Here is a 72,089-nt window from a genome sequence, read left to right as displayed (position 1 = left end):
TTTGAACGACCCGATAACCAGTAACAATTGTCATGTAGTTTATATCACGTGTGTGACTACAGCAAGTGGTTTGAACGACCCAATAACTAAGAACAATTATCATGTAGTTTATATCACGTGTGTGACTACAGCAAGTGGCTTGAAGGACCCGATAACCAGTAACAATTGTCATGTAGTTTATATCACGTGTGTGACTACAGCAAGTGGTTTAAACGACTCGATAACCAGTAACAATTGTCTTGTAGTTTATATCTTGTGCGTGACTGCAGCAAGTGGTTTGAACGATCCGATAACCAGTAACAATTGTCATGTAGTTTATATCACGTGTGTGACTGCAGCAAGTGGTTTGAACGACCCAATAACTAAGAACAATTATCATTTAGGTTATATCGCGTATGTGACTACAGCAATTTGTTTGAACGACTCGATAACCAGTAACAATTGTCATGTAGTTTATATCACGTGTGTGACTGCAGCAAGTGGTTTGAACGACTCGATAACCAGTAACAATTGTCTTGTAGTTTATATCTTGTGCGTGACTGCAGCAAGTGGTTTGAACGACCCGATAACCAGTAACAATTGTCATGTAGATTATATCACGTGTGTGACTACAGCAAGTCGTTTAAACGACTCGATAACCAGTAACAATTGTCATGTAGTTTATATCACGTGTGTGACTACAGCAAGTGGTTTAAACGACTCGATAACCAGTAACAATTGTCATGTAGTTTATATCACGTGTGTGACTACAGCAAATGGTTTGAACGACCCGATAACCAGTAACAATTGTCATGTAGTTTATATCACGTGTGTGACTGCAGCAAGTGGTTTGAACGACCCGATAACCAGTAACAATTGTCATGTAGTTTATATCACGTGTGTGACTACAGCAAGTGGTTTGAACGACTCGATAACCAGTAACAATTGTCATGTAGTTTATATCACGTGTGTGACTACAGCAAGTGGTTTAAACGACTCTATAACCAGTAACAATTGTCATGTAGTTTATATCACGTGTGTGACTACAGCAAGTGGTTTAAACGACTCGATAACCAGTAACAATTGTCATGTAGTTTATATCACGTGTGTGACTACAGCAAGTGGTTTGAACGACACGATAACCAGTAACAATTGTCATGTAGTTTATATCACGTGTGTGACTACAGCAAGTGGTTTAAACGACTCGATAACCAGTAACAATTGTCATGTAGTTTATATCACGTGTGTGACTACAGCAAGTAGTTTAAACGGCTCGATAACCAGTAACAATTGTCATGTAGTTTATATCACGTGTGTGACTACAGCAAGTGGTTTGAACGACACGATAACCAGTAACAATTGTCATGTAGTTTATATCACGTGTGTGACTACAGCAAGTGGTTTAAACGACCCGATAACGAGTAACAATTGTCATGTAGTTTATATCACGTGTGTGACTACAGCAAGTGGTTTGAACGACCCGATAACCAGTAACAATTGTCATGTAGTTTATATCACGTGTGTGACTACAGCAAGTGGTTCGAACGACCCGATAACCAGTAACAATTGTCATGTAGTTTATATCACGTGTGTGACTACAGCAAGTGGTTTGAACGACCCGATAACCAGTAACAATTGTCATGTAGTTTATATCACGTGTGTGACTACAGCAAGTGGTTTGAACGACCCGATAACCAGTAACAATTGTCATGTAGTTTATATCACGTGTGTGACTACAGCAAGTGGTTTGAACGACCCGATAACCAGTAACAATTGTCATGTAGTTTATATTACGTGTGTGACTACAGCAAGTGGTTTGAACGACTCGATAACCAGTAACAATTGTCATGTAGTTTATATCACGTGTGTGACTACAGCAAGTGGTTTGAACGACCCGATAACCAGTAACAATTGTCATGTAGTTTATATCACGTGTGTGACTACAGCAAGTGGTTTAAACGACCCGATAACCAGTAACAATTGTCATGTTGTTTATATCACGTGTGTGACTACAGCAAGTGGTTTGAACGACCCGATAACCAGTAACAATTGTCATGTAGTTTATATCACGTGTGTGACTACAGCAAGTGGTTTCAACGACCCGATAACCAGTAACAATTGTCATGTAGTTTATATCACGTGTGTGACTGCAGCAAGTGGTTTGAACGACTCGATTACCAGCAACAATTGTCATGTAGTTTATATCACGTGTGTGACTGCAGCAAGTGGTTTGAACGACCCGATAACCAGTAACAATTGTCATGTAGTTTATATCACGTGTGTGACTGCAGCAAGTGGTTTGAACGACCCGATAACCAGTAACAATTGTCATGTAGTTTATATCACGTGTGTGACTACAGCAAGTGGTTTAAACGACTCGATAACAAGTAACAATTGTCATATACTTTATATCACGTGTGTGACTACAGCAAGTGGTTTGAACGACCCGATATCCAGTAACAATTGTCATGTAGTTTACATCACGTGTGTGACTACAGCAAGTGGTTTGAACGACCCGATAACCAGTAACAATTGTCATGTAGTTTATTTCACGTAAGTGACTACAGAAGGTAGTTTGAACGACCCGATAACTAGTAACAATTATCATGTAGTTTATATCACGTGTGTGACTACAGCAAGTGGTTTGAACGACCCGATAACCAGTAACAATTGTCATGTAGTTTATATCACGTGTGTGACTACAGCAAGTGGTTTGAACGACCCGATAACCAGTAACAATTGTCATGTAGATTATATCACGTGTGTGACTACAGCAAGTGGTTTAAACGACTCGATAACCAGTAACAATTGTCATGTAGTTTATATCACGTGTGTGACTACAGCAAGTGGTTTAAACGACTCTATAACCAGTAACAATTGTCATGTAGTTTATATCACGTGTGTGACTACAGCAAGTGGTTTAAACGACTCGATAACCAGTAACAATTGTCATGTAGTTTATATCACGTGTGTGACTACAGCAAGTGGTTTAAACGACTCGATAACCAGTAACAATTGTCATGTAGTTTATATCACGTGTGTGACTACAGCAAGTGGTTTGAACGACACGATAACCAGTAACAATTGTCATGTAGTTTATATCACGTGTGTGACTACAGCAAGTGGTTTAAACGACCCGATAACCAGTAACAATTGTCATGTAGTTTATATCACGTGCGTGACTACAGCAAGTGGTTTGAACGACCCGATAACCAGTAACAATTGTCATGTAGTTTATATCACGTGTGTGACTACAGCGAGTGGTTTAAACGACCCGATAACCAGTAACAATTGTCATGTAGTTTATATCACGTGTGTGACTACAGCAAGTGGTTTGAACGATCCGATAAACAGTAACAATTGTTATGTAGTTTATATCACGTGTGTGACTACAGCAAGTGGTTTGAACGACTCGATAACCAGTAACAATTGTCATGTAGTTTATATCACGTGTGTGACTACAGCAAATGGTTTGAACGACTCGATAACCAGTAACAATTGTCATGTAGTTTATATCACGTGTGTGACTACAGCAAGTGGTTTGAACGACCCGATAACCAGTAACAATTGTTATGTAGTTTATATCACGTGTGTGACTACAGCAAGTGGTTTAAACGACCCGATAACCAGTAACAATTGTCATGTAGTTTATATCACGTGTGTGACTACAGCAAGTGGTTTAAACGACTCGATAACCAGTAACAATTGTTATGTAGTTTATATCACGTGTGTGACTACAGCAAGTGGTTTGAACGACCCGATAACCAGTAACAATTGTCATGTAATTTATATCACGTGTGTGACTACAGCAAGTGGTTTGAACGACACGATAACCAGTAACAATTGTCATGTAATTTATATCACGTGTGTGACTACAGCAAGTGGTTTGAACGACACGATAACCAGTAACAATTGTCATGTAGTTTATATCACGTGCGTGACTACAGCAAGTGGTTTGAACGACCCGATAACCAGTAACAATTGTCATGTAGTTTATATCACGTGTGTGACTAGAGCAAGTGGTTTGAACGACCCGATAACCAGTAACAATTGTCATGTAGTTTATATCACGTGTGTGACTACAGCAAGTGGTTTGAACGACTCGATATTATAATACAATGCGTCACAACGGCGCTTTCTATTTGGCTGATCAGTACAAGGTGCGTCCAGCTATCGCACGATAATCGGACACAGAAAAAATAGTGTGCGTATAGCGGCTATCTCTGATGTTCACCACAAGTATTAGGTTATTTTGTATTTTAAACAACACATTACCATACGTACATGTTAAGACATTCTGGTCATTTCCGTATGTAAAATAAGCTATCAGCTTGTATTTTAGTATAACCTCGGCCTCAAATATGCCATTACCTACTGCTGGCTTCCTTGTAGATGTCATTTACCTATTAACTAATGAGTCAGGTTGACAACTGTCAGATGATTTCAAGCCCGTATGTGGCTGACAACTGGTTTGAACATCCCGAAAACCAATAAGAACTATCAAGTGATTTATTGTGCGCATGTTAACACACTAACTAAAATGTTATAGTTCGATTAGTAATCTTTCACCAAGGACGAATTTAGCGAGGACGTTTGTTCGTTAATCTATGGCGTAGTTAGAGTCAGTTATCGTCATGCAAGTCGTAGATTGTTGTTAAACCCTCATTAATCGGTCTGTGTTAGTAATCGTCCAATCTACTTGTCGAATTTGTCACCTTATGTATTCACATGTGTTGTGTGCATATATCGTTACTTCACATCTGTTACAGAAAGGTAATACATCATGAGCCTCTCCGTTTTTGATCTGTGTGATTACGTGGAAAACTTGATCAACCAATCGAATTAGGTTTTCTGCATGATTAAAATATTTAATTAAATTGCTGCCTGCATTGACTGATAGAAATGAGTCTAATTTCTGACCAATATAACTCTGCCATTCAATATATAGGAATGAGGTAGATCAGTTTTCTAAATGGTGACCAATTCTGTCTAATTTAATACAACATACCTTCTAGCCAGGAACACGTTGAAGCTTCCTTGGTGGTAGATTCACCACCTGTTATCATTTTTATCAGGTGAATTTGAAATTCCCTGTCCAACTGATGAACCGAAAATCGGATAATCCCATTTTTTTTTAATTAATATTTTCAACTTGTGATACACATCAAAATATTAAAATATTAAGTTAGCGTCTATACCGGTATTCGCGTGTATATACATCACTTAATACATAATTCACTGCTATAAATATTTCGTTATTATCGTTTTCATGGAAACGTCGATTGTATATTAAAGCTCTACGTAGAAGGCGACCACACAATCAGTGCGATTCTATGCAATGTCTAACAACATTGTATATGGAATAAACTTATTGTGTTGTTAGATGCGTCTCTGAGTAGAACGACGTACTGTATTCTCGAATGGGATTTAGTGATGACGTCACGAACTTGTCCAACCCCTTTAATTAATGTTGTGTGATCAACACAGTAAAGGTCTATTTGTCAAGTGCGCTATTAGTGCGTGCAAGCATACTATAACTTTTCGGCCATTCCTCAAATATCCGGTGCAAGTACGCATACTTTGTTGCAAATCACGATGAAATAACGTACGATTATGCGTTTAATATGTTAAAACATAGGCTGAGCTGCCGAAAGTGTCACTCGAGTAAGTCATCCACCCGCCCGTCAGTGATTGACGCCTTCATTGATACTCCTGGCTGGCGGATACGCTTGTTATATAACGAGTTAATTTGTCAGGGGAACACAAATATCGCTATCATGCCTAATGATAGCTAATGATCTCTTATATAATTAGTTAATTTCCTCGTGGCGCATTGGTATTAGCATGAAATTGCGTGTTTAAACATGCACCACAATATATCGTACGGGTACCCTTGTAGAAATACATCAATAATCGCCGTTTAACTTCGAATCTTTGATGGCTTACTGCGCTAGGAATCTATACCCACAGGTTACTGTACGGTTTAGTAATGTGTTTGTGATGTGACCGTCTTCCGGATTCTCATTAAGCGGATAATTACTTTATATCAATTCATAATCGCGTGACAATCAGTTTTCTTTAACATATCTTTACAGGCGCAGCGTACTTTATAAATATAGAGACTTTCAGCATTTTATCTCATAAGCTCTGAAGTTGCTACCGCAGCTGGTACCAACTGTGTGTAAGTATACCCTTTTTCTGTTTGTTCGTTTTTCTGATCGTTCCTGATATTTAACGACACATATTTCCAGTGGGGCGGAACACGGTCACTCGTATCGTTAGATGCTAAGCGAGGTTTCTCGTTTATGAGGAGAAGACGGAAACTACTATATTCGTATTATAGTCGTCTGAATGAGTGAAACACTCATCTACGTTAACGAGTTCCACTGTTTTCAAATTTGCTCAATTATCTTTGTTCCAATTATATGGTGTGATATATATGCATGTTTCTGCAACGCATGGAAAGTTATTTTAGGCTGTCCAGACAAATCATCATAACCGACATTATGTTATTGTTATTCAACATGTATTCATGACGCTGTGTATGTTTGTATTTTAAATGCTTGGATGTACATTATTGTTTAACTGATTCTCGTTTGCGCTCAAAAATTAGTATAAGATAAAATAATTGTAATATTTCACAATTTTAATATGAACCTACTTTATAATTAAAAAAAACACATTCATTTCTTCTTATTATTAATATTGTGGTGCTCTGTGATATCTTACAACTTAATGGCTCAATTTAAAACATTTTTACGCAGTTATTATGGTTTCAAATAGTCTTGGATAATTATTATAAAGCTACATACTAGTATAATTTTCACGTGAACATGCACTAAATATATACAAAGTAAAGCTTATAAGCTAAACGTTTTCCGTCAGATGTTATGGGATGTGATAGATGCATCTAACCACTTAAGAACAGGGCTGGGCAGCGATTCCGCTTACAATGAGATTTGCATAAATGGACTTAAACAACAATCGTTTTGAATTCTGCTGTGATATTGCTGGAATGCTTTATGACTCCAGTTCTAATGTGCAATGCTATTCGGTGATTGTTGTTTAGTTTCCTTGGGTATCTCGCGCATATCCTGAGAAATCCGATGCAATTATAATTCAAGTCCAGTGTTTACGTATCTCTTTGTCCCTAGAGTGTCACTCGTCCCAATAATGTTGTTATATAAATGTACACGTGCTGTCGTCTTTCCTTCATTTCACCGATTGCCACAAGTCATCTCCTACCTAGCCACGTTGACTGAACTGAAATATGCGAAATATTTCATCAGCAGAGAAATACGGAATTGGTCATTGCGCCGACTGTCGCTTCCTTACAAATCAAAGACTTATCGTTGATCTGTACTTTCATGTATTCAATCAAATGTATACGGTCTATTGTACGATTAATCAAGTTCAGAATGCTCACAAAAGAACTTTATTAATAATACAATATTAATTTTGCCGATGTGAATATTAAATCGGTACAACGGGTTGATTGTTCGGTCATTTCCCCACCACAATCATCTATTCGGTTTTTTCATAATGTTCTAGTTTCCACAATAATTACGTGCGCTAACCGTGTGTTAGAGAGATGACTGACGTATTATGTCTTGTACTGCAACAATAATATCCGTCTGTTGTGTTAATATCCGTGCAGGTATGCGACTATTAAAACACGTCTGATGTATCTTTCAAACAAATGCGAATCCCTGCAACGTGATTGAGGACACATCAAGCTCACTCGAGAAAACCCATTAAGAGGTTACAAAAAATACAAAAATCCTACTGGCTCAAATTTTACGAGTTTCCAATCTTCTTTAACCTTTGCAAAACATGTCTAACGAGGAGTTCTTCTTATTAACACTTTCAAACGCTTGTAGCAGTACGTAACGTCTGATTAGGGTGGATGAGTAGGAGGGCGGGGAATTTCTATAGATGCCCGGCGTTCATTTGTGTTGGTTATTAATCTAAGGTTACGCGGGTGTTCGACGATACCATTCGTCAACTAAGAGTAGCAATCGGATTTTCGCGGTGACTCGAATCACAATTCTGTTTATATGAAATTACTATGTCAAATGCGAGTGACACATGACGTGTTTAGTTGAATTAAACATAACGTTAATTGTCGACTAACTGGTAGTTGCCGATCTACGCAGTCGGTTTGTTATTACTTTAACTGCTGCACATATACATAGTTTTACGTGATCCCATTAGCCCGACGGATACATCGAGAATATGAACAAAATGTGTTGAAGTTATTGCCAAATACCTGTTTCGTTTTACATTAAAGCATATTAAAATTGTGCTTCCCGATTTCGTCAACAATATAACTGAGAACTGTCGTTTTTTATGTACATTGAGTATGGCGTTGTAGATGCTAAAAGCGTCACGAGACGAGCAAAATTACTCATGGTATGTGGACTCCCATCGGGACTGGGTGTCATTTTGTCCCCCTTATATTAGTCATATCTTAACCTTCGAGGATTTCAACAAAAACAGCGTAATTAATCAGAAAGCTTACACGTCAATGACTAGCTGATAGCACAGTCACATTTTCTTTGTAAATTATTTTAATCCTTTTACTTCTATCCACTTATGAACAATAGTTTTACTGAAAGTCTCGTGATAAATATATGCGTTATGAATGATAAAGCGTGTTTAGACTAAATACATACATATCTTTGCCGTGTTGTCACGATACGGAATGACAAAACTCTACATACAATGCTTGGCCGATTGTGATTACATTTCTTGATTAATACGAAAAGATAACATTGAAATAATTGAATTCTAATCGTGGCGAGTGAAAGCATTTTTGTTTAATCTCCAACCGCGTTCTTATTGTTTGCCTTGAACGAGAATTTTGAGTTTGCCAGCGTTAAAGGTTAGACCTACATTACGGCTAGAAATGGCATTACGTTAAGTGTATTGGTCATTCAGAGTGTAAACAATAGTATAACGACTGATAAGAATTTGTGCTGTCGTATCAACAGTTACATCCAGCTAAGAACGATTTATTCTTCTGCTTCGGGTAGATTTTATCATTTCTGACGTCAAACGCAACATTTAGAGGGAAACCGATTTTCATCTGGAAAAATGAAAAAAAAAATCAAATTTGTCATATTCATGGCAGCTCTCAACTCCAGCTGCCATTGTAAGGATTCATAACGTACTTTCTCGCGTGATGTCAACGTATTCAGTAAAATTGTGTGAACACGTTGAATGGCGTGCGTTGTAGTTTATTTCTTATACGACATTTGTCCTTGTGACGCTATTTATACTCATCACAATGTAGTACAAATTGAAAGTATTATTGAATGAACTAGGCCGGAAGGTGCCCATCCAACCCTAAACATTAGCCTGTTATGTTAGTCCATGTGGTTAAAACTCAAGATTTGATCAGAGTTGTATTGTATACATCAAGGATAGTAGGTCAGTATGTTGATTCCATAAACAGTTTTGGCGTGATACACAGTAAGACATGTCAGTGATCAGACATGTTAAATCATTCAGTTCATCATACCAAAATGTGACGTAATCAAAACATGTTCAATAACGTCTAATGGGATACGTGATTCCGTTACAAGAACTAAGTGCTCATCTTTGGCAGGTTTTGTAAGCTCAGTTGACCTGTCAAACACTTTGACGTTGAATACTTACACAATCACGTAATAGAACGCTGAATTTCTTTTCTAAATTAGTTTTATTATCCATGCGAAGGTTAATAACTTGCTGCCATGATTTACTAACAGATACTCTTTGTAGACACTGCGTGGATGAATCGACAGGGTTGGCAATACTACGACAACGAATGCCTTAATGTTGTTCAGTAATCTAGACAACGAGTACGTATAGCAACCCGTTCTGATAGTATTTCATCTAAAGAAATGTGGTTGCCACTATGGTGACAGATAATTATTCAGATTTTGCTGTAAATTGTTATTCTGTCATTTATGGGGATTGATTGTAGTAGTAAGCGAAGGTTTGTTTTCAGCAATTTGATATTAGGTGTTATTATTTCGGGTATTTAATTTTAATATTTTAACGATATACACTTACTGAAATTCCTACATCCTGAAATAACGATGTCATAGTTTTTCATTTTAAGGTTGTTAACGTCATTGAGATAATAGCGTTATTCTCTTGTTTATGTGAATTTCTGTTCAAGTATGCAAGTAAATAAACACAATCCAACGATCGGTCTTATTCAACTTCGAAATACACACTGTTAGCTTTATAGACGCTGATTTCGGTCAGTAATGTGTTTTATATGCATGTACTAAAACTATATTTTGTAAACCCAGGATGCATTTTTTAGAAAACCATCGTCTCTGGTCTAGTAGATCACTACTACATGTGAACTTTTTCATAAATGTGATTGAACCTGTTCACATTCAAGTATACAGGTTTTCATTTGGCGAGTAGTTATGAGTGTCTACTAAGGTTGAACCAAGCGAGGAACAGCCATGTGTACTATATGCACCCAGTCCATTAGCTAAGTGATAGAATTCTCGGCGTAATAGAAATACAAGGTCAAAAGGAGTAGTTGATAATGTGATACCCACTTTTTGACCAAATCCCCTGGAGAGAAACCGGCAATTTGACATACGATTCTGTAATTATTGATTCGCATTAATACTTCCTTTGGGGGAAGAGGGTCATGGAAACCTATCCACTGGAATTTGTGCAAATATTAATTGTTTTTCTTCTGATTACTTATAATATTTCCACATGGATACCGATGGCGCTGGCATGGGTATCATAGCTAGCAGCATTGTACCCAAGTATACTAGTGATCGATAGTATCATTCCGAAGAAAACGATGGCAAAGAGCACTATGTAATAGCTTTGGTAATTAGGCAAAGCAGGTGTGTAGATTGCAATCTTGGATCACAATATTGCCCTGGGCAACTCACTCCTTTTCGATCGAATAGTCCATGATTGAGCAGCAATCTCCATGAACCACAACATATCACGACAACCGTTCTTCTACTGATACGACAGTTAAATTTTCTGATGCATACCAAGATTACTCGTATCGTATTTTTCCACTAATGGTACTACCTAATCTTTTGGATTCCAGTGGACATTTACAAAGCTCTGTCCAAAATCGCTGTAACAATTCCCCCATTATTTCGTCTGGGCATATGATTCTTTAATTCCTGCACAACAATTTGGAGATTTCCTAGTATTTCACCCATGACACATACATTATTAATTTCAAAGTTGTTTACCCCGCCCACTTTGTTTCAACATTATATGGACTGACAGTCAGTTATCAACGACTGGACAGCGCAGTCAATTTGCGTCAAATCATAAAAGCAGTATGTACTTGCGTGGTCATTGGTGTATGATCTAGGTTCTACGCATTTCTCGGTAGGTAATACTCCGCTCGAATGTACATATGTTTTATAATTGCTTAAGCTATATCCATATGTAAGTGAGTTGTTTGTAGCAGATTCTAATGCAAAGCTATCTCTATCATACACGTATAAAATTGTACATTCGACTCCGCTGCTGTAGCAAACCCATCAATTCACACATTATAGAGTACGTCATCTCATTGGTGTTAGTGTCACACTTTTTATATATATTCGTAACATAAATGTTTTCTCAAATTGCAACGATGTATTTGTTTAATTTCATCAAGTATAAATAGAGTTTAAATAGATGAGTTGATATGAACCTCTAACGGATTATAGATGATACTGAATATAGAAGTGTGGAAAGCGACTTCAATCTAGAATTATACATTATATATGTTTCTATTTCTTAAAATGTGCATACAAACAATATATGTCGTTTTAAAGAAACAAATCATAAAGCGCATTATTTCAATCTTCGGTAATGTGTACACGCAATTACATTTACAACAGGTACGTTTTCAATAATATATATTTTTTAAGTGAATAACGCTGTACATGTACTACATGGTTTATTAAAACGATCCCTTGAACATTGCATACATGGCGGATAACGAGGCCGCAATTTAAAGCCAAAAATACCGAAGACATCTCTAGGTGTCTCTATGAGCTTATATCTGCTTCCCGTGAAAACTTTCGAATAGTATGTATCCGAGTGGAGTCACAAGACAATCAAGACTGACCTATGTAGCTAACCAAAGAAAAAAAAACCTATATAAGGTTTTAGTGTAGATCAACATGGTTATTCCATTAAAAATTACCAGCAATGCCATTTGCCCATTAACATTGGCACTTACGCACGTTGGGTGAACAATACGCTGTCAATGGCTGCCAAACGCTTTGATGAATTAAGGTCACATTCGCGATATTAGCGCAATGGGTGTAAGGATAGATACTGCAGCGGAAATCAGTCCAGCCTTCTTATCCTTTAATCAGCGTTAATTGACAAGTTAAATGAAATGCATTTAATACAACATTTTGCGTACTGAACTAATTCTATTTCGAAGGAGTACATTACAAATCATCATGCTCATGTATTTTAACGCATTACATTAATCTACCTGTTTTCTTTAGTTTTTTTTTATCAATTTTACATTGATCTGGCTACCATTAATAGTAGTTTAGACCCATAGCATTGTTGAATGTAGTAATACATGAATATAAAGAGTTTCAAATTCCAGAAACTGTAGAAATCCCATAACAACGGCGCCATATATTATACAATTAATTTAGCTAAACCGATCACGGATTCTTTACTAATAAGCGTTGCACATAGAGTATATGCGTCCACTGTATATATGAAATCTACGGTAGTTTCACATATTCATTTTATCTGCTCTCATTCTGGATGAACCCGATGTACGCTAATGACGAATGTATGATAGCAACGACATTAAATATTGATCTGCTCTGCAATAAAGAGGAAATAACATACCCAGCTGCAAATCATTAAACAAAACAAGAAAAAAATACTGTCCTTGCCAAAATACTTAGATATTACAAAATATATAATATTGTCAAATATGTGAACAAATGATACACGGACCTCGAGGTGCGTATAAAACAATAAAACTAAGAAGTGATAAGTGAGCCATTCTCGCTCCACATGTGGCATCCACAATATATCATTATGAGTTATAATCAAATAGTTTCTGACATTGATGCCTTTACGATTCATTTATGTTATCAAATTTAATCACATCCTTATTATATCGGCTAAAATATTTATAATGTTAAGAATAGACATATATAGGCGTGCCGTATATCAATCAGTGTCACAATTAGCATAATGATTTTAAATACCCGATTATGTTACCTTCAAGTTCAACGTTCAATGTACTATACTTCTACATAGTGGTTTAGGCATGTCTTATGCTAAACAGAGTAAAGTCTTCATAAGCATCAATACATTTATAAAGGCACGGTTACTAAAAATGACGGTTAGGAAACGAATCATGTTTTCATTGGATGCGTGTCGCGGGTAAACATTTGAAACAAATGACGTACTAATCTGTGATAAATCATTAACATAAAATGTAGACAGGAAATCACGCAAATATGACGTCATTTTCCCCAGAGTTCATTGCAATCAACAACTGCACGCCATTTTATTGTGTCTCTGTCGATACTTTCAGTAATACTAAAGTGTAAGTTGTTACAGTGAATCCTGAAAAAACCTGTCGCTCGGTTTAAACTCAATACAAATTCGCCTGTCTTGTATGGCATTTTCGTTTCTAAATAACAAGATCGGCAGAAAACTGAAATAAAAAAACCAACAAAACATGATCAGAAAAAAGACGTCAAAGAAACCATACAAGTGTTTATATTTCAGCCAGGCGAAAGTTTTAATGAAGAGCCATGATACCACATACATTTTGTTGGAAATAAACAAAATATGCGATAAGATAATTGAAATGACCCGCCCATGCTCTACAAAATGCATGTAAGCACACCAAATATGCAACAACAGGCAGTTTCAATGAAATTAAGAACGGTTAAAAAGGGTTCGAAAAATTGATTTGGCGAAGAGACTGCGAGAAAGTTGTACCGACAGTTCAATGTGTTCAAAAATTGTAGCGTTGACTAAAACCACATTTAACGGCACGCTGAATATTGCAACATGAAAAAAATTCCAAAAAAACTGAAACAAGGACAGACAAGAACAATTAAACAGGCATTTTATGAAACTGACGGAAAATGTTGAATACATTTTCAACAATTTCTACGGCGTCTACAAAAAAAGTGTTACGACTTTGAACAAAATGGCTGATACAGTGACGCGAAAGCAAAACGATAAAATTTACTCTAATAAGCCCCCAAATCGCACACAACCTTCATAAGTACGCACAGTAGTATACTAAAAATTCATTTAGTAGTATTTTTTATAATTTTATAATATAATGTATTTTAAAATAGTGACTTAGGGGTTAGACTGTTTGTCACTTTTCTACCGGGACCCAAGCTTACTCTCATGACAACAGTGAAAACGATAAATGACGATTCTCGATTCTGAATGTTTTCACAGTCACAAAGAGTACTCATCCGAAATGTACGTGTGGTTCTTCGTAGAGCTTGTTCACTAAACGTGGATATTCTATCGAAAACGAGCTTAAAATTTCAAATTCGCGGAACATCAAGTGATCGACACAAAAATGAAACAAAATGGTGGACCTTGAAATCTCAAGCAATAGGGGGCGTACACAGCGCGACACGCATCCTTGAGGGATTAGGCAGATTCACACCTTTTAACAATGGCGTTTCCTAACCGTCTTTTTTTGTAACCGTGATAAAAGTATACGTAAAATGAGATCTTCACACTAACTACACAGTTTGTTTTTTGATTTGACATTTCTAGAAAAATTGAAAATTCAAGATCTGAAGGGTGTTTTGGTGACAAACTCACATTGCCAAATTGATAACACTACCAATTCAAGCTTCATTCAAAAAACATTATTCAATATCTGATACACATATTATAAGATAATTAGAACAAACGTTATTCAATATCTTAGACACAAATTATCATCTAATTAGAAAAATCGTTATTCAATATCTGAGACACAAATTATCATCTAATTAGAAAAAACGTTATTCAATATCTGAGACACATATTATCAGCTAATTAGAACAAGCCTTATTCAATATCGGAGACACATCTTGTCAGCTAATTAGAAAAAAACGTTATTCAATACCTGAGACACAAATTATCATCTAATTAGAAAAAAGATTATTCAATATCTGAGACACAAATTATCATCTAATTAGAAAAAAAAACGTTATTCAATATCTGAGACACGAATTATCATCGAATTAGAAAACAAAAAACATTATTCAATATTTGAGACACAAATTGTCATCTAATTAGAAAAAAAACGTAATTCAATATCTGAGACACAAATTATCATCCTATTATAAAAACGTTATTCAATATTTGAGACACAAATTAACAGCCAATTAAAAAACACGTCATCGACAATCTGAGATGAATAGTTTCAGCTAATTAGAAAAAAAACTGTTTTCCATATCTGAGATACATAGTTTCAGCTAAGTATAATAAAAAATGTGTGAGAACATTTGGGCAAATTGTTTAATGAGAATTTACTAAACCAATCTGTTTATTCCGTTCATAATATATTGTGTGTTCAGATGGCTATGACATACAATAGAATCACTGAAACACTATTCTATACAATCTAAAGACTGATGTTATGTTTCCACGAAGTATGTATATACATATTGCATGACTTCATTAAATTGTACGTAAATGTATAAGATTTTCGGTGCGGATATTTTAACCATTTGGACTATGTATACTATGAATGAAAATTCGGAAAAATACTAAGATTACATTTTTAACAAAAATGCCATATGAGTGTTTGTCTCCTTTCCTTTAGGCTTGTATATATTTTTGGTAATGTGAAAAGGTCGATTAAAAAAGTAGTATACTAAATTATTTTGATGGTCCCATCTCGACATGCGGTAAAAATATAGTATAAATAAATAAAAATCACAGAATCAGGCTTGAGATTACAATTTCAGGTAAAACGAAGTCTTACATGTCGACCCCCTGTCCTCACTCTGGCATTTTGTAGAAACAGGAATGCCCACAACCAAGTGTTATCAATCATAAGCCACGATGGTGGGAATGTGATTTAATAATTTTAAAATTGTTATAATCGAATGGTTGTTAAATAACGCGGATGGAAAATTGCATATGTTGTAATTACTTTTATGAGAACGAGAAGGTTGAAAATATGCCTCGAAGGAGCAATTGCAAAATAGCAATATGACGATATAACTGTAACCTCGATGCGATTAGTTTTTGATTTGTGAAATGATAATTAGGTAATTAATCAGCCTATTGCAGTAGAACAAAATGATAAATATGTTCGACCTAATTTCAACCAACCACTGCGACAATGAAAAAGGCAAGTACTCTGGGTAAGCAACTAACACAACAAACGATGAAATATTGCAAAGTGTTTTCTCGTAATAACAACTCGTTATCCAATTTAAATGCAGAGAGTGATTTATAGGACGTTACTGTTAAATTCCATGTTACAATAATTGACTCACTTGGATCAAATTGATGGATATGTTGAATTGGACAGAAATCATGATTTGCTGAATTTGGGCTGTCAGTGACTCGCTACGTGTTTAATGGTTCGTAATGACGCTAATACTTGCGCTAATTAAGTAGTCTTTTACAACTTAATCTATGGATACATAAAATATAATAGTAATTAAATACCCGTTAGCGGGAAGTATCCGAGATTTACTGTAATAGCCCGTAGTAGTTAGCATGTCATGAAACTACGTTCAGTTAACGTTAGATTAGACAAAGAGAATAACATAAATATAGTTTTACATGTAATCAACAACAGGAAATACTAACATCGGTTGCCTAAAATGCAATATGAATTATAGTTTAACTAATTATGTAACACTGATATTGATATTAAAATTTTAAAATGTTGAGTAGCTGTCACATAACAACTATATCTAATTAACGTTCTGATATTTCAATGTTCATTATTGGTACCTACTAGCAATTCAACGTACACTGCTGGCACATACTAGCAATTCAAATTGCATTACGTGTTAGTAATTCATTATACTTGTACGTACTAATAATGTAAAGTACATGTCTGGTACCTCCTAGTGATTCAAAGCGTAAATCGGATTTTCGACAGGAATATAAAATATACGTTCGAGGTTATCAACTTTTGACGTTATGAACGTCAAAATGTGAAATGTAATGTTCAGTACCAATCAGAAAAGCCACGAATATGTATCCAAGTAAACACTGAATTCTTTTTATATTGCTTTGATAAGATAAGTTGTTTCAGAAACCGCCACCGTCTTTGATGGCAACGCGCTCTGCCTAAATAGGATAGGGAAGATACGAAATATGGAATTATAACAATTGAGACGGTTTTTAATAATGTAGTCATTGAGGCTTTGGTAAATTAAATAAATGATAACGTGGTCTTTTAGCCGTCTATTCTCTGATTCCAAATTGCACTGGGCATAGGGGTTGCAAATGAGATAGCGGAATGGCAATAAAAGAGTTCATTGTTGTGCATTCTAAGAATATGCTGGAAAACCTCCCCCATGAAAAAAAACGTATTAACTGCCTTAATCAATTTGCTTATTGCAGCTTTAAATAAATTGATTAATAATAGTACGTTCCATCCCTTAAGGTTAAACTTTACATACGCCGTCAAATATATCACATTGCATAAAATCTGGCCTGTCAGATGACATTAACCTTAAAATACGGGTAATACCAAGCATTGCCTTTAGACAAGATACTTGAGGCAAATGCATACGTGTTACAATAACGGAAAAATGTGTTTAAATTATGTTTGTTTTAATTTGTTTGTCAATACACTGAATCCTACTATGTGTGGTTAATTTGGTAGGTATTTCTGGTACGCTATTTTTACGCTTCAGTTAAAAGTTTACCAAATTAATAGGCGGATAAAAGTATCAAGTGTTGAGCTCTCCAGAAATGTTGGAATCATGGTTTTCCTGTAGCTTTTGGTTTGTTTGGTTGAGCCAGAAAGTTGACTATGTTTTCCTCAAGCTGGGAATTCATGCTATATATACACATGGCCTTCAGATATTAAAAATAACTCAAAGTTTGAGAAGTACCAAGACTTTAGGACACACTTTTGTAAACAATACTTATCTCAGATAGATAACGATAGACTTATGTGTATGCACGTAACGATAAACTATGACATTTGAGATCGCCATCACACAACCTTAGGGTTCAGTCAGATTGGAAATCTTATAACTCGGGGGAAAATAAGGATATGTAAAAGTTGTAATTCATGCTAGGTCGAGGACGAATTGTATTTTGTATTGTATGTTTACGATATAACGTTTTCCGATATATTTCTAAATGTATCTTCCCATAATGACCATTCATACCATAAACATGTCCGTCTCAAGCAAACTTCTAGCAAAGTTCTAGGATGTGGTCACAACTCGCTAGATTTGTTCTGTATGCTTTTCAAGCGCAATAATTCATTTTAGATAACTTCTTCGTATATTTGAATTGTTTCTTACTTGCATAGTATAGGGCAAAAGCTATTTATTGAATAAATCTTATATTGCACGCATACTTAATTGTGTCATGATCATAGAAACGTCCCAAACATATATAATTATGCATTATATCGCATTATTCCAATATAGAGTATTTAAAGAAACGTGTAAACCAGCTTTGTTGATGTATCATATACCATATATACTCCACACTAAATACATACATTCACAAATATATGTGTGATTTTATATTGAACAATTGAAAACCAATCGTTATTAACGATTCACTTAATGATTCTTTAACGGTATTATCGTTAACTGTTCGTTTCCTGTATCTAAAAGATTTCCACGGCTTAAACTAAAAACGCGATCTAATTCAAATATAACTATTTCCTTCAATAAAGGTTAACGCAGGAAATTTGCGTTTTAAGTAAGTAGAGCTCCGATTTAATGGAAAGATGTTTATATATAATATACAAGTGTTGGGTATTTGTTTACGGTTTGGGTGTCTTATATATCTATGGCACGAAAAAGAGGTGACGATTTTTAATGAAAGGCAAAATCAGCTGACCTTTGAACTATCTCATCAATTCAATTTGATATTATTGCCTCGTGCAAATGCATGTCACAGTAGTGCAGACTATATGACGTTCTCATTTGTATTCATTGTAGTGTATTCGCTTAGTTTGTTACATCGGTGGCACATGCAATGATTAATGCACAGCTATCACGATAAAGTGTATTACTATCAAATTACCAGCCGTCCGAGTATTCGTCCTAATCGTCGTAGACCATTTTCGGAGGCTTTTATTGTGTTGCTTGGCGACACTATTTTACGCTTTGATGAATGATCATTCTCGCGGCGGGGTTTCGGGTGTGTTGAGTCTGGCATAAATCTTGTTCTACTTTTAAACGTCCAAATTATGACAAAAATAAAGCGCCGCTCAACACTGACATGTACGACCATATTTTGCGGTCTATTCAATTCAATACTAAGTCCATGTATTTGACATCGTTAAGCCAATGATTGGAATTGTTACATTTGTATTTGTGCCGCATAACCTGTAAATGGCCAGCTAGAGATACACAACCTAACTGCGTATACGGTTTCTGTGAATTGAACCAAGGTTTCCGAGCAAATAAAGCGCAAAGGAAATAGCTAATTGAGTAAAAGATGCCGCCAGAGTATCACCCTGAGAATGAAATCAATTGCTTGCACTTACTCCCTTTAACCGGCAATGTGTCTATTCTTTGCAATTGGATAATGGCAACGACTTGCGTTGTCAACCATCGTCATGAATTAGGGTGAAAAGTGATTTCCTTTGTCCTGTGCCCAGGGTGGTTCTAGTGGGCTGTCTCTCGCTGGTAGGTGACCTCAATGATATGTGCATGGATTACTATTCGCGTCATTTATCTAAAGATGTGATATTGTACACTTAGTGTATAGATGGACTTATGATGTGTTTATATAAAGGAACCATTGATACTAATGTTATGCATACTGGGGTAATACGCCATTGCTCACATATTTATGAATGCAAATTGATTTTCCCTTCCAAAATATTAAATTATTGTTTTCACATATAAATATACTGTCATCATTCTTCGAACAAACAAAATGAACTATTATGGCCTTCTTGACAAATATAGCTCTACTAAATATAGGAAATCGGAAGACCTTGATGTGTATAACTATGTTGTATTTGATAAACTCCAAAGGTCTCGGCGTGTTTAGCTCTAAGAGTAACATAGATGACCCCAGAAGGCCTCAGTCTGTAAAGAGTTTACATAAACCACATCAGAAGGCCTCAGACCGTGTAGATCAGTCACATAAGTGAACTTGGAAGGTCTCAGTCAGTATTGCTTTTCCTTGGATGGTATCAGAAGGTCTCAGCCTGTATAGTCCGCTAAATGCATTAGATTGTATACATGTTATACACATCTATATAACATAGCTGTACGACACTGTGGCCTTCTGAAATGCCTCCCTTCCTGGTTCTCCTTGTGTAGGATGTTATTAACACTAGAAATTATTTCGTTTTGTCCGTGTAGATTATTTTGTGGCATGGTAGTGTGCTTGTCGAGTATGTCTTAGTATGTTGTATATGTTCATGTGATGAGTATGAATTTGAATATGGTTTGTATTTGTGTTTTACTATACTAACTCGATTGGGAATGTTCTTGTATTAACTAATTCAAACCACAGGGTGAGGTTTATAAGTAGCAGTAATTGTGAATCGCGGTATAATATTTTAATTGCATTTCCAGTTTGACATGTTTCGCAAAAACTATTCTATTTTCAACTGATATGACTAAGGGCTTCAACTGTGATTATCACTATACTGCGTGACGCACTTTGATGCAATCAATAATTACATCTGTGGTTGTCACGGATTCATAATTTGCAATAATTGACTACAAGAAGTAAACAAGGAATATGTAAGGTCGCTCAATTTAATATTATTTTAAAAGAAATAATTACCCGATGGTAATGACCATACTATATATTTTCTTTATATTTTCAATTGCTAAGCATCAGAATGTAGGATGACATATATGACGAACGCAATGACTTTGAGTAAGTACGTTGTACTTCCGGTGTTCAATACTGATTATTGCGAGGAAGAGCTGCACACAGTTTAAGCATGGTAGTATTCTCCTGATACAACATCACTGTGCGTTCAACCACATTATATGTTGTTTTTTTCTTCAAATTCATGCATATTTGGGCGTAGCTACGGCGTGCGTTGCGTATTCATTATTTCCTGTTAAACCCTTGACATTGTCTAGGTCTACGTCACTGTAAGAAATGTACTATTCATCATTATATGTCCTTGTCAAGACATTTGCATATTGATCACTTACAACATCGCTATGTAAATTAAAAGTGCTGGTGATATTGCCACGATTGTTGAAACGTTATGAATATGTGATGACATTTGGTTGACTCTAACGACTACTTGTGCTTATAACACACGCCTGCATAAGTGTTTTTATGTGGTAAATATGTAGTAGTTAGTCATATACTGAATGTTTTTATCAGTATAAGTTTGTTGCACTGAGCTATTTTCTATACTCGAACCATTAATCGATAACGAACCAAGCAACGTAAATTTATCTTTAATAAACATATGCATTCACGATAGTTAAGGTCAAGCCACGATATAAACGAATGCGTGCATGGGCGCGGATAGATTGTAATCATGTAAATATGATAATAAAAACATAACCATTACTTTCCAACAATTCAGATGTTTATATTATGGCTGTTCGTATCTGTGTTTGGCGTAACTTTGAGCGATTCACGTGCGTGCGAGTTGTTGACATCGATTTCTGAGAATTGGTTTATTTCATAATTTCCTATTTAGACTATAATATTTCAACCCTGTCAAACCTTTCTTATCCCAGGGGGACATTTCGTCCCAAATTTCCTTGACTCGCGATCGGAATCCAAATTATGTATACATTTGTAATTGTAACAGCCTATTATTATATGTAACAACACATCCAACGTACACGAAAAGTTGACTTTACATACTACGTCTGTCTGTTCGTGTATATATAGATATATGCCCTCTATCTTCGCGCTTTCCTATATCTGCCTCTCTTTTTCTTATGATTAATTCATCATATTATTCATACGGACAGGGAAATGTTTAATTTACTTAATAAACAATATATGGTAGCTGCTATCTTCCTATATAAACATCAAGTGAATTTACGTATGCCCTTAGAGAGTTTTAATTGCAGTGCGTTGCTAAGGGATTTGACTGCAAATTAAAGCAGGAATGCCGGCCCCCGATTCTCATGTGACAGATCCAGCGACTGGAAACATGTACGGTTTCCACTGGCTTTTAGAATCACATATAGTTAGCATCACTTTCTTTCCGTAATCACTCTCAATAAACCCTGACAATGTTCCCAGTTGTTGGGAAAGATTTATCGCCAGCACTGGTGGCAACGGTTGCCATGGTAGACAATTCTATTCTCAATGGACATGGGATTGCTCGATCCATGTCTAATCAGATGATATTATTGACGAATGGTCTTCTTATTTGTGTTATACTGCCATATTTCAATGTCGCAAAGGCATTTTCCGGTAATAAACCCGTTGTTCTGAGTGTATGTGGCACGTTTAGGTTGCGTTGTCGAGTATGCTGAACCATAGCGACGGCCATACGCACTCGTTTCAATGCCAGTCTGTTATTTCGTTGGCTTAAGTACAACGTCGATATTAAGTACAACGTTATGATTCTGAAACCCGATGCCAAGGAGACGAAACACGTGAGCTTTATTGATAAGTCGTATTCATCACATTGTTAGCTAAACTGTGCCACTGAATATTGCCGAATACTGTCAGTCGTGTTCACTGCATAGATTTACTCACGCATTCCGGATTAATGTATTAATTGGGGCAGCAAATGTGGTTGATTATCATAAACATTGAAATTGCAATATTCATTGAATACCTCACCTTCAATGAGTAGTCTTGGCGCCATTGACGGACGAGACCCAAATTTATTTGATGTCCTAATCTTTCATGGCGCACTACCACCTGTGCGTGAAGATGAAATCTATCACGATTTGCATGTGTGCTTGCGTGCGAACTTGTAATAAACTTGGCACTTAGATTATACGTTACCAAGTTCATGACCGACGTGGATCTTAACCTGTAAAGGATATCAATCTTGTATCAATGCCACCGATTTGTAGTTCTATATAACAGACAGGTAACATGATTGATCTTTTAGTGGCCAAAAAAAAAACGTTGTTTCGCAATTAATAAAACTAAGTGATTCGAAATAACTATGACGACGGTAAAAATGTTCTTAGTTATTACGCGAGAAGATTTTCATAATTTATAGAACCACGCGATTATATTCAGATTTTAGGTTGGTGAATGTATTCTACGGTGCACTCAATTTACTATAGTCTGTCTCCATTAGCTAGTAATGTTATAAATGAAAGAATTTAAAATACATGTACATGGCATTCAACTTGAGGTGATTTGAATCAAATACACGTTTGTATCTCTGAAAGGCTCGTATTATTCGTCAGTAACGGCCCGTTGATCTCATTAAGGCATACAGAACACTCTATTGTATCAACCTACGTTATTTACAATGGGCTGAAACACCATAAGTATGAAACCTAACAATTGTTTACTTTGGCTTACTTATAGATGAATTGGAGTGCTATTAATCACTGCGTCCAGTGCGATTAAGATCGGTAAAACATATACATGTATTCACAAACAGTCTTCTCAAATCACGCTCACATTATAGCATGGGCAACCAGATATTGAATTTACGGCGCCTCCCAGATATTATCACTAGTATAGAACACAATATTTAGCTTCAATAAACATGACAGGCATGATTTCAAATTAACCAATGTCTTCACCACCTCAAAATAACTTACTGGTTAATTTGTCAAGACCTGGATGACTGGTAAGCCCATAATATTCAAGCAGTCTAACCCTACGCGCTTTGAAAAGTGGAATTGTTTCTGTAATATCGCATGAACATTATACTCTCGATTCGAAATGTATACGTAATAATTGGAATTAACACCAACAGTTTGTACTGGATGAACCCAATGCGTTACCGTGCTCACATATGTGACTAAAGCATTTCTGAGCGATAAAGATCGAGTCATTTAATGAAAACTAGGGGAGGTCAGAAATCCCACCGGTATATTCAATATATGACAGATGTACGCACATATGCAGATTATATACGTGTTTAGAATAACTATTAGGAGACTAATATTGTTATAAGGCGTGTTTCAAATGATTGTACAGATGTGCCAGTCGCTAAATAGAGATAGTATATTGTAAACATTAATCTGAAAATGTTAATGTATATTGCCATAAATTGGGCACGTAATTATAGCCTTGCCCATTGCTGGATGTATTTCCATCGTAGTGCCTTTCATTGTTCTTAGTAAACCACGCCATCTGTATCACGTGACCATCTCCATGAGATCATAACATTTTGGACATTTTAGGGACTGACGTTGTTTTGGACGAACATACGCGTCTGTGGCATTTACTCTTTCACATAAACAAAGAAAACGATGGCTGGCTGTACAGGGAACAGTGGCAGAATTAGACATTGTGTTATTATTTAATCAACACGTAGTAATTCCACGCCGATATTAAAATACATGTATCAATTACATTATATTTTACGCTTTGAATTGAGCGCCGCGTACAGTAAATAAAAAAGACAAATTTAATTAATAACCAACCCCTCTTTCACTATTTTAAAGTCGTCGAACATGTCACCGTTCGGGACACAATCAGCTTATCTTTTAACAGTCGCCAACGATTAGCCATTATTCAGACATATAGTCCACTGCCGTATATTTTATCTGAGACCTTTGTATAACCAGCTTGAAAGAATTGTTGAACATGGCAGTAAAGAATTCTTGGAAGCAATTACTCACTATTTACGTTCAAGCAGTCACGTCGGTGTCCATGACGACTAAATCATCCAAATTGGTGACAACGATGGAGTTCTAAAAATAGATATGCCACTGCAATTGAATTATTGCAGCCCACCCTCACCGTTCTGATTCCATTCACACCCTACCTACAACTGGGCCGCATCACACACAAAACCTGGTCACCCCTAACATCGTAGTGGAATAGTCTTAGTGGGACGTCTCGCGTGTTATTTCTACAACGGAAGAAGTCAGTTTGCCAGAGTAGCATTGCCTGGACTTAGAATGCTATCTTACTTCCCTTTCTTACCTTATTTTGCTAGGTTCATAGAGGGCATCACCAGGTAATTTCTTTTGTTGGAAATCCAACTGAGGTCTAAGCTGGATCCAAGGTGTCACCAAGCCTGGAAACATACCGTAACTCGTGAGACTTCACAGGTGAACTTTGCTTCATTTGATATCAATATCACTCTGCAGCGTTTCGTAGGTAGGTTTCGATATTATCTTTCCCGAATTATTTCGTTAAAACATACACCAATTCACATTTGATTTGATTACATTTTTTCTGCGTTTATAAGCTGGAGTCTCGCGAACCTTACGATTGCCTCTCATACTGCTATTGTGCGCGGTCTCATTGTATATCCAGCGTATTTGTCAACATTGCCTTAAGTTAGTCAACGGGGTTAATAGATATATAACGACCTTTTATTGGCTTGCATTCAGTGATTTCTCCAAAGAGACAGGTGTGGATCGCGTCTAGCAGAGAAGCCGCTCGATGTATGAGCTACAGCATGGGTACATCACGGGCGTGCAGCGTCTGTCAATTCTTTAAAATATGATCTTTGTCCATGCCTTTCTCTCTATCTTAACACATAACATTGAATGAATAACTAAACGTGTTAATAACAATACGTTATCTCACCATGTAATCATAATTTTATATTCTTAGCAAATAATAATTTCAAAGAAGCGCATATAATACTCCCCTAGAAAAAAATTCAATATTTAACTGCATTTGTTGCTGACAACACACTAATCTCTATTTCCATGTCTACAGATGTGCTTTGTCCTTCAAATGAACGTCTGACTATTGATTCGTAATTGGTTGTATAATGGTTCTATAATTCCAGTGACGTAATTGTAAAAAAAATAATTCGCTAGGCTAACCGTACTGTCAATCTGAGTTGCCACTCGTATGAAGCCCCATTTCGTTGCAATTTTCCTAGAAAGAAAAACACGAGCTACTTTTGGTTCACTTGTAAACAGATCGATCCTCTGTTAAATGTGATAGTACTGCTAGCCACTTTTCTCGAATAATGAAGATGTTAGTTCCCATTAATCGGCACGCCGGCGGCATTTGCACATGATTCACTAAAATGAAGGCTATTTGGTCATAGTAGAACTCATAAGGGACTTCGACCAAATAAGTGTCTAGTAGTTTACAAATCATTGCATTTTCCGTCAATATAATGCACGTCACTACTGCCCATAGTTGATGCAATAGGTATTTCTGACACAGCGGTTACTGTCCCCATTGCTGCTTTGGTGTGCCGCAAGATAGTATATGCTGGGTAATCAACCAATTACATGTTTCTACATCACAACCGAATTGACTGTACACGTATACATATATACATGTAAGCTGATGAATCATATAGGTGCGATGCTTCAACTTAGTGTCGACCAACGTGCGTACGGATATCACCCATCTTGTTTTTTTCTGAGAGCAACCCCATAACCAGCGTTATACAAGTTCAATGTATATTATACGTGAACGTCATTCGAGATATGTCGACATGCATAACGCATCTAGCGTATATACTTCTTTAGACACGATGGCAGAACATTACAAACAGTCAAATCGGACTAAGATAGTCATCAGTAATACTATATAGTACGTCAAATTAATATTCTCTGATTAGTTTTCTGTACGCTGAGAAGTTACATCTTTCTTAAATTACTGCTCTGCGTTATCCATTAATACATTTGTATTCCTCCTTGTAAAATATAGCAACATTGCGTGACGAATGGGTGTTCACGTTCTCGATTATACACAATACATTGCGTTAATGTCTGAATCTATGTTCTTGCATTCTGTACGCGCAATCCATCAAACGTTTGGTTAGTGATTTATCTTGGTGACGCCAGCCACCGGCTGTCTCATCGATATGATGCCATATATGGATGAAGGTGGCATCACCATAGATTCCGCTACCAAGCAAACGAGTCGTTAAGTAAGCTTACTGAGCCATGTAATTATAATTTAAATAAACCGATCAATCGTATTATTTCATTTCACGGCGTATTTATCCAACTGTTCATTTATGGTTTAGCCATCCCAGTTTACACTTGAAGCTCATCGGCCTAGCGACATTGCATGTTAATTCCTAGTTACTACGTGTCCATGTTTTCCTATAAATTACCATTATCAAACAGAGAAGGGTCAAAAGCGATCAAGAACGACTATATGCATCTTGGACAATTTAAACACTATCCTTACACATCACTGGAGTTTTTTGTTACGTTCACTTATATCAAATAATTATGCTTAGCGAATCCATTAGCTATGCAACATCCTGTCTTGCTTTCTTGTCTCCAGGAAATAAATCCAACACTGTCGCGTTGATTATGGTATGAAAGGTAGACATTTATTCGTCATATTTAGCTTACTGGTAAATTTGTTTACAAGTTATCACCAGTTTTAGATTGAAAAATTAAAAAAAGGTACAATCGTTTTTAAGTCAACTTGTGAAACAAACCATAACATTTTATAACTTGTTATTCAAAATCAATATCTGATTGGGCTTCACACTGTGTATATTTGAACAAGAAACAGTGTATTAAAACAGTGTTATAATTTTCTATATCGTAATACAAATCTCGGTAAGCTGAATGGTCAATGCAAATTTGGCATCATGACTGACTACCATTATATATAACATAATACATTATTATGTTGGTGGTTTTACACTATACTTCATACTGAATTATTATGCGGAATTATATTACCTTTGGATATTTCTGAAACGGCAGTGTATTATAAAGCCGTGTACTTCTGAGAAGTCATTTCAATTTTGTTTCACCCATGTCTTGTGACGATTTCTTTGCGAATTGTGAAAATATCAAGATATAAATTGACTACACAATTAGTAATTACCAATCTCTGAAAATGTAGATTCGAAAATAATTGTATTACTTAATCACAAAGGGTATAGCGATTGCAATAGGTGTTTTTTATCTTTTATGCAAATGAGCCGGGAAACTCTTCGATGTCTTGAATATGCGCTCACATATCACTGTGTTAGATGCAAAACATATATTTGGAATAAACAGAATGTTTGTTTTTCCCAAAACCTTGAACAAATAAAAAATACCACACTCGTGAGATATGCTCTATATATACATTCAATATTAAAAACGTTGTCAGTGTGAATTAATTATTGATGTTATTTTGTGTTGTTCTTGCCTTATTTCCCTTGTTGTTCCCCAGAAAACCATCATTGATTGTATTTCCAATGATAATTCATTGATTGTAAAGCTGGTTTCTATGGTAACGCGTTACGTACTGACCATGCATAGACAATTTTTAAATTGACATGTCGCTGTTATTGTTATACATAAACGACAACAACCTGCTTGATAATGGTAATTCTATTATTTATCACGAAATCCAATTAAGGCATTGACTCTGACCAAACCTATGTATAGGCACAATAAAGCGATGTACGTTACGAATAGGAAACCCTCATTATTATGTCTACAATGTTTACATATGTTTGTGGCGGTATTAGAGAAGACAGTGCAGATCTTCTTGTATTATTATATTAAAATGTTTGCTATTATAAAGTTTCTGGGCTTGATATAAAACTCTAACTATTGCTAAACATGTTGATTACACATGTAGACAATATACATGTGTGTGCTATATTGTTGTGTTGGTACTAGGGCACGCTGTATGGGTGCTTATAACGTGCTGTTACCTGACTGCTGCAGGCATCAGGTGGCAAAATGCTATCATATATCAAGAATTCAGTTTTTAGAAACATACCTCTGATTTCGCAAGAAGTGTCCCTCCCATTTAACGTTACATACATTTGTCATCCCGCTTGTTGTAACAAAACACTATGAGCTAGCTCGTATATCACCACACTTTTCGTTTCCAAAGCAACGGTCAGTAGATGAACCACGTAACCGGAGATAACCCACGACTTGTTTAAGGAAGCGTAATTTTATTCCCTTTGTGTGAGTTTAATCCCAAGTGATCGTTTTCAAGTTGATGCAAGGTGTTTGCAGTATCTGAGTTCTAGGCTGGGAATCCCCAACTTACCATATATTGAGTATTATTGTGGCCTTTAATGCACCCTTTCAAAGTAAATCAGTTTTGAGATTACAGCTATTACTGCGAATAAAAACAGTTCTACGCCTAGTTGCCGTGGCATCCTTCTTAGCGGTCATGTGTTTATAAGTGGATTGTATATAGTTTGGCCATTTTAAGAAGCTCGATCCTGTCATTTTGAAAGTGGAGCAAGTTTCAGTGAATACGCTCGCCCAGTGGCAATCCACCCTAGCGTCCATAGTTTCAATAAATTAATTGGGATTTTGACGTTAAGTATGGAATAAAATGAGAAAACGTGCTTAGAACGCTGCGGTGTGATTGCTTTGTGTGTATGTCTTATTTCACAAGTGTTGCATTTGCGTCTGTTCACCACATTTGAACTAAATAACCATATACATTACTACAGATGGAGCAGCATGTCAAATTAAACTCAAAGGAAGTCTGCGACACGGCTCTTCAATTATTAAAGATTCCCGATTACAAATAAGAAACAAAACGTGCACAATGCTAAGACATAAATGCGTTACTCTCTATTATAGAAATTAGTGGCTCCTCCCCGGAGGCCCTCAGATCACACACTTCGTCATCAAACTTTTACTACGTTTAATTGAATTGGGGTAATCAGCTTATGAAAGAGCACTTTGTCAATTACTACTTGCGCCGAGGCTAACTTCGTCAGTTCTTAACTAAAGTATAGTACTTCATTTAGCAATATTGATTGGTAAAAACGTGATTGACAGCATGACATCTAAGCATCCAAGTGGTATGTTCCTCCTCACTAAACTGTCCATTACGTATAAACATCTCTTTACTCAGTGAGATTGCTTTCTTCTGTGTGAGTGGCTATTTAATGGGATGAACGTTCAGTTCTGTTGAAATATTTCCCAGACGTGACACAGAATGAAATACATTTGTTGAACCCTGTTGACTATATATGTGGAAACGTAGTTTGCCGAATAGCATGAAATGGTATACCCGACTACGTTTTAACTTTACCCTAGTGTACCCTGTTTTTATGTGATGGTACATTATATGAGATATGGAGGGCATAACCACAGATATGGCCACATATAATACTAGTTAAATAGTTTCGTTCGCAATCGCAAACTTAACCTTTTTTTACAAAATAGACTTACGTCAACCAATGTCAAACGCGTGTGGCTGAATTCCTATTTAATATGTGAATAGTTTATTTAATAGCACTGGACCTGTAGTTGTCTGGTTGCACGTGGGTTAAGGGTGTTTTTAGTGAAGTATTGATCATACAAGACATACTAAATCGAATTCGCCTCTTGCCATTCACAAGCTTGAAAGTCGTGTTTTTTAATTATTCGACGTCGTTTCCATATTCTTCCGCACTTTGGAATACATAACAGATCAGGTTATTTTTTGTCTAATTTACATATAGTGCTGTTGGATGAATATGTTTTGAGCAGCATCTTCATTTTACTGTTACAAATCAATGACTGTTAACCTCGTGACTGCCGCGAGCGTGTGTTGTTTTTGCCGACACACGATACAGCAGATCGAAAAATGTTTTTAGAGGATTGAGATAGAGAGGAATAAAATAAAATAAAATAAAATAAAATAAAATAAAATAAAATAAAATAAAATAAAATAAAATAAAATAAATAACCTTAGAATGCATACTAGACAGTAGAACAGGTACAAACGTATCGTAAGATAAGACAAGCATGTATGATTTTAATTACAGCAAAACAATTGTCATAACATCTAAGAAGTTGATTGTCATTATATATCCAATAATAATTTTAATATTCTTCGCAAGATACAAATTCTTTGAAATGTTAATGTGGATACAAGTATAATATATCCTATCACTAAATAACAGCTACTTAGGTGCAAATTATATTAATTAAAATCATAAAGTTATTGATTAAGAAATAACTAATCATTTTTATTTGAATGTATTGTACAATATATTATAAACTTATTGATATACCACTTCAATTAAATAATTGAATCATGGAACCACGTCACCGTGGTATCTGATTACGTACAACCATCTGTTCGAACATACACCGCATTGTTGATTTATATGCGACAGAAATGCGCAGTTCCGACATAATTAGAAAGTTATCGTTTCCAATGACAGCAAAACGTCTGTCAGTGATAAATAATATGTTATTACAGCAGTTATGTGTTAGTTATATACCCACTTGTCCAACGTCCAATGCCAATACGTGTATATGCCATATATATATATATATATGAATACACCACGATAAATAAATACACACACTCGATACCAATAGTAAATAATATAGGGCTAGTTGCTAACAATATATTAACTATTAAATATATAAACTATATTAAATATTTTCTGAAAATCAAACTTCGCGGTGAGTTTCTCTTCACATAGACGTTTGTAGAACGTTTAACATACAATGGTGCACAGAACAGATGTGTCAAGCCAATACACATACGTTGACTCCGAACCAACAGTGAATTATTCCATACAGAATTCAAATTCATACCATCACACCACATCAGAACAGTAACTACACAACAGTCATTTTGTGGAGTGGCTGGCGTTATACAAACGTTAATTATGTCATAAATATACGATATGTCAAATATGTATATCATTGCACATACACGACCCTTAGACATATCGATGAATTGTTATGCAACACATACATTGCAGTATAGCAATGATTTGCTAGGTGTCTATACAATGATTATTATAATTGTATTTCCGTCTGATTATTATAATTGAAAATCGAAACGTGTATCATGGAGGTATGAACTGTTTATACCTCCATGCATATAGTTAACTCATTTGAAAATAAATACCGTATTATGAAACCTACATAGAACATGACCAGGGACATCCAACAACTGTTGATATCATTAATTCGTGTCACCAGTTGTGGGCAAACTAAATAGTCAAATTATAATTACTGCCGCTTGCAGGTTGAAAAGTATTTATTTTAAAAATGCCAATACAGTACATCATGTTGTTACTGCTCTAATAACCGTGGTGTGTAGCCATACGTCAATTTATTTCAGCGTTACTCGTCTGCATAACATACACAAACTCATTAACGCCATCTCCTTATTAATTGTGACATATCGAAATAAATTGATCATCTTTGCGGTTATTCAATTTACAGTTCATTGAACAGTCACAGCTGTACCAATTACTTCCTGATAATTAACCACGAAGGAATTAATATGTATGATTTGTCGAATATCATGTACGTGAATATTGCATAGTTCAAATCCAACTATTAGAAAATGCACAAATATTTGTGGTGAAAGGTTCATGTAGTACTGTACAAGGGGATAATTATTCACTGGGTTTTAATTTTGCTTATTTCGCTGACTGGAAAAATGCGCTAAATTAAAACACAGTGAATATGTAAAATTTAGCATAGAACACATTATCTAAATGACGAAACCGTGAATTTGAAACCTACTGAATATGCCTGAAATGGTAAATCAGTGAAATTTAAACCCAGTGAAAATTAGTCATTTTACAGTATTTAGGAACCGTTTGCAATAAAGACGCAATTAAGCATGGATCTCACATTACCAATATTACAAACATCCGTTACAAAAATAAGTTTATTATATTAAAGTCTGTGATGGTTGCAGTCACTCTAATCTAACGTTTATGGATGCCGAGAATCGCTTCACCGTGTTAATTCTGACCATGAATGTTGATAAACATTAGAATTACTGGAAGGTTTGTATCGATATAGAAGGACATCGTTAAATTGGTACGTCCGTGTGATCATATGGTTAGGCGAACACGTCGTATTAAATAATTCTCGTCGACGGCTTCGAACTATAGAAACTGACATTAGTCTATCCATGCATGTATCATGCATAATGCGACACTGGAAGCTCTGCGGTTTATACTTCCGGTTTTATTAGCAAACTAAACATTTACAGTTAATGAGTAGGCATCCACTGTACCCAGCATAGCAACAATTCGATTATGGTTTACTTATGACTTTAAAAAAGTGTGTTTATATTTCAAGTCACATTTATTCCATTCGATGTGCCAGATTGTCTTTCGTGTCACTACACGTGTGTGTGCAATTCAATACTTGTTTAATCCCATGTACATGCCTTCGGAAAAGACTTTACCACACAAACCCAGATGAGACATGTTTACATGGAATCACGTATATCAGGTACTTGCGGAGAATTCTGTATTCTGTGACCCATGACAAACATGGCACTAGTACACATCAAATGAAATGGACAGGTTACATGCAATCTAACCTAACTGCAATTCAGTGTAGGATATTTCCCCGAGGAGCGATAATTCCTATATTTATATGATTACTCAGGCATAGTTACACCATATCATGACTTGAATCGTCTATGATGCAATGCAATCATGTACGTTCCGGCGTGTAAGAAATACGGATAGGCAGTTTTACTATGAGAGCGATTATCTACACTGATACTTGATACCAGTTGGACGACACTAATACCCACTTGTGTGATACAAGTGCTGAGTAAAACGATGTCGTAATGGACAGTTGTAGCCTCGTTTGTATGCAGCTTACACAACATCTTCAATATATCTGTAATAATCTGAATTAGTTTTTTTTTTCCACGGCTTACAGATAAGTACTTCGATCTTTTCCATCTACATTTACCGTACCCGTCCACGCAACCTCCACGCTGGAGCACTTTACCAATAAGTACGTTTGTTGGGAATTCGGGATCTCCAGTGTCAAAATCTGAGTTTCATTCATTATTTGAGATTTAGTGTTTTGTAACCAAAAATTAGCCATGCCAAACACGACTTATGGCAGATGCTTTTCTTTACGATCGGTATATTTGAATACACACCAAAGGGGTGAATCATATGGATAAAAAGCCATAAGTCCTATAATTTTGTGTTTGACTAAATGCAAAATGCAAAACCTAATACGATTTAATGTTCATAACTAAAGATCACTGCAGATGTAACTGGATATATACAACCTTAATACTATAATCTATTATTCTGTTTTCGCTAACATTTCATAAATCATCTGCACACGATGTCTGTGATATGTATTACCTAGGTTACTACAAGAAAGTGATCACCTATTTCACTTGTAAGATCAATCATATTTGTCATCTTGGTCCCATAACACTTATATATGACTTATTCAGATTGTACGCGGTTGAAAACGAATTTCTCTCTATGGATAGCTAGGGTGTATTGCCATGAAATACTATTATTGGCGGACAGAGCTTATCATTCGCACCACGTTTCAACGACAACACGATTGTTGAATAATTTTCCTTTTTCTATCAATTCGCAAAGCAATGCATTGTATTTGATTAGATTATTACCTTAATGACAACAATGCCATTGTACAGTGCATACACATATTATAGCACATGTCCTTACACAAACCTACATATTTTTTCTTTCCAAGAAGCGGCATCAAAGAAACAGTTCAGGTGTTTATTTCATATATTATGGATTACTATGTCCGAATAAGCTATAACTGAACTCTAGCCAACTTCAATCTTACGCGAGTCTTTATTCCACTACATTTATACGTGAGTACCGATTTCTAACACAGACTGACAATACTTGCTAGATTGCAAAGTAAACATAATCTTTCACACATCTGAGTCGCTATTCAAATGTGTTTGCTATACAATTGGCAATATGTTCCTACAGTGAATGTAATGACACTCGCACCTCATACAGTTAAACTGTCTACTGTTGCTGCTTGAAGAATCAGTTTTGTCAGGTGGTTGGAATAAAGACTAGTACGCTGTATTGTCAGCTACATTTTATTTGACGCCTTCGCAAAATCGTGTAATATGTGTACTGTTATAAATGCAATAGCTACAGTATTTGCAAAATATCTGCATCAGATTTTATTTTTTACAAATAGCCGAACATTACCGAACATTTCCGTAGATTATGATTTTGACTGTGATTTTCAGTGTTTTTGTGTTTGTTTTCAAATCAGAAAATCAAACGCGGAAGTTTCTGTTCGACGCTCGGAGATGGACCAAACATTAAGCAATAAATATTTGATGTGAAACATTTTTTTATTAAAATTGATTTGAGTTGTTTATTATATAGCTGTTAGACCTTTCTTCCGAATGCATAGAACGACTACATTACTCATGTTCAACTGTGCCCGAGCAAACATCGAACATTGCGAAATTTTTGCTGTATTTGTATGAGCGCGATTCCAAAGAAGAATTCAAAACAACAAAGCATAACAAGATTTTTGGTAGCGTAGTGAGCCGATAAAAGGCTAATCGTATCCAGTTTCAATTAGTAATACTCGCGGGCGCCGTAACGTTCAGATTCGATTTTCGTTTACTCGGGTTTTCAACTTGCCGATAACAAATCTTCAAAGTGTAAAAGTAATATTTCATAATACACTAATAGGTTCGTGTTGGTATTATATTTCAATGACATGTTTTGATAAGTGCTGAAGAGTATGTATGTATGCATAGATTCTGTCACATGGCTGCATGGTTCCAATATCGATAACGTCACAGCGACATTGCAGTAGCTAAAAATCTTTAAAGTGGTATGTATTTTTACTAAATATGTTAGTGGTTACGTATTATAACTCTCACGTGTAAATAATTTTAAAATGTCCAACTTTTGCATTTCTTAGGGTATGTTTTGTTTCTGATCATTGGTTCCTTGTGATACATTCAATGTTTATCAACAGTTGTATGCACAACCTTTCATTCAAAGCATGACTTCACCGTGTAGTAATATAAAACAAACAATTTGAAAACCCGGGCAGCAGAATTTAAAACATTTCAACATATGCGTGTATCAGCTTATTGACGACACGGTCTGGAAGCATCTAATGTGATATATCGACGTTATTGGTGTATTCAGACAATAATAGCAATCGTAATTTAGTTACAACCGAGACTATTTAGTGACATGTGCAGGTAGTCGTGATATGGAACATACGGTTATGGCCGATTCAAGATTAATCAGTGGGAATCCTCTCTGATTGCAAATCTCATTGCTATTTTATGCACTGACGGCCGAACAAGTGCGTTTTTTTTCAAACCAATTTACAATATACGCAATCATTGTCACTGTTTTACGTCAATGGACGTTTACATCATATAAATACTGGCGTGTTCATTTCCGTGGTAATTCTAATGTTATTGAATTGGTATTAGAGCGTTGTCAGAGGCTAACGCCGCGTATTAGTACATTCTTTACACTCCCCCGACATTCATTTATTACAGCCAATATATTGTAAAAGGTGATTTTGTTTCTGCGCATAGAATCACCGAGGCACAAACATTGATCAAGATCGGTGTGTCAAATGTGTCGGTGGTTCTATCTTGTAATAAACACTGACAATATTGTTATATCACGTGCGAGCATGTGATCGGTAAATGCAATAATGGTGATTATCAACTGGCTATGTTACAAGATAAGCTGATTACAATACGGAAAGTGAGCTCATAGAATCTTCACAAGAGATGTTTGAATCGCTGATGCCGGAAATAACTGATAAAAACAGGTTTTCAAGTGCTGTTTTGTAATTCCAATGAATAGAATCATTGTAGAGAATAGCGATTTAGCTGTCGTTTGTTCTCAAATTTGTTTGACACGTGACAATCACACACAAATCCTTGTTATACTACATCAAATCAATGTCACATCACGTGATGATTTATTTTGGATGGCAACCATACTGAATGAAAAATCTACTACACTATACCCTTTTCTTATGTACACTGTGTGGACAATCATAGTTATACTATAGACTATATATTGTGTATATAAACATGGTCGTCGTAACAACCAAAATCACGTGTTTACTGCATGTGTGTATCCTCTAGTATCTTTGGTTTTATTATCTTTAATTATTAAGTGCAACTGAGGGTTATATGAAGATTTGACAAATATACCCCGGAGCTTACAGTTAATAATTGTTCTGCCATCTCCAATTCGGGATTTTACTTGTCAAAATATTGCATTTCGATGTCTTAATTCTATCCAAATTTGGCAGCCGACTCAGGGTGGTTGGCCTACGTGCAGACGCTATTAGAGTGAAATGTTGGCCCATTTGCATGAACTGAGGTGTATATTACGATTTATTCCATTCCACGTGACCGGCTCGTCTTCAGTCAGCTTGGTGTACTGGAATATGAGAGATGATAATAAAACTTCATTTGACTTTACATTTGATATTCGTCGCGAGAATTACCCTGTACACAATTTCTACATAAGTTTGACATGTAACAACCATTAACAAACATTGACCATGAATATATTACACCTCCACGGAGCGATAAAATGGCAAAAACCTTGGTTCACCAATGACAGAAAAAAACATATATTTGCATGGAATATATAAACTGCGCACAGTACAGTAAACTCTGTTGAAGGCTAGGATACTGGCGGAGTATTAACCGATCGTGTCTGTTTCACTAGTCTTGCATTATAATTTAATGAAACATTGAATATTTGTACATCATTGGTAGCCTTTAGCATCGTACATATCACCGTTCAGCTGTACATACACTTCACTCCCTGTCAATAATGTATGTTTAATTGGTGCAAATAAACGCTCACTCACATTCAGTTTTTTTGTTGTTTTTTTTATTTTACAGGAACATCATCATGAACCTAAATAATTCAAGCCTTGTCGGCAACGACACATCAGGACTGCCCGACTTGCATCTGCCACCACATAATCCAGTAGCGCTTATTTTTATATGTGTTGGAGCAGCAGCGGGTATTGTGTTTACAGCCGGTGGCAATGTATTAGTATTAGAATCATTTCGGATAGAAAGACGACTTCATAAGCCTAGCAACTACTTCCTTTTCAGCCTCGCCTGCGCTGATCTCATGATAGGTCTTGTTTCAATGCCTCTGTATTCGGTCTATGTGACAGTTGGATATTGGCCTCTCGGAAACCTCGTGTGTGATTTATGGTTAGCACTGGACTATGCTTGTTGTACTGTGTCCGTGATGAACCTTCTTCTCATCAGTTCAGACAGACTGTGGTCCGTCAGTAGACCTGCATCGTACAGGAATAAGATGACTCTGAGGCGGGCCACTCTAATGATAATACCAACGTGGATCATACCATTTGTTGGGTTTTTTACCGCAGTCATTGGGTGGCCGTATTTCTCTGGCATTACACGTCCAGCCGAAATATGCCAAGTTCCATATATGGATGATGCCATATTCATGACTGTGTCTACTGTCGTAGTATACTGGCTTCCTTTATTAGTGCTTATTCTCATATATCTACAAATATTTCGAATCATCCAACAATTGGCAGCGAGGAAACGAAGTGCAAAGTCTAAGCAGCAGTCATGCATCGTAAGAGTAGACAACCTGAAACCGCATCCAGCAAGCTCCTCGTCTTCGGGTGTAAAGGCATCAAACAGTAGTTCTTACGACATGGCAGAAGATCGACCGCATAGATCGGACAGCGCATCATGCTCATCAAAAACCAAGTTCCTCTCCCCTTCAAATACAAGCAATGACCTGTCGATGCGCAAGGGACTTACGGAAGCAGAAAGCTTTGAAATGGAACCGAGTGAGGACACATCTTCGTCGGGAAGAAGAACAAATCTTGAGCCATCGACACATATGGCGTATGAGACATCGACACAAATTGCGTACAACGAAAATCACAATGAGATGGATAAAGAACAGCACAGACTTACTGATTCCAATTCCAAACGGGGCAGGAAATATCGCTGGACAAACCGGCACAAGTCAAGTAAATCGCGGCAAGACAAGACGGAGCGTGCTGACAAAAAAGCCATGAAAACATTAACTCTAATCCTTGGTGCTTTCTTTGTCACATGGAGTCCTTATAGCACATTTTTTATCATTATGGGATGGTGTGCGAAATGCATCGACCCCGGATTATATTCATTCAGCTATTGGCTATGCTATATGAACAGTACACTCAACCCTTTGTGTTATGCGTTTGCTAATGAACTATTCAGAGTTACATTCATAAAAATATTAACGTGTAATCGCTGCCGTAATTGAATACTCTATGGATTCTGTCGATTATAGCATAACACATATTTACAAAGAAATTACAACTACTTCCAACTGTGTAATTTCGTATTTTTGACCTATTGGACTTACGTCATAACGTTACTATAATGTAGGTACTTAACGAGCAATATGGTAGTTAGCATTGGCATATGATGTCGTATTCAAAATTCAAGCTTTTGCTTACCTGAATTTTTTTAAATATTCCACATGCGTTCTTACGTATCATACACTGTTATTATATTCATAGTGGCTGTATTACTAAAAACATATTACTCATTCATGCACTTCTACGTTGATGATCACACTGCGTATGCGTAGGTTGTGTTTTCTGTTGGTCTGTCATCATCTCTTAATCGTACATAACCTTGAGACGAGGGGCTCACGATAAATTCACTAGTGTTGACTCCATAGAAGACGTCTACCGACCAAATCAGTGATTTTCTTTTGAAGCTTGATATATGTGGGTGGTGTAAAGTCTCGATTTCATGAATTTCTAATTTTGCTATTTCACCCACCGAGTACGCAATGTATAGAATATAGTTATGTTGCGGCTTTAATATTTGTCATCGATGTATACGTTAGAGCATGCATTGATTTCATTATGATATATATATATATATATATATATATATATATATATATATATATATATATATATATATATATATATATATATATATACTATGTACAGCACTTATCATACAATAATTACGCTATATTGCAGCTAAATTAAATGTTTTTGTAATTTTTTTTCAAGGAAATACAAACAGCTTTATATATGCAATGATTGTAGTCATTTCATAAGATTTACAACAAACATAACATATACACGTCGTTTCTATCAACTAATTTGAATATTAAATGGTGAATACAAATGAAGTGATTGATGCATGGCTATTCAACCCTGAAGCTTGGGTTGTATTCTCAATTATGTATTATTTATATTGTTGTCACTCTCTATGGGTAAAACTATATGGGTACAAATCCAAAGTCTATGGCCGAAGTCACTTTTTCTGCCATGGTCACAGAATTAAACGTGCACATAATATCTAATGCCGGCGTCACTGACTACAGATACAGTATCGAGTAATTTATCACAATGTCCTTTGTGAATATGCAAAGTGAGAAAAGAGATGTTTCTCAATAATAAATACGCATATGTATAATGATTTATTTACATGTGCGTGGGATCGCATGTCACGACTGGTATGGGCTGCCGACTTATTTTGACACACTCAAAGGCTTTTTCGAAAGTTTAAAATATATAAAACATCCGCGTATATCCTGCACCTATTGCAATACGATAACTACACTATAAACAATTCTAAATTATCCACGTACAACACTGGGAGAAATATTGCATTACGTTCACACTCCAATAACATGAATGGTTAATGATGTTGAACTGAACCGACATCACCCGGAAATACTGCCCAAACTATTAAAAAGAATGCAGTCACCCGAGGGGATTGTTTAGTAGATGAAATATGGCAAGATAAGACTGGCGCCGTCAATTTAAAACTATGTATACAGTTGTAGTAAGAAGGGAATTACCATATTTGATCTCATTGGACATATATGGCGCACCAATCACATTCAACACGTTGAGATCTTTCAGAAATCAAACGCAGTGCAGTGACTGACATAATCCATGTTATCGAGACTAAATCCATTAAATTGATGTATTATTTTATTTACATCTATAACACATTTGTTCATGTCTAAACTTGTTCTTACATTCGTTCCGTTTATTTTAAATGTATGATCCATCACCCGAGGTCAGACTGTATTTAAATTTATTATACTGCAAATGTATACCTGGTCTGACCGGTTTGACTGATGCAGTTTAATAAAACCATAAAGAAAATAAAGCATGCCGTAAGAAAATGTCAGAAGCAAAGCTAGCATTTAATAGGATATATAACCGCACTGTGGAAGGGATGCAGTCATACGTGCATGTACGCACATGTGAGGTTCACTTCTTATTTATGATCCTGTATAACACACCATCGCTACTTTGACGTCATTTTTAACAATTCACTCTAACTGAAAAAGTAACTTTAATATAATTGACAAGCAATCACTAATTACACATCGTTATATAATCGCAACGATAAGGCAAGTCTTTCTATTAAATATGTATCTATGTCATTCTCATCTGTATTTGTACACACATGGGGTGTTCACTCTGCTGTGTATTCTACTATACACAGGTGGCAATATTTGTCCGGGCACAGTCGTGTCTTTATGTAGAGTGTTTGTCTATGCACATCCATGTTACTATGTTGTGCATTTGTCTAAACACTGTTATGTCGGGATGGCACGTTGTTTAGTTGTCAAATCACAGCTATGTATTTCTGTTTTGCATATGTTCAGACACATTAATCTCCGTATGTTGTATAGATGTCCATGCACAGACCTGTCAGTATGTTATATAATTGCGATTCGTTATTTTTCTTTGTACATGCGTGCCAATCTGTTGTGTATTTGTGTCATTTTTTATATTTTTACTTCGTACTGGGATGTCATTGCGACGTGTGTTTGTGTTTCTACATGGCCAGATATGTCATTAAGTTTTGTATTTGTCTATGGCAGGCATATCATTATGCTGTGTACATTGCATGTGCACAACTCATTCTGCAGTGTATTTCTCCATGGACAGTTATATAATTATGTTTTGTAGGCAGGGCGCTGTATTGTGCATTTTTTTATACACTAGCTGTTGTCCCATAGTTTATGTGATGGTATTTAGTCTTTTCTATGAATTCATTAAATTTGTCATTTACAGACATTAGAAATTGTATCGACACAGAAGAGCTATGGCTCTTCCCATAGACTTGCGTAATACAAACGTGCCAAATGATATCGCAAATACAAGTCGATAATAGTACATCATTTTTGTATAGCACGTAACAGAAACTACCACCAATCTATGGTATGTTTATTAAATTCTCACCAGCGCAAAAACTGTGTAAAAATGATCTGAAGCTATTTACCTCAAGATTCATCTCGCTAAACCGTGCGTAATTTTATCTCGCCTAAAAAATCTGTACGGGAATATCGTATCTCTGTGATCGACAACAAGCTGTATCAATCAATGGCATCTCATCTAACTTTCACAATCTAAAAGTATCGTGTGCCACAGGATTCTATTCTCAGACTTATTCTATTCATCATGTATACCACTATATAACATGATCAGAGAAAACAACATCGGGTTCCATACGTATGCTGATGACACACAACTATGTTTGACTCTAAAGATACAGACATAACTAGTAAGATTTCACATATGCAAAGTTGTGTATCCCTCATTCGCAAGTGACCTACAATCTGTTAAAGTTAAACACAGATAAAACGGAGCTGTTATTCTTTGGATGACGACATAGTCTTAATAAAATGGGTCTGCCACAAATGAAAATTGTTAACACTGACATCCTGCCATGAGCAACAGTTAGACATCGTGGCCGGACATTCGACAGACAAATGAAAACAATATTACCCTTGTCTGAAAATCATCATATTTACATACTATAAACATGTACGAAATCCGACAATACCTCACTCTGGCATGATTCGTCTTCTCGAGGTAGGCTGAATTACATGTGAACTTTTATGAACAATGAACTAAATGTTATTCTCATTGCAACCAATGAGTTTTGTACGCTAGTGGTTTACCCAATTTTCTCTAGTAAATTTATAATTGAGTTCTCCAGCGGTTTGTCAATTTTACATGCATGTCAAATTCTTGGCTGACTTATTATTCAGAAATATTCCTGCTTTATGTCTTGCTAAATTTCAGCACTGGAAAGGCCGTAATACTAACTCAAAGTCAATAAAGTATTGATGAATTGTATATAATGTGGATAGATCTGTATTATTTTTTTCATCCTGAAGTGCGTCTTAGCTCTTGAATTCTGAAGTTTTTCTCAGTGCTCAGCCATCAGTCTAATTTATTATCATTATTGCTTCGTGAATATCCAGTGACTTCATCCATTCTCATCAGATATTGGATTATCGCATTTCTGCTGTGTTTTATGGACTTAAAAAACCTCTGATTGCTTTTCACTTAGACTTTGACTTTCTGCACAGTACAATGCCTATTGTTTTTCACCACTTCTGCTGATAGCTTTTTGTTCTCTGCAAGGATTGCATTGTTATGTTAATTTTTGTAAAATGCCATACGCTGATACACCAAGGAATCGCTCTCAAATTTGTCATCTTATATCGTCAACCACCTAGTGTTAAGAACAAACTCACTATGTCACAGTTCCTCCTCGAATTTGGGGCCATGCTTGAGAAATATGGTTCATACAATGGTAATCTGTTCATTGTTGGTGACCTTAATTTGCACATCGACGATCAACTTAATTCCACTACCCAGAAATTCACCAACATTATTGACTCATGCAACTTGAAGCAGTAGCTCTGTCATATTATGGGTGGCACTGGAATTACAGGTGCCCACATAGCTGAGGTGGAAGCTGTATTAGGCATTGTTATGCTAATGCGTAGGGCTTTGTTTTAGCCAGTACAGTGTAGTGCTGTTAGAAGCACACTTCGTTTTTGACTTTGAAGGAGCAACAAGTCAGGTTACTCTGCTCAGTCGGTTAGAAGAAATTCCGCACCATAGCTGTTCTAGGTGGTCGATGTATCCATATATTGGCGTATTGCGCTCTAGTGCTCCCTGAGCCAGTTTTCTGCTATTCGAGTGGAAGTAAGTTCAGTACTTCCAAAAAGCAGTATTGTGTCAATTTGACACAGGCAGCGTGGCTGAGTACTGGATCTGACCGGCGTGGTGGTGTGGTGTTGCTGGGGATAACTCGAGGCGGGGTTCAGTGGGACCGGCCTCTAGACCCTCCGTTGCTGAGCGTGAAGTGTGTGAAAGAATTCTCGTGTAAGTAATTAATTTCATATGGTGCATATATTTTGTGTAAATTTAGTTGCACATAAAAGATTGTCAAATGCGATTCTTTTCGCGGCCAGTTGCCTAGTGTGAACAAGTGTATTACTGTGCTGCTTGTATTGTAACCATATAATTTTGTACATATTAAGACTGAGAGGCAACATATCATAAGTTATATTTCGTAATCTGTTAAACAAGACGATTGTAGTACTATGTAGTTTCTAGTTTTATTATTGTACTTATGACAAGGTAATTATATTTTCAAATGAGGACTGTCAGCGTTTGTATAGTCACCAAACTGTCATCTCTAGTCACTTTTGTTGATTTCCTTATCCAGCCATTAGATTAAAGACTTCCAACTAACCAGCCAGTGACTTAAAGTCCGGTATTGTTGACTCCCTGGATGTAAGAAGACTACAGTTCCCAGACTACCCTGTATGGAACTCATCATATGCTCTGGATCGTCGAGTCTCCGTCAATCTGTATAGGAGTTTGATCTGCATTGAAACTGTTTCGCCGTGAATGTGATGCATAGCTAAGTGACATATCTGCATTGCGTTAACAGTAACCACTAGTCATAGAGTGAACATTGTACTGTGTACTTGTTACCAGAACTGATATTATATAAATTAATTGTACTGCTATATTCATTACCAGAGCTGACATCGTATAAATTAGTTGTGCTGCTGTACAAATGAATTCCTGTAGGTTATTATAAAAGGTTACATTTAGTAGTGTTGGGGCTTTAACTTGTGCGCATAAGTATATATCCAAGACGTGTTATGATATCGATATTCTGTTGATTAAATTGATTTATTTGTTAATTTAATACGCACTAGGACTTGTGTAGGTTCTCCTCATACCCGACCACGGATCTCATGCCTCTTAGGCCGACAACGATTTGCTATTTGGTATTTAGGGTGGCTGATTCCCAGCACTTGACAGGCTCCATGACCCTACTCATATTCGTGGACATATACTGGACTTAGTTATCACAAACTCAGATGTCATTGACTCAATTTCCATCGACAGTCAGAATCTTTCTGACCACAGACCAGTTCATGCACAACTGTTACTCCAGAAGCCACCACTTATTAGACACCAAATCTCTTATCGCTGCATATCATCAATTTCTTCTGCTGATTTCTCTCAGGACATTGCTACCATCCAGGATCTACATCAACAACCTTCTGGTTTGAACTCCGCTGTTACTACTTACAATTCTGCCATCTCTGGTTTTCTCAATAAGTATGCACCAATCAAGAAGCGCATCATCACTGTTCGTCCAGACACCAAGTGGTATACTGCTGAATTAAACAAGGAGAATAATCATCGTTGGACCACAGAGCGAAAATGGCGAGAAACTAGGCTTGAAATCCATCAACAAGCTAATTCGTGAAACCAAGTGCAGTTACTACACCAACCTCATTAAAGAATGTGCCAATGACCTGAGCAAGCTATTTCGCACCATTTCTACACTGTTCAGCAAATCTATTGCTCTACCAACCCACACTTCCACCCATGAACTCACCGAACATTTCAGTCAATATTTCACTACAAAGATCAAGGATATTCGCACCAACCTGGACACTACTGATATTAGTACTCAGTTCACCAATTTGGAATTTCATACTGCAACAACTCTGCCTTCATTCACCTCTGCCAATCCATCTGATATTCGTAAGCTCATCATCAAATCATCTAACAAGTCATGCCTCTCTGGATCCTCTTCCTACATCACTACTCAAGCCTTGTCTCGATTCACTGCTTCCATTTATATCAATGACTATTAATCTTTCTCTTCAATCCGGTGAAGTGCCAGTACTATTCAAGTCTGCAATCGTCACCTCTCTACTTAAGACCTCACTTGATCACAATACACTCAAGAACTATCGTCATGTTTCAAACTTGCCGTTTTTCTCAAAAGTTTTAGAGAGGATTGTTGCTTCTCAACTGACGGAATATCTTACTGCAAACTCACTTCTGGAACCACTGCAATCTGCATATATAAAGTACCACAGCACTGAAACAGCTCTTCTAATTCTCCATAATGACATTTGTTCTTTCATCGACTCTGGTAACTACATATTACTCTCTCTCTCCTGGATCTATCAGCTGCATTTGACACCACCGATAACAATATTCTGCTCAACAGACTGTCCATTCTTACTGTTACTGTGTTACTGATATGGCTCTCCAGTGGTTTGAATCATATCTTCAACATCGATGTAAATCAGTTTCAGTTTCAAGTGTCACTAGTGAGCCATCTCAGCTTCACTTTTGGGTACCACAAGGCTCTGTACTTGGCTCTATTCTGTTCACCATCTATATTTCCCCTTTGGGTAAACTCATTCGTCAACACAACTTAGACTTTCACCAGTATTCTGATGACAACCAGCTCTATCTCGCTTTCACTCGCAAGGACTCCATCTCGGCTGTAGCCTCAATTGAGGCTTGTGTGCTTGATATTAAACACTGAATGAGGTAAAACAGGCTCCAACTCAACGACTCTAATAGGCCTGCAGATTAGACTAGCATTTAGAGGTGGGGTGGCAAGTGGAGTACTACCAGCTAATTTTTATTTGTTATTGAAGTATGGGTACAGAATACCTCAAAAACAAAAATTACCAAAATTACCTCCATGGCAACATTATCAAATGACGTCATCAAAATGGCCGCCATTCTAATTATCCTAGTTTTCAGGTTACGTTGTACAATATCAATTAATTTTATTTTTTTGACAGAGAAACGTTTTTGTTTATCACAAACACATATTATCAAGACTGTAAAAAACTGACCATGGTCAGTGACGTCAGCAAATTACGTCACCGCCATTTTGATTAGATAACTGGAAAGTATCACTGTCCTGCACAATTTGGTCAAAAGGTAACTGATTCATGGCTCATTGTTTGGGCAATAAAACAATATGCAATTACTAAGTAGCATTCATGGATGTTTTATATATCAAACATATACTTAATCTCACAATATTGTCTGTTAGTTTGTCACATGAGTGAGTGATTACAGTCAGTGTGTGTATTTACTCTGAGCCGCATAGTAACATAGTAATAAGATGCAAACATAGTAAAACGATGCAAAAAATTATGTTTTAAATTGCGAACTGTTTATCGAAGAGTAGGTTAATGTGCGCTATTCATATGCAAATTATATTGACGCGTCTGCGTCTATGTTCCAAAACTAGTGCGCGAGTCATAGTACATTGAATTTGGGGAATATTTTTGAACGATTTAATAGCTGTTTTCGGCTTTAGTTTAATATTTAATGCAGTATTATGGGTAAGTGAATCACCACTATTCTACGTCACAGGTATTATTATCACATTGTGCATGTTATAAAATATGTAATTATTACTAACATGTTTATCTTCCACCATGTTGTGATATGTATATATTCATATACATGGGATCATTGTCACCTATCGCTATGATATTTTGAGTTAGTGTAGTGTAGTGTAGTGTAGAGTAGTATTTTGTAATATAAATATATATGCGTACTGGTAACAGTTGGCATGATTTTAGATTAGGTAGTAATAGAAGCCTTCTTCTCTCACAGAAGTATAGTACATATTATGATGGAAACCCATGCTGAAGCAACAACAAGCTCTTTTCTGAGCACTGACACCTGTATTATTTGCAATGGAAAAAAAGGGTCTTTATCTGAGAAAGAAAAAAGATTTACGATTACAACAAAAGGTTTGAATACATTTTTGCAGTCCTGTGAAGAAAGGCAAGATGAAGTTGCTAACTTGGTATTGCCAATGCGTGAAACATCTCAGATGTCTCAGATTCGTTTCCATCTATCTTGTAGATCAGTGTACACAGATGTACGCAAACGGGCAGCAGCCAAGAAACGTCAACTTGAAAGAGGTTTGAATGACGACAACCCAAAACAGCCCAAACGTGTATCAAGAGAAGCAACTTCGTCTTTCTCATGGGATGACCATTGTTTCATATGTCGTAAAGGGGAAGATAAAAAGCATGGAAACATTCTTTCAAGGGTGAACATGAAGCCAGCAGAGGTGCGAGAAAAGGTGTTAAATGCTGCCATTGAACGGGGAGATGAGGTTGTCACCCAAACACTTAATTTTGAAGAAGATATATTTGCAAAAAATGCAAGATGTCATAAAAGTTGCTACCAAACATACACAAATCCAAGAAACATTGAGGCATGCAAACTCAAGACATCAAAAGAGATAACAGAATCTATCCATGACAAGGCATCATTATCTGTGTTAGCAGATTTCAAAGAGAAGCTAGATGATGGCATACTAATCCCTCTTCCTACAATTTGCAAGCAATACAGAAAATGTTTAATTAATATGGGCGTTGATCCTGAAACAGCCAAGCTGATTTTTTATCAAAGACAAGTTAAAGAAGAATCATGGCAATACAATATCTTTTTACAGTCAAAAGGGGTTGCCCGATGTTGTTTGCTCAAGCAACATTTCAGTGGGATATCTGTATCTAAAAATACAGTCATTGTTGGTATCTGATATCGACCCAGAGATATTTGAGGACGAGGACAATGAGGACGAAAAGTCCGAAAATCAGATTCTTCACAATGCTGTTGGGCTCATTCGGAAGGATATTGAGAAGTTAGAAACAACAAATGAATACCCAAATGCTCAAGAACTTGACCTGAATGCATCAGAAGCCTTTGTTCCTGAATCTCTTCAAAAGGTCCTTCAATGATTGTTTGACAAAGAAGCATTTGATTCAGTGAATCCGAACTACATATCAAGAAATGATATAAGGCGGAAATATCTGTCAATTGCAGAATGTATTATATACTGTTGTCGGCGTGGTAAAATGCAAGTTATTCCACCATTTCACATTGGTATTATGTTACAACTACAACACGAATATGGTAGCAGAAATCTTATCCAGACTCTCAACTCATATGGAGTGTGTGCAAGCTATGATGAACTCAGAGCATTCCTTACAGCGGCTGCAGAAGACCAGATATCGCACATGGAAGATGGGATCTATGTACCAGCAGGCATTGTTCCAAGGACAGAAGATGGTGCTCTTATCCAAGAAGGTGATGATAACATTGATGTTAATGTTGAAACTATTGACGGCAAAAATACATATCACTCAATGGCTAGAGTACTTTTTCAAGAACAGTCCGTAGAAGCAGACCAGCGGCGTTCGATTTCAAAACTGCCACGCTCTACTCACAAAACTCTTGGATGTATGGATGGTTCATTTTCACAGATTCTTGCATTTGAAAAGCCAAAACAGCGTGCAGAACCTAAACGAATTGCAAATGCACTGGACGTGGTCACCGAACAGCTAGAAATATTTGAGCCATTTTACTGTATTAAAGACATTTTATGGGTCTTACTACGCCAATTACCCCGAAATGTTTTACCAGTTCCACAAGGAGTACATTATGCACACAGCCAGGTGATTCCATTCTGGACAGGTTTTAATACCAAAGCAACACCAGTCAACATAAATGCAGTGACAGTTGCAGCATACGCGCCATCAATTGAAGCTCCACCATCAGACATGGCTACAGTTTATACTACTCTGAAAAGGGGTAAATCTGTTGCTGATGCATGTGGACAGGATTGCCACATTCACACATGTGATCAACAGTTATATGCAATTGCACAGATGGTAAAGCTGAGTAAGCCAGATGAATTTCCCAATCTTGTTGTACGTCTGGGAGGATTCCACAACCTGTCAACGTTTATTGCCTGTATTGGAAAAATCTGGGGTGATGCTGGTGTGAGGGACATATTGGCAGACTCAGGAGTCTATGCACCAAACATTATAGAGAGAATGTTGGCAGGAAAGCAATTTTACCGGGCCACAAGAGGGCTAACATTGGTATATGTGGCGCTCATGCAATTATTTATTAGCAATTTCTTGAACTGGGTGGAAGAGACCCACCATGAGAGTGATAGGTTTGCTGATGTTTTCATCAAACTCTGTGATCTACAGAAGACTTATTCAGATTTTGATGATGTGTGTGAGACTATTGACGATGTAACACCTGTGATAGAAAGAAATCTGGTCCCACTTTTGAAAGAATTCAGAAAGTGGGGTCGACAGCAATCAGTAACTTTTGCATTCTGGGACAACTGTTTGACTGCTCTACAAATCTTACTTTGCAACATTCGTGCTGAAAGAGAAGGGAACTGGCTATTGCATCAGTGCACTCAAATAAACATGCTTCCATACTTTTTTGTAGCAGACCGGCACAACTATTCTCGATGGGCAACATTGTATGCAATTGAGATGAAGACATCACTGCCAGAGACAGTCACTGAGGCTTATGCTGGGGGTCAGTTTTCAGTAAAGCGAACCTCTGGTAAATTCAAGGCAATATGGAGTGATATGGGAGTAGAAACAACCGTCATTAGAGACAGTAAAGGTGACAGTGGTATAATTGGATTGACGAGAAGAGGTTCAGCAGTTCTGCGATGGACAACTACGCGACATATCTTGGGTCATTATGCCGAGTCAATGCATCTTCGTAGTGGGTTAGGCCTGATCAAGTCTAGCAGCCATGAGCAAGCAATGCCTGCAATGATGAAAAGAGATGAGGTTGACACACAACAGATAGTGAAGTACATAGAAGACAACATGACAGACCCATTTGATGCCAACTCACATCCACAACTACTTGTAAACATAGGCAGTGGTCTGGTTGCGACACCTGACATCAGCAATTCACTTCTTAATGCAGTAGTTAAAGGCTCGACTATGCTAAGTAACTTTGTGACTTCTCGTCTTACGATACATTCTGAGAACCCCAAATCATTCTATGACACAATTACCAAGTCAGGTTTGAAGACATTCAAGGACATGAAGAAAACATCAAAGGTAAATATTTCTGGAAACCAAGCGAATAGCAGTTTCACCTGAGTTGATTTACCAAAAAGCTCTAACATTAGCACAAGTGCGCCCAGAAGTGAATCTGGCTACAGTACTCAGTTACCCTGTTACAGCAGTTCCACCGACTCTTTTCAAAGAAGATGGCAGTAGACTAATGACTACAAAAGCTGATTGTCTTCATGCCCTGGAAGACTGTCAAAGAGTCTGTGTCAGAACTTCCTGAAAATGACAGTGATGTGTCTGCCCATATTGTGGATGCTATGGCTCTATTGCAACAGCTGAATATGAAAAGTATGAAGATATTTGATGACATTGGAGAAGCCTGTCTTAAAAAGATAGTAAATCTTTTTGAAAAGTCAAAAGAAGTTCATTTTGTATTCGACCGTAATGATAAACATTCTCCAAAGTGCGAGGAACAATCACGTCGACAGGGTGCAGGAAGCACCCACAAATATCAAGTTGCTGGCAAGAGGCCACTACCAGACTGGAAGAACTTTATGTGTGTTTCATCAAACAAAGCAGAATTGACAGCTTATCTTTCAGTATATCTTGAGGAAAATGTAGCAAAACATACCATAATACTCAGCAACCCTAGTTACAAGTTGTTCCTTGCAGGAGGATATTCATGTGCCCTCACTACAAAATGTATTACAGCCAATGGTATTCAAGAAGTAAGTGAGTTGTTATCAACCCAGATTGAAGCTGACACTCGCATGCTTCTACATGCAATGGACTTTGATAGCAGGATCAGTTCCAATAGCCTTAGTGGAAGACTGGTTGTGCAATCACCAGACACTGATGTAATGGTGCTCCTAATTCACTACATGCCACAGATGCAGGCTGTTAGTACAGTATGGATGGAGACAGGCAGGATCACTAGAAGTCTAGATCTGCGGCGCATGATTCCAATTCACAAGATAGCAGACAAAATTGGGTCACTTGCCTGTTCAGTAATGCCTGCAGTTCATTCTTTAACTGGTTGCGATACAGTTTCCTCATTCTTTGGTATTGGAAAAAAGACAGTGATACAGAGAATGCTGAAACTTTCCAAAACAGAGTTAACTCATCTCCAGGCACGTAGTAAAGGCAATGAAGACTCAGCGGTGAATGCTTCTAGAAGATTTGTAGTTTCCCTCTATGATCCAAAGAACAAATATAGTAGAGATAATCAGTCATCTCTTAACAGCCTCAGTGTTCGTCTAGCAGCAACACGTAGTGTATCTGTAGCAAAGTTTCCTCCATGCGAAGCTGCATTCATTCAACATGTTAAACGTGCATCATGGCAGACAAAAACATGGACATCAGCACATCTGGCAAAGCCAATACTCCCTAAGCCTGCTGGACATGGCTGGATTATAAAGAATGATATTCTTGTTCCCGTTTTCTTTGAGGGACCTACAGCATTGGACAAACTAAAGGACTATTTCTGTGGCTGCAGTGGGGCTACCAAATGCCAGAACGAACGACTTTGTCCTTGCTATCAAGACGGACTTGCATGTTCCCAGGTCTGCAACTGTGGAGGTGATGATGAGTGTGGCAACCCTAACAGCTCGGATTAAGCTGTAGACAATACTTCAGATAATATATAATTGTATATTTCTGACCATCATAACATTTTATGTTTATATTAAGTTATTTTTTCGAATATTTATTTAAGCAATAAATGAATACAAGGAAAACTGCCTATCCTGATTTACCTTCTGAGGAATCGTTTAAACTAGAAACAAAAAAATGTATAACAAGACATGCTGAATAAAAGATGCTCAATGCCTTTATATTTCAGAAAACAAAATGGTGAATAATCATGTGACTATATGCAAATTAGGTAGCAATTTTTACACTGAATGTTCTAAGAGTGGGTCATATAGTGTTTATATCGGTAGTGCGTTAGTTCAACAGACGTGTGTGTGTGTTAACAATGTAAGTAATCTGCTAATCATTACTCAACGGGATGCAAATCAGCACAAAATGGCGGCAATATTGATGACGTCATTTCAGTATGTTCCCGTGGAAGGATTTTTGGTAATTTTGGTTTCTGGAGTCCTCAGAACCTATACATTACAAACAAATTAAAATTAGCCGGCAGTACCTCACTTGCCACCTCAACTATTTTTAGAGCAGATATTGGCCACAATCTGCAGGCCTATATCTGCTAAGCTTGATTATGGGAATTCATTATTATTTGGACTGCCGGACAATGGCATCAATCTTCATCAACATGCTCAAAACACTGCTGCAAGAATCATCACCCGCACTAGAAAATATGATCACATATCTCCAGTTCTACAGAAGTTACAGCGGCTACCTGTTCGTTATAGGATTGACTACAAACTTATGCTGTTGACATTCAAAGCTCTGAATGGACTTGCTTCAAACTACATTCTTGATCTACTTCATGTGTACACACCCAGTCGCTGTCTTCGTTCTTCCAATAAGGAGCTTCTCAGTAACACTAACTACAGACAGAAAATATATGGTGGACGTACATTCTCATATGCTTCCACTCGATACTCGTGAAGTTACTGATGTCAGTATATTTAATAAGAGACTTAAGACCTACTTGTTCAGCAAAGCCTACAGCGTGGAATAACTCTACAGATTTGTAATGTTCGTTTTCAGCGCCTTTGAACAAAACTTAGTTTTGGATACCGGCGCTATATAAGATAGATGGATAGATTATTTAGTATTCATAGTACTGATTTATGATTGTATTACTTAACAGCTTTGACGATCATTTCTCAATGTGCTTTAGTACATGAAATCGAGACACCAGTACTGGCTTAGTTTAAATCTGGGCGTGGCAATCTACATTCAAAGCTACACGCCAATTAGTGAAGGTAAGTTCATATTCTCACCTAGCTAGTATACCGTACCGGTTGTGACACTGTATGAACCTGCATCTGGCATATTAATATTTTCCTTGACAGAATAACTGTTGCCTATATCTCACCTCTGATATTGCACAGTCGCTACTATTCTATTGGTCTTGCGGCATTGTACTGTAAAATGACTAATTTTCACTGGGTTTAAATTTCACTGATTTACCATTTCAGGCATATTCAGTGGGTTTTAAATTCACGGTTTCGTCATTTAGATAATGTGTTCTATGCTAAATTTTACATATTCACTGTGTTTTAATTTAACGCATTTTTTCCAGTCAGCGAAATAAGCAAAATTAAAACCCAGTGAATAATTATCCCCTTTACAGTATTATAGGTGTATTTGAATAAACATCATATAACCAAATGGCGGATCAAGATCCAGAAATTCAGCGTCCTACTTTTGAAATTTATTGTTTAAATAAAAATATGAAGCCGACCACCAGTAATGAAGGACACAGAATATTAAGTGATAAAATTCAGCATAAACAGGAACAACTCTGTGGGATAATACTGTTCCAATCTCTACTTCTGATGTTGTATTTTGTAAAAAGAAAGAAGAAACATCATGATGTGGAACTAAATCAGTCTACAGATACACAATGTAGGAAGATGGAACTATGTCATAGTGTAAAGCCTGCTTATTGCTATTAAGAGGGGCACCCACAGAACTCGTACTAGACGGGGGGTTCTTTCACTGCTAGAATGGGGTGGACAAGACAATAGTACTGGAAATAAAATACACATACCCCAAAATATCAAGTTAAGGCTCCTGGGTTTAATACCTCTCAAAATAATTACAAGAAACAAAGAACAGAAAAATACAATTAATAAATAAAATATGGGATTTCCTAGTGAATTGTACATTGGTGATAACTCACAGTTCCAGGATGTAGAAATTCATGACAGTCAATGGCTTCTGTAACACAACGAGGAAGTAAAACAGGAGTCTTGATTGAAGAGGAATTCTGTGATTCTGATAACAGGAGATCGCAGAGCAGTTCATACAATACTTACATATTGATGATTGAATCCTGTATCATTTGTCTCACAATATCACAGCAACAACACAGTACAATGAGAATGTGGTCTTGCTAACAGCTGTCTCACGTAGGCAAATCAGTAGATCGTAAACATCCTTTGTCATGTAAATCACAAGTACACCTAGTAGATTCCAATTGTCCTTCCACAGTTGTAAATATCTTATGTTATGTAAATTGCAAGCACACCTATTAGATTCCAAGTATGACCTGTCAATCACTTTTATGACAGTTATCACACAACACACAGCACTAAATTATGTTCTTTCAAGCGGTATACCTTACAGGTCACAGAGCTATCAACTACAATCAAACTGGCAGAATGATTTACATGGAATAACCTAGTCTCAAAACACTCAGAATCAAGTTTGAAATAATTCCACTAATTTTGCTCATTCAATATCCAGATTGCCACTACCGGATTGCCAAGAACGACCCCTTTGTATTCATCTCATGGAGCCGGTCATATAAGATGCTTGTCGAGTATGAGATCTACAAACAAATTATTTTATCTTCAGAAATATACCGCAGGTATGGCGCTAAACTCTACAAGACATACCAACATGCATTGCTGTACAACAAGCATTCTTGAAAAGTGGCCCAAGATAAACCAAAGTAATTCTACCAGACATCGTGAATTTAGTGATTTTCTGCAAGGCTGCAATGGTGATATGCAATTCATCAACGGACTAAATATTCTCGATTTCACAACAATTTTGACTAAATTGCCAGGGCACCTGGTTGCAAGATAGAATCTTATTGTTATAGCAGAGCTGGGAGGCAGTTATCAGAATCAACTCAAACAGTACTAAAATCAACGATTGTTCCACCAATATTTTGCTGCATGCGAGTTATATGTTAGTAAACCACTTGTTTCCTTCAGAATAATACAGATGTTTCTGTTGCTTAAGAATAGGTCTTTGCAACACAATACAAAAATAAACATAGAAGTAAATATATAAGAGAGACATAGTACTTGCCTGCATGATAGCACAAGATATTTGGAGAACCCATCTAATAAACCAGAAATGTTAAAAAATACAGCAGTCATCTAGTACTTCCAATTTCTTAAAAGTATTGATGGATCCCAACAATAGTAGGCCAGTGGTGACGAAGTAATTCATTACAATCAAAAAGATAGCACGTTGATGATGATAGCATCAATGAATCCTGTGTATATTAGATTGAGTGAAATGTTAAGAAAGGGTATATTGGTGCAAAAAAGTTGCTACACATCTACCAAATACCGACATCATATACCCAGAAGTACATTCTGGTACTGGTGTAATATCTCAATAAGAACTTGAAACCATCATGTTGGTTGATAATATGCCTCCATTGTTAGATTGTCCAGTTGGACTCTTGATTCGGTACAACTGCTCACAAGCCTTAACTTCCAGAAATGTAATAACTGATAAGGATGATCAGCTAATTGCAACAGAAACAGATCTTGTTGGAGTATAGTTGGTCTCGGCGACAGATAGAGGAACTTGTCACCGTGTGAAGTTTAAAGAAGTTTCTGCAATTACTTACTTTCTGGTAATAAAACAGATAGATTTCATTAATACTTATAAGACTTATAACTTCTCAAACTGACCAGAAGTTCATATAGACTATTGATAAGAACATCCTGATCAATGACCAGGGACATTACCAAATACCATTACCATTCAAGCAGAGACCAGGTTTGCTTAGCAATCGCAATTTAGCTAGTATTACTCTTGCTGGTTTCAAAATATAACTTCGAGAGTATAAAGAAAATTATGCAAGATTCATCGACAGCGTTTTCAAGAATTGAGATGCAGAGAGAGAATTCCAACTAATACCCAGAATGGGTAAACATGGTATATATCTACGTTTTGTGAGAGGAAATACAATTCACTGCATCGTGGTATCTGTCAAGGTTATTCTTAATAAGTTACTTACCATTCCAGTTATTGCCGTAAAATTGAGGTAAAAGAGTTTTTTAGTTTTTTTTGCGTATTCATAGTAAACACTTTCACATAAATTTCTAAGTTGTTTTGGCTTATATACACATCGTTGCAAACCACGTTCAGTTTATACGAGAGAACAGTTGAGTCAGTGGTGCTATGTATCGACGGGAGATAATCCAGCAGATCACGCACCGAGAGGTATGTTCGTGCATGAACTTATCAATCAAACTGGTTTTCCAGTTCTAAATTCCTTTGGGAACTGACCTTTATTTTGCTCACAGAATCTCCAGCATTACCTGCTAGTGATCCAGAAGTCAAGATACAAATTCTAGCCTCCACCTTTTAACCAAGATTCAGATATTATGATACGATTGGAAATATTATCAAATTCGACGGAAGGTTATCGTCAGGATTAAAAACTTCATATTACATTAAAACAACATATTGAAAAACTCTCGACAGAGTTAGAAATTGAAGGGACTCGCATCACTGTTATCAAGTAACTGCCATTCGGCAAAGTATTAAATACATTCAATAAAACCATTACAGTGCGCTTTTCAAGCACACAGCATAAACTCGACCCATTCTTAGAAAATAGTGATTTCTGCAAGTTGTAGGACACCAATTATATTTCCCAAGGGCATCGTATCCCCAGACTTATAGTATTCCACTATCAACGGTTAAGCAGCAAGGTAAAAGTTTCACCTAGATTATTATTAAAGAAGTAATGGTTTCTGGCATTAAGAATTTGATCAAAGACTGCGTTATATGTAGCAAATTAAGAAGACCTGTTGAGAAGCAGTAAATATCTGGTCTTTCAAAGTAACAATTTGAACCCGCCCCGACATTCCTTTACTGTCATCACAGGGCAGAGACGGAAAGTATTCACGCATTATGGTCTCTTGTTTACATGTTTCTGCTGTCGTGAAATGCACATAAAAATGTTGGATGATCTTTCAAATGACTGTTTTATTAATGCATTATGCCGTTTCCTTGCTATCCATGGGCCACGGAAGCAGATATGCTGCGACAGAGGTACCAGTATTGTTAGTGTGAAAAATGAGTTTGATAAAGCTCTCAAGAAGATTAACATGAAAAATGATAACGTTTATCTTGTTAATCATCAGTGTGAATTCAAATTTAGTCAGCTACTGACACATAAGGAATCTGGGAACGTCAAATATGAACTGTTCAAATTATGTTAAATACTAAATACTAGAGTTGATGATCTTTATGGACAATATTTTATCAATGCATGGTAACAGTAGACCAACATACGGTTATACTCCAAACACAATACCTTCTACATCCAATCAGCTTATTACAATGAAGCAATATGCATTATTGTCTCCACAGGGAACTTTGTCAACGGATTCAATATTAGTAAAGCAGTTCAGAAGCGGCACAAAAAGTATCTGGCTTCCTTACAGGAGCGACAAAAGTTGTGAATTATACAGAAAAATCTGAAGGTGGAAAATATAGTATTGGGCACAGATCAGAATACACTCAGATGTGAATGACCTTCTGCGATAATAACAGAAACAGTATATGTTAAATTGGGAAATAGAAAATTAAATATTAAGGGAAAACCTCAACCCTAGATAGACAAAGCTGTACAAACTTTAGTTTGTATATAACATTTAACTTCGAGACAATTGTATATTAGTTTAGTGCAGTAATAAACTCCATCTTAGGGGATAATAAAAATCAAATTGGAAACATATATAAGTAAAATAAAGTAAGCATAGTAAGTGGGTGAGGGAAGCCAGTTGTATGCAAACTTACAAGAACTATTATCAATAACTTTCAAATATTTTATTTTATTGTTTTAATTCTTATCATACTTTCTGGAATTATGACGCTGTATATGTTTCATATAATAATAACAAATAATATTTCTCTATGAACAGCTATGTCAATAGTTTGTATATTCGTCTATGTCTATGTGTGGCATTGTGATCTGTATTTGTATTTGAGTATTAATTCTGTTTTGTGTTCGTCTGTGCACATGCATAACATTATGTTGTATATTTCTCTATAGGCAGGTATACCATTACGTTTGTATATATTTCTATGCACAATTTCGTTTAACCATAAATAAATTAAATATGACAGACTATTATTATTCACCCATTTAATATGTACATATATAGCGAAACCCTACTTATCACGTCATATATCAGTTTTATCATTATCTCTATTAATTCAGCATATTAACTTGATCTTCTTATAGCAACTAAACTCTCTCATTATGCCGCCAGTCTATTCATTTGAGCTAAAACTGTCGGTGTGTAACTTTACCTAGTACTATTTATATTCACCCTAAACGTGTACCACAAGTGTTTGAAATCATGTTAGTATACGTTAAACACATTTGGTACATACATGTACAACGATAGTTGATTTAACGCTTAAATTATTAGGTGGCTCAAACCTTATGTCAGTTTTTATATATATATATATATATATATATATATATATATATATATATATATATATATATATATATATATATATATATCATCATTCTTCGATAGTGTTTTACATATGCATATTTAGTTACATTAATTTGATCTGTAAGGTTGATCGTATCATGTACCTGTACAAAATGACTACAAATACATTATATGTAAATATGCATTGTGGTTTCTCTGTGCAATTTACAACAAAACAAATATCAATTATATTGTAAGAGCTGAGATGTAATAAACAAATTATATGTTATATCACCAAATATGCCAATTATATCATAATTATGCCAGCTGAAATAAATATATTTGTATTTATGAGTATGTGCTGTAAAGGACATTTTTTTTGCATTATATTACAAACAAGCCATGCACAATAATATACATAATTATATTGTTCGGAATCAGTATACAATAATAAGGTGTATTTTTGATGTTGATGTATAAAACACGTCCAATGCGCCTCAAATACCATACAATTTGAAGCAGTCTAACATTCTTGATGAGCCGACAAAACTGAATTCTTGTTCTACATGTTTCGCAACGAACAACGATAGAAAGCAATCCCAACAGACTTAACTATTCGGATTACGAATTAATATCACATACATACCTCTGGGCCATAGTTGTTCTTTTTTGTAAATATTGATGTGCTACAGCTTACTCGTCGGAATTCATTTACTAACCTGTTCAATTGAAATAAATTTCAAATGTCATGGTATTCATTGTAGGGTCAAACTAGTTTCTTACCTCACAAAGGTTCATTCCCTAGACGAATTACTGCGGGAACTTGCGTGTTAGTGTATTGCATAACTAGACTCTAGGTTAATACAAAATTTACTCAAGGTGAAAACAAATATTGATGTTGTCCCTAATGAAAATACTATGACGCGGAGTAGAATATACACGATGGAAATCTCTCATATTTAACACTCATCAAAGACAATGGGAATTAAAAATATGTAAGGAATGAAATTAGCTGCACGCAACCACTTAGCTTTATTTCCAAACTCAATTTAGACCTCGTCCTTTTTCATTTCCTGTGTGGCAGCTTAATGAGTAACGAACGATCTCGGCGACAGTCTCGAAAGACCATGGGCAAGCCAAGACCATCAAAACATGGAAATACAGAGGAAACCAGTCAATCACAACGGCATACATCGGCGTAGCAACAAAAACGCAATTTCCTTTAAGTTTTAAAATAATCATGTTCTTGGGAGCTATTGGCCGGCGTTTCAGGGGAGTTCAAGACCAAGGTCTAACGTATCATTTCGTCGTTAATACACGCTCGGGTTGGTCTAACTGTATTTGTATTTGACGTATCAAATTTACACGTTAAATATGACATTAACACAATGTACAGAATTTTAAACACTACCAAAGAATACTCCAAATTAAGATATCAAATCACTAATGATGCTGACTGTAGTTTATCACAACAACACTTGTATAAAACGTGATGTAGAACATGACACATCAATTAAATTATAAGAAGTACATGTCAATATCATTCTCAAATAGAGGTCTTCATGCAATTATCTTGAAACTTATGAAGTGTTCTGTCGGAAAAATATCTGGGTGTTCATCTCACCCACACATAATAATGGCATTGTTTTCAAGGCTTTTAAAATTGCTTGGTTTTATTCAAGCGACCCAAGTCTGGTCTCCTAGCCGTCAGTCTTTCGGTTAAAGATTTGAGAGTGTTGAACTAAAGGTTTTAAAATACTTATGTCGGTTCAGTCGGTTAAATCTACCGCAAACTACTATCTATCTGTGAGTTAGTTTAACTCCCCTTGATTGTAGGTCGTTGACATTTTTCGTTTGCAACGATTTGCTTTAAATCCATATTTCCTTATCGTAATTGCCCAGACATTTTAAATGGTATTTGATTATATCTTTCTTGTCGTTCTAAGCGCCCCTTCAGCCGTGTCGCTTAAAAATAACAATCTCTCCGCGTTTTTGTTTGTAACCATATTCGCTTACGTAGCTTTGTACGTTATTGTTCATGCATAATAAATTCACATTCTCATATTCATACCAAGTAATAAACTCTGTTACATTGGTCAATGTTTGCAAATGCTGCTTATAAACCCGTAATTTCAATAGCTATAGCGGGACTGGTGTTTTGTTCTAAAGCTCAATGTTTTAAGTGAATTGAGCGTATGTGATCAGGTGGTCGTCTGTAAATACAGATGTGTTCATTTTCATCTAAATACATATATATATTGGTGATATTTAGCTTAACCAATTATACAACCCATTAAGTCTTTATTTTGTTATTCTCTGTAGACATTTAGGTAGTCAATACACATTAGTATCTCGTCAATATTGGGAAAATAGCGTGTCTTTTAACATCAGGGATTTCAATTTCCACTCCCGTGGTTTGTTGTTCACTTCAGCAGTGAAAGGAGTACGTACTGTCAATCCCCCGTATTGCAGCTTTCTATAAGAAAAAAAAACAGGAGTTTATGACAGAATGGAAGACTACCCTGTAAACATAAAATCAATCTTCGATATGTATTGTGAAGAATCATGTATACTATGTATGGTGCAATGTATTCGTCAGATTGAGGCAATATGTAAATCGAACGACGACTTACTGTCACCGCGGCAGGTGTATTTTATCACACAAGATAGGCCTAGTCACACAGGCGAATCAAATCCGTCTGATACGAGCACGAACAAGAAATCTATATCACAATAAAAAGAGCAAATTTAATTTTGTTCAGGCGTGTTTAGCTTGTTAATGCATGATATCAATGCGTTCGTATGGCTTGCGTCTACAACTGTCACATTTAATGTGGCTTTCCAGATATCTTGTCATCACATCCACTGCTTTCCTGATTGTTCATAGATTGGATTTTGTTTCACCTGTCACACAGTCTGAGAAATCAGTTCAGTAACATTTACGAGTATCAGACTCTGATGCTTTCCATAATTGACCAATCAGATACAATATACGAATGCAGCAGCGATACGCTATCTATAATGAAGCGTTTGAGCGTATCAAGACAAGGCCATCATCCCACTGCTAAAAATGACAATAGAAGTGGCAATTACAATAACATATAAATAATGTTGTTATCACCTTATACAATAATGTTATTACAGATACAATGTGAACAAAGCCTAAATATTAATATTATTGTTGTTACTGCATGCTGTTAACCAAATTATGATTCAACATGAACTGAAATGTTGTTTGACCACGGAATACTGTATCCATGGCACTGATAAATGCATGTACGTAATTAGGTATAATTACAACCTAAACTAACAATACAGAGTGTGTGTCATCGTATGATAATACCGAAAAATATTGTCTGAATTTATGATGTCATATGAGCATTTTCTGTTGTTGTGGTTAGTCTGTTAGTCTGACCTAATTAGACACCCACTGCTGTTGCCACACGCACAATTATTTCAACCAATCACATCCCGGTGTTACTATTAGTAGTTTGTTTGCTGTTTCATTGTAACTTGCATGTAATCGAGTGAAGCGAATAAATAGTTGAGTTATTGTTACCACACGGTAAACTTGTCTTCTAGATCTCTCTATTCCGGGTTTCTACCCGCAACCGACTCAACTCACGTGCCCATGTGTACAGTTGTCCAATCGCATCAGCGCCTATAACTGCTTGCTATCTGGCATACAATTTAGCATTTATATAAGCTTGGGACATATTCATGGGTATTTACAAGTGAGAATAGAGTTAAATATGATTATCTACTATGACATCAAAACATAAACTACCCATATATAACAACCAACTGCCCTAGGGACAATCTCTCCATGTATTTGTCAGCATTGCACGCTCATCTTCCCCCGATGTGGTCGAAAGTTGTACAAGTAAAATATGTCAGGTTTCCATAAGTCCAGGAGTATACTCATTAAGATCGCAATATAATCAAGCACCCCGTCCCACGTGCAGTTTTCATTATAGTAAGACTTGTTACAATATTGTCAGCAGTTGTTATTGTCACAGTTGACAATGACGACGCTATGGACTCGAACTGGTGATGTTTTCTGTAAGTGAGGTCATTCTACGTGGTTTCTAATGAAACACTTAATACGGGTGGGAGGAACGGCGTATTGAATCTTTACTCCTACTGTCTACTGAGGTCAGTATCACTTGTGGCATAAGACACAATCTCATAATTGGCATATGAACAGCATTCGACACATAATTCGTGCATAACATTAAATTACTGGATTTTATATCACATTGTTAAAATGTTCACTTATTTGTTTGCATAATCATATTGATGTAAATTATTCGCATAGATTTACTCAATCAAGTAAAGACATGACGCAGTATTTGTAAATACTTTAACTTACAAACGCTGTATTAATAGTAGGTCCCTGCAATACGGCATTTACATGTCATTAAAATATGTGTTTACTAAGACGAAAATTTCAATTACGTACAAATATAGCATAAAGCCATCAGACTGTACAGAATAGCAAAAAAAGACACAATTCACATTTCATTGAAATATAAGTGGTACAGAAAGAACTGTCATAGTTAGCCTCTTTGTACAATAATTGGCAATTCGAAAAGAATTAAATGGCTATAAAGCCCTCTCAAGTCAGTGAATTCACAACATGTCATAACAAACTGCACACAGGATGTAAAGTCAACGGTGACATGCATTAGAAAAAGAAACAAATCCATCAAAAATACAAAAAAAATCCTTTCTATAAAACCATTGCAATATGTAATGCATTCGTCATGAAGTGAATTCCGATGTGCATTTGTCAAATACCTTTCTATGCAAATATATGCTAACTAATTTAGTTCAGGTGGTAAGGTCACTCAGATTTTTGTCTCTGTAGTATAAGTTCTCTTGCCGATTAACATGCTTAAGAATCATGGCCTAGCATTTATTGTTGACGCGTGATACAGCTGCAACAATAACCGCTCTTACTTAAAATACTCTCTGTCAACGTTTCAGTTTGCGTGAGTCATCGTAAAACTAATAACGTTGGTATCTCGATTGGTTAGTATTTTTTGTCCGAGTGCACACGTATCTCAAATAAAAAGTTCAAGAAATAATATGTGATCATAAAAAATGTAATGCAAACACACGTTTTGATTTAATAATTACACTGATGCAGATGGTCGAGATCAAAAGAAAACAAAAAACTCAAGTATTACAGTCCTGTTGGAGACACAGTGAATAAACTATCCAATGTATATTTCATATTAAATTACTATTGTGGGCACAGCGAATAAACTAAGTATTGTATATTTCCATATTACATTACTATTGGAGACACATTGAATAAACTATGTATTGTATATTTCCATATTACATTACTGCTGCAGACACAGTGAATAAACAATGTATTGTATATTTCCATATTATATTACAGTTGGCGACACAGTAAATAAACTATGTATTGTATATTTCCATATTACATTACAGTTGGCGACACAGTGTATAAACTATGTATTGTATTTTTCCACATTACTTACTGTTGGCGACACGGTGAATAAACTATGTATTATATATTTCCATATTACATTACTATTGGAGACACATTTAACAAACTATGTATTGTATATTTCCATATTACATTACTGCTGCAGACACAGTGAATAAACAATGTATTGTATATTTCCACATTACATTACAGTTGGCGACACAGTGTATAAACTATGTATTATATATTTTCATATTACATTACTTTTGGACAGACAATGAATAAACTATGTATTGTATATTTCCATATTACATTACTATTGGAGACACAGTGAATAAACAATGTATTGTATATTTTATGTTACATTACTTTTGGCGACACAGTGAATAAATTATGTATTGTATGTTTCCATATAGCATTACTGTTGGAGACACAGAGAATAACTTATGTATTGTATATTTCCATATTACATTAATGTTGGAGACACAGTGAATAAACTATGTATTGTATATTTCCACATTACATTAATGATGGAGACATAGTGTAAAAAACTAAGTAGTGTATATTTCCATATTACATTACAGTTGGAGACACAGTGAATAAACTATGTATTGTATATTTTCATATTATATGACAGTTGGAGACACAGTAAATAAACTATGTATTGTATATTTCAATATTACATTGCTGTTGGAGACACAGTGAATAAACTAAGTATTGTATATTTCAATATTACATTACAGTTGGAGACACAGTGAATACAATATGTAATGTATATTTCCATATTACATTACTGTTGGAGACGCAGTGATTAAAATATGTATTGTATATTTTATGTTACATTACTGTTGGCGACACAGTGAATAAACTATGTATTGTATATTTTCATATCACATTACTGCTGGAGATACAGTGAATAAACTATGTATTGTATATTTCCACATTACATTACAGTTGGCGACAGAGTGTATAAATTATGTATTGTATATTCCACATTACTTACTATTGGAGACAAGGTGCACAAACTATGTATTGTATATTTCCATATTACATTTGTATTGGAGACACAGTGGATAAACTATGTATTGTATATTTCCATATTGCATTACTATTGGAGACACAGAGAATAACTTATGTATTGTATATTTCCATATTACATTAATGTTGGAGACACAGTGAATAAACTATGTATTGTATATTTCCACATTACATTAATGTTGGAGACATAGTGTATAAACTAAGTAGTGTATATTTCCATATTACATTACAGTTGGAGACACAGTGAATAAACTATGTATTGTATATTTTCATATTATATGACAGTTGGAGACACAGTAAATAAACTATGTATTGTATATTTCAATATTACATTGCTGTTGGAGACACAGTGAATAAACTATGTATTGCATGTTTCCATATAACATTACAGTTGGAGGAAACACAGTGAATAAACTAAGTATTGTATATTTCAATATTACATTACAGTTGGAGACACAGTGAATAAAATATGTAATGTATATTTCCATATTACATTACTGTTGGAGACACAGTGAATACAATATGTATTGTATATTTTATGTTACATTACTGTTGGCGACACAGTGAATAAACTATGTATTGTATATTTTCATATCACATTACTGCTGGAGATACAGTGAATAAACTATGTATTATATATTTCCACATTACTTACTATTGGAGACAAGGTGCACAAACTATGTATTGTATATTTCCATATTACATTAGTATTACTGTTGGAGACACATTGAATAATCTATGTATTGTATATTTCCATATTACTTACTATTGGAGACACAGTGAATAAAATATGTAGTGTATATTGCAATATTACATTACTAATGGAGACACAGCGAATAAACGATGTATTGTATATTTCCATATTCTATTACAGTTGGAGACACAGTAAATAAACTATGTATTGTATATTTCCATATTACATTACTGTTGGAGACACAGTGAATAAAATGTGTATTGTATATTTTATGTTACATTACTGTTGGCGACACAGTAAATAAACTATGTATTGTATGTTTCCATATAAAATTACTGTTGGAGACGCAGAGAATAACATATGTATTGTATATTTCCATATTTACATTAATGTTGGAGACACAGTGAATAAACTATGTATTGTATATTTTCCTATCACATTACTGCTGGAGATACAGTGAATAAACTATGTATTGTATATTTCCACATTACATTACAGTTGGCGACACAGTGTATAAACTATGTATTGTATATTTCCACATTACTTACTATTGGAGACACGGTGCACAAACTATGTATTGTATATTTCCATATTACATTTGTATTGGAGACACAGTGGATAAACTATGTATTGTATATTTCTATGTTACATTACTGTTGGCGACACACTGAATAAACTATGTATTGTATATTTCTGTATTACATTACTGTTGGAGACACAGTGAAAAAACTATGTATTGTATATTTCCATATTACTTACTATTGGAGACAGTGAATAATCTATGTACTGTATATTTCCATATTACATTACTATTGGAGACACAGTGAATAAACTATGTATTGTATATTTCCATATTACTTACTATTACTGTTGGAGACACAGTGAATAAAATATGTAGTGTATATTTCAATGTTTTATTACTAATGGAGACACAGCGAATACACTATGTATTGTATATTTCCATATTACATTACTGTTGGAGACACAGTGAATAAACTATGTATTGTTTTTTCCATATTACATTACTGTTGGAGATACAGTAAATAAACTATGTATTGTATATTTCAATATTACATTACTGTTGGAGACACTGTGAATAATCTATGTATTGTAGACTTCCATATTACATTACTATTGGAGACACAGTGAATAAACAATATATTGTATATTTCCGTATTACATTACTATTGGAGACACTGTGAGTAATCTATGTACTGTATATTTCCATATTACATTACTATTACTGTTGGAGACACAGTGAATAATCTATGTATTGTATATTTCCATATTACTTACTATTGGAGACACAGTGAAAAAATATGTAGTGTATATTTCAATATTACATTACTAATGGAGAGACAGCGAATAAACTATGTATTGTATATTTCCATATTATATTATATTACAGTTGGAGACACAGTAAATAAACTATGTATTGTATATTTCCATATTACATTACTGTTGGAGACACAGTGAATAAAATGTGTATTGTATATTTTATGTTACATTACTGTTGGCGACACAGTGAATAAACTATGTATTGTATGTTTCCATATAAAATTACTGTTGGAGACGCAGAGAATAACATATGTATTGTATATTTCCATATTTACATTAATGTTGGAGACACAGTGAATAAACTATGTATTGTATATTTTCCTATCACATTACTGCTGGAGATACAGTGAATAAACTATGTATTGTATATTTCCACATTACATTACAGTTGGCGACACAGTGTATAAACTATGTATTTTATAATTCCACATTACTTACTATTGGAGACACGGTGAACAAACTATGTATTGTATATTTCCATATTACATTTGTATTGGAGACACAGTGGATAAACTATGTATTGTATATTTCCATATTACATTACTATTGGAGACACAGTGAATAAATAATGTATTGTATAGTTCCATATTACTTACTATTGGAGACACAGTGAATAAACTATGTATTGTATATTTCCACATTACACTACAGTTGGCGACACAGTGTATAAACTATGTATTGTATATTTCTACATTACTTACTATTGGAGACAAGGTGCACAAACTATGTATTGTATATTTCCATATATTACATTTGTATTGGAGACACAGTGGATAAACTATGTATTGTATATTTCTATGTTACATTACTGTTGGCGACACTCTGAATAAACTATGTATTGTATGTTTCTGTATTACATTACTGTTGGAGACACAGTGAAAAAACTATGTATTGTATATTTCCATATTACTTACTATTGGAGACACAGTGAATAATCTATGTACTGTATATTTCCATATTACATTACTATTGGAGACACAGTGAATAAACTATGTATTGTATATTTCCTTATTACTTACTATTACTGTTGAAGACACAGTGAATAAAATATGTAGTGTATTTCAATATTTTATTACTAATGGAGACACAGCGAATACACTATGTATTGTATATTTCCATATTACATTACTGTTGGAGACACAGAGAATAAACTATGTATTGTTTTTTCCATATTACATTACTGTTGGAGATACAGTAAATAAACTATGTATTGTATATTTTCATATTATATGACAGTTGGAGACACAGTAAATAAACTATGTATTGTATATTTCAATATTACATTGCTGTTGGAGACACAGTGAATAAACTAAGTATTGTATATTTCAATATTACATTACAGTTGGAGACACAGTGAATACAATATGTAATGTATATTTCCATATTACATTACTGTTGGAGACGCAGTGATTAAAATATGTATTGTATATTTTATGTTACATTACTGTTGGCGACACAGTGAATAAACTATGTATTGTATATTTTCATATCACATTACTGCTGGAGATACAGTGAATAAACTATGTATTGTATATTTCCACATTACATTACAGTTGGCGACAGAGTGTATAAATTATGTATTGTATATTTCCACATTACTTACTATTGGAGACAAGGTGCACAAACTATGTATTGTATATTTCCATATTACATTTGTATTGGAGACACAGTGGATAAACTATGTATTGTATATTTCCATATTGCATTACTATTGGAGACACAGAGAATAACTTATGTATTGTATATTTCCATATTACATTAATGTTGGAGACACAGTGAATAAACTATGTATTGTATATTTCCACATTACATTAATGTTGGAGACATAGTGTATAAACTAAGTAGTGTATATTTCCATATTACATTACAGTTGGAGACACAGTGAATAAACTATGTATTGTATATTTTCATATTATATGACAGTTGGAGACACAGTAAATAAACTATGTATTGTATATTTCAATATTACATTGCTGTTGGAGACACAGTGAATAAACTATGTATTGCATGTTTCCATATAACATTACAGTTGGAGGAAACACAGTGAATAAACTAAGTATTGTATATTTCAATATTACATTACAGTTGGAGACACAGTGAATAAAATATGTAATGTATATTTCCATATTACATTACTGTTGGAGACACAGTGAATACAATATGTATTGTATATTTTATGTTACATTACTGTTGGCGACACAGTGAATAAACTATGTATTGTATATTTTCATATCACATTACTGCTGGAGATACAGTGAATAAACTATGTATTATATATTTCCACATTACTTACTATTGGAGACAAGGTGCACAAACTATGTATTGTATATTTCCATATTACATTAGTATTACTGTTGGAGACACATTGAATAATCTATGTATTGTATATTTCCATATTACTTACTATTGGAGACACAGTGAATAAAATATGTAGTGTATATTGCAATATTACATTACTAATGGAGACACAGCGAATAAACGATGTATTGTATATTTCCATATTCTATTACAGTTGGAGACACAGTAAATAAACTATGTATTGTATATTTCCATATTACATTACTGTTGGAGACACAGTGAATAAAATGTGTATTGTATATTTTATGTTACATTACTGTTGGCGACACAGTAAATAAACTATGTATTGTATGTTTCCATATAAAATTACTGTTGGAGACGCAGAGAATAACATATGTATTGTATATTTCCATATTTACATTAATGTTGGAGACACAGTGAATAAACTATGTATTGTATATTTTCCTATCACATTACTGCTGGAGATACAGTGAATAAACTATGTATTGTATATTTCCACATTACATTACAGTTGGCGACACAGTGTATAAACTATGTATTGTATATTTCCACATTACTTACTATTGGAGACACGGTGCACAAACTATGTATTGTATATTTCCATATTACATTTGTATTGGAGACACAGTGGATAAACTATGTATTGTATATTTCTATGTTACATTACTGTTGGCGACACACTGAATAAACTATGTATTGTATATTTCTGTATTACATTACTGTTGGAGACACAGTGAAAAAACTATGTATTGTATATTTCCATATTACTTACTATTGGAGACAGTGAATAATCTATGTACTGTATATTTCCATATTACATTACTATTGGAGACACAGTGAATAAACTATGTATTGTATATTTCCATATTACTTACTATTACTGTTGGAGACACAGTGAATAAAATATGTAGTGTATATTTCAATGTTTTATTACTAATGGAGACACAGCGAATACACTATGTATTGTATATTTCCATATTACATTACTGTTGGAGACACAGTGAATAAACTATGTATTGTTTTTTCCATATTACATTACTGTTGGAGATACAGTAAATAAACTATGTATTGTATATTTCAATATTACATTACTGTTGGAGACACTGTGAATAATCTATGTATTGTAGACTTCCATATTACATTACTATTGGAGACACAGTGAATAAACAATATATTGTATATTTCCGTATTACATTACTATTGGAGACACTGTGAGTAATCTATGTACTGTATATTTCCATATTACATTACTATTACTGTTGGAGACACAGTGAATAATCTATGTATTGTATATTTCCATATTACTTACTATTGGAGACACAGTGAAAAAATATGTAGTGTATATTTCAATATTACATTACTAATGGAGAGACAGCGAATAAACTATGTATTGTATATTTCCATATTATATTATATTACAGTTGGAGACACAGTAAATAAACTATGTATTGTATATTTCCATATTACATTACTGTTGGAGACACAGTGAATAAAATGTGTATTGTATATTTTATGTTACATTACTGTTGGCGACACAGTGAATAAACTATGTATTGTATGTTTCCATATAAAATTACTGTTGGAGACGCAGAGAATAACATATGTATTGTATATTTCCATATTTACATTAATGTTGGAGACACAGTGAATAAACTATGTATTGTATATTTTCCTATCACATTACTGCTGGAGATACAGTGAATAAACTATGTATTGTATATTTCCACATTACATTACAGTTGGCGACACAGTGTATAAACTATGTATTTTATAATTCCACATTACTTACTATTGGAGACACGGTGAACAAACTATGTATTGTATATTTCCATATTACATTTGTATTGGAGACACAGTGGATAAACTATGTATTGTATATTTCCATATTACATTACTATTGGAGACACAGTGAATAAA

At 35.5% G+C, this 72,089-nt stretch overlaps 1 protein-coding gene across 1 annotated transcript; it reads left to right on the top strand.

Moving 5' to 3' along the window:
* Positions 1-25,345: 25,345 nt before the first annotated feature.
* LOC100377950 (muscarinic acetylcholine receptor M2-like) lies at positions 25,346-39,247 on the top strand. The gene is made up of 2 exons (XM_002741674.2): positions 25,346-25,392; positions 37,846-39,247. Exon 2 carries the CDS (start codon positions 37,856-37,858, stop codon positions 39,245-39,247), a length of 1,392 nt encoding a protein of 463 aa, XP_002741720.1. The 5' UTR covers positions 25,346-25,392; positions 37,846-37,855.
* The last annotated feature ends 32,842 nt before the right edge of the window (positions 39,248-72,089 follow it).

This window comes from Saccoglossus kowalevskii, chromosome 2, assembly GCF_978046115.1.
Source record: "Saccoglossus kowalevskii chromosome 2, keSacKowa6.1, whole genome shotgun sequence".
In the NCBI taxonomy this organism is placed as follows: Eukaryota; Metazoa; Hemichordata; class Enteropneusta; family Harrimaniidae; genus Saccoglossus; species Saccoglossus kowalevskii.
The sequence above is the reverse complement of the archived record's forward strand: the minus strand, read 5'-3'. Positions and strand labels throughout refer to the sequence as shown.

Coding starts and splice junctions, on each gene's coding strand:
- LOC100377950 (XM_002741674.2), top strand. CDS start 37,856: ATGAACCTAAATAATTCAAGCCTTGTCGGCAACGACACATCAGGACTG.